This window comes from Alosa pseudoharengus, unplaced genomic scaffold (assembly GCF_046254945.1).
Source record: "Alosa pseudoharengus isolate Yale_2024_CS ecotype anadromous, Long Island Sound unplaced genomic scaffold, YU_APseudo_1.1 YU_APseudo_1.1_scf_12, whole genome shotgun sequence".
NCBI classification, from domain to species: domain Eukaryota; kingdom Metazoa; phylum Chordata; class Actinopteri; order Clupeiformes; family Clupeidae; genus Alosa; species Alosa pseudoharengus.
Window position 1 is genome coordinate 38,042,705 of NW_027468587.1, and position 72,089 is coordinate 38,114,793.

At 40.2% G+C, this 72,089-nt stretch overlaps 1 protein-coding gene and 1 long non-coding RNA gene across 3 annotated transcripts; one reads left to right on the forward strand and one right to left on the reverse strand.

Annotated features, from left to right (window-relative positions):
• Positions 1 to 11,296: 11,296 nt before the first annotated feature.
• Positions 11,297 to 59,256, forward strand: cep76 (centrosomal protein 76). 2 transcript variants are annotated; one of them, XM_076281215.1, is made up of 12 exons: positions 11,297 to 11,800; positions 11,971 to 12,126; positions 15,491 to 15,557; positions 15,678 to 15,902; positions 23,202 to 23,387; positions 23,698 to 23,795; positions 27,104 to 27,232; positions 37,461 to 37,649; positions 40,041 to 40,207; positions 44,879 to 45,206; positions 47,481 to 47,698; positions 58,764 to 59,256. In XM_076281215.1, the coding sequence occupies exons 1-12, from the start codon at positions 11,738 to 11,740 to the stop codon at positions 58,900 to 58,902; spliced, it is 1,965 nt and encodes a 654-aa protein (XP_076137330.1). In that variant the 5' UTR covers positions 11,297 to 11,737; the 3' UTR covers positions 58,903 to 59,256. The 2 variants fall into 2 exon arrangements, with proteins under 2 accessions (XP_076137330.1, XP_076137331.1); XM_076281216.1 differs by lacking the exon at positions 58,764 to 59,256 and adding an exon at positions 55,587 to 55,696.
• A 5,444-nt stretch (positions 59,257 to 64,700) lies between these two features.
• LOC143118527 (uncharacterized) lies at positions 64,701 to 65,058 on the reverse strand. The gene is made up of 3 exons (XR_012986175.1): positions 64,987 to 65,058; positions 64,827 to 64,877; positions 64,701 to 64,745 (listed from the first exon to the last, which is right to left on the reverse strand). It is a non-coding gene; the product is annotated as an uncharacterized LOC143118527 (long non-coding RNA).
• Between the last annotated feature and the right edge of the window lie 7,031 nt (positions 65,059 to 72,089).

The window sequence follows — 72,089 nt, forward strand, 5'->3', positions numbered from 1 at the left end:
GGCAATTAGACATTTATAGAGAAGAACAGTAATGGATGAAATATAAATATGATAGACTTAATGATGAAGGAAAAATAGTAAACAAAGAAGTTCCCCTATATGTCATAGAGTGTGTCGGCATTCTGATTCTTGGCAACTAATGTGTGTGAATGTTAATTGTCTGATGTCATTCAGGTGCTGTTCAATAGTGTGAATCTTCAATAACCAATAGCATGTGCATCTTGAGCCTAAAGCTCTAGCAGGATTCGAACTCTCAACCTAACAAACACCAGCACTAGGCATTATCCCACTCAGCCACTGACAATCATACACATTGAGCAGTCACATTCAAATGGTGAAAATGTGTGTTGGCAAACACACAACATCAAGAAAATTCCTAGCATACATTTGACAATAGAATTAAGGGCTTTATAAAAAAGAGTACATATCTGAAAATGTGCACTGTTAATGGTATCCACCTAATGATGGTTGTATGGTTGTTATCCAAGAAAAAAAAATTACTCATATAGGAATATAGGTGATATAGGAGAAATGGGCTGAGTGGTCGAACTTTATTGGCCTATATCTCTGAAATGGAACAACGTATCCAAATTCTTTTGATAACTTTTGTGAGGCTTTGTCTAAACATTGTCTGTGAGAATTTTGGTGAAGATTTGATAATTTTTGAAGCCTGTGAAACTTTTTATGATGTTTGGCTTTTCTCTGAAATTGTGGCAAAAGTAAACATTTTTAGAGCATAAGACCAGGGTGAAAAAGATGCATCTGAATGTAGAGATTAATATGATGAAAGAATTTTGAGTCTAGGTGAATCTGGTAAGGAGAAATAAGCGTTTTTGACAAGAGCGCCACCTTTGGGTGCAGTACCCCAAATTTGGGTTATGGGTAGTGGGGGGTACTGGTAACAATACTTGAAAATGTCAAGTTTCTAGGACTTACGGTTTATAGGAATATAGGTGATCTAGGAAAAAAGGCCTAAGTGGTCTAACTTTATTGGCCTATATCTCTGAAATGAAACAAAATATCAAAAATCTGAGCGATAACTTTTGTGAGGCTTGGTCTAAACATTGTCTGTGAGAATTTTGGTGAAGATTTGATTATTTTTGAAGAGTGTGAAACTTTTTATAATGTTTGGCTTTTCCATGAAATTGTGGAAAAAGTAAACATTTGTAGACCATAAGACCAGGGCCAAAAAGATGCATCTGAGTTTAGAGATTAATATTCTGAAAGAATTTTGAGTCTAGGTGAATCTGGTAAGGAGAAATAAGCATAATTAACTTTTTTTTTCAATAGCGCCACCTTTGGGTGCAGTACCCCAAATTTTGGGTTATGGGTAGAGGGGGGTACTGGTAACCATACCTGAAAATGTCAAGAGTTTTGGAGTTACGGTTTAGGCTGCAGTATGATTTTTACAGAATTTTGGCCAAAAAATGAACGGTACAGAAACAATAGGGTTCCTGCAGCTACGCTGCTCGGACCCCTAATAAGAACAAATAGAAACACAATGGGTGCCTTCGCAGCTTCGCTGCTTGGCCCCCAATAAGAAAACTAACAAACACAATGGGTGCCTTCGCAGCTTCGCTGCTTGGCCCCCAATAATAATAATCCTTACAAAAACAATAGGGCCTTGCGCCCTTCGGGTGCTCGGGCCCTAATAATGAATGTAGTAATACAAACTAAAATGACTAATGAGTAAATGAATGAATGCCTTTAATGTTATTGCATTGGGTGTTTGTGGTGCTGATGGTGTTTGTGCTGCTTTTGGTGCTGCTCCTGCCACTGACACAGCTGCAGCTGGTACTGCTACTGTTGCTGGTGGTGCCTCAACAAACTGCTGCACATTCTCTGACTAAGGGAAAAGCGCATCGTTGTTAGATATGTATGTACAAATGTCTTTAAACACAATGGTTGCACTTGAAATCATTCATCCTTCTCTTTTTAAGTATGTTCTGTGTTTTTAAGGAATGAAGCAAAACTACAGCAATTTAGACAGCTTGATACAATTTTACATATATACCTGGAGATTGAAATCTGCATTAAATGCTGGTAGTGGTGATGCTGCTGCTGGTAGTGATGCTGCTGCTGGTGCCCATCGTCCTTGCCTCAAGGGGGGGGGGGGTGAGGGGCGCTGTGCCCGGGCGTCCTTGCCTCATGGGGGAGAGGGGTGGCTGGTGGGGGGGTGAGAGGCGCTGTGCCCCAGCGTCCTTACCTCATGTGGTGGGGTGGGGTGGGGTGGGGGTTGGAGGGGGTGAGGGGGGTGAGAGGCGCAGCAGGTGTTTCTGCTGCTGCTGGTGTTGCTGGTGATGGGGGTGATGGTGGTGCCTCAACAGACTGCTGCAGCTCAACAGATTGAAGGAAAAGCACATTATTATTAGATATGTATGTACAAATGGGTCATTCCGTGTGAAATCACCCAATTTCAGCACAATTTGGCAGGTGACCCTCTCTGAAAAAAATCACAGGTGTTTGTAGACCAAATCCATGCATAGATCTTAAATAGTATATCTGGATAACTAATCGTTGCAAAACTACAGCCCTTTGAAACTTCAAGTCATTTTAAGCATTGTGGTGAACAATCCTTTTTGTTCAACTTACAGCATTATTGGCTCTTTTGGTATTTCACACACATTAGTGAAACTATGTGAATAGAAGTACATTTTCCTGTTGAATTAAAAAATCCAATCGGATCAGACGTATCTTGTGTACTTTCCCCTCTGCAAAGCTCTGAAAATGGCTATAAATTCATAATGTGAAAAGACATCATCACTTTTGAGGGCTTCTCATTCAGAAAGTATGTGACACAAATTCATCAGATTTTTTTCCTACACATATATGTATTATAAGGTCCTGTCCATGAATTAACTTTGGTTGTTATCATTTTCATATTTTCAGAGCATTTTTTTAAAATTGGGCCTGATTTTCAAAAAGCCCGTTTTCATCTTCTCATTTCACCACGTGGACAGTTAACAGGATTTTTTTTACATTTACCATACATCATTCTGTATGTGAGGATCATCTGCCCAAAATTTGGGCTTGTTGCTGAGTTTCTTTATTGAGATAAGATTTTTTCAAAATATTGTCTATAAATCCACTGAATTTGTACTTTATCTGCAGTACCACTTTGCACCACATGTGGTGCTCTTTTAATACAATGGAAGTCAATGGAAGAGTAAGAGAGTCACTTGTTTGCTGCACATATCCAATCTAAACACACAGTTTATGGTTCATAGTTGAATTGGTCCAAATAATTATTGCAACATGAACAACATACTACTCATACATAAATCTTATTTAGAGAAAATAAACTGATCAAGTAAATTATACACACATAAGACTGACTGGTCATCATACATGCAGCAAGAGGATTTAGCATAATTACCATCTTTGTAATGAGTTTTCTACACCAGCTTTAACCTATCAGTGCCTATGTGAGTACTTTAATAATTACTAGCCAACTGGTTAGGCAAAGTCTATATCCATCGTCATATGCATGGGATGCAGTCCTCTGTGATACATAGACAAAGAGCATCAAGATGGAGATCAGTGCTTTGTCTCCATGTGATCTACCCTGGAAATCCAGAGTTCTCGCGAGAGCACAATTTGAATTGTGCCCGCAAGATACTCTGGCCACGAGCAATGATCCAAATTTCTTCTACCTCTCGAGCGAGAGGGACCAATCAAACCGGTGTAGGCGGGACAAAGGCGAGCTACACTGATGACGACAGTGCTGCAACGTCCGGAATCATCTAGAAAACATTGCAAGATGGCTACCGATGAACACCAGTTGTTTGAAACGGCTTTGGCCGCTACAATAAAGGATTTAGATTGGCTTTTCAACTAAAAGAGGAGCAGAAAATCGCCCTCAAATCGTTCCTTTGCAAGAACTGGATACGTCACACCGTGAATTGTTGTGATTGGTCGTAGCGTTATCCAACTGCGTGCAGTGAGAGTTTCAAATGCATGCTTGGTGCCGCCCCTCGAATTGGGCCATTTTCGTGGCCAGACCCTTAATCTGAAAGATTCCAGGGTCTGGTTTACCAGGCTACATGTGATCTGGGAAAGAAGTTGGAAAATGAATGTCATAAAGGAACATATTCAAGAAACAATGGGTTTCTAAAATTCAGTTCATCAAGGTATTTCACTTGATGAAGATGACCATGTGTGTTTTCATCACAAGTATTCATAACAAGGTTTGAGGACTCGTGGATCCAAGAGGCATTTGTAAAAAGATGATAAATCGTTAGTATTGATTTTTATGCATCTGACAATGCACTGAATTTTAGAAACTCCTTTTTACTTGAACCATATGAACCATAAACTGTGTGTTTAGATTGGATATGTGCAGCAAACAAGTGACTCTCTTACTCTTCCATTGACTTCCATTGTATTAAAAGAGCACCACATGTGGTGCAAAGTGGTACTGCAGATAAAGTACAAATTCAGTGGATTTACATTACATTACATTACATTTGGCTGACGCATATTTAGCCAAAGCAACTAACAACATGGTAAACAGTTTAAGTTTTAGAGCAATTCTCAACAATTTTAGGACAATTTAAAAAACATTAGAGTACAATAGACAGATTTATAGACAATATTTGTAAAAAATCTTATCTCAATGAAGAAACTCAGCAACAAGCCCAAATTTTGGGCAGATGATCCTCACATACAGAATGATATATGGTAAAATTAAAAAAAATCCTGTTAACTGTCCACGTGGTGAAATGAAAAGATGAAAACGGGCTTTTTGAAAATCAAGCCCAATTTAATAAAAATGCTCTGACAATGTGATAATGTTAACAACCAAAGTTAATGCATGGACATGACCTTATAATCCATACATGAGTGGGAAAAAAATCTGATGAATTTGTGTCACATACTTTTTGAACGAGAAGCCCTCAAAGGTGGTGATGTTTTTTCACATAATGAATTTATAGCCATTTTCAGAGCTTTGCAGAGGGGGAATTACACAAGATACACCTGATTTGATTGGATTGTTAAATTCAACAGGAAAATGTACTTCTATTCACATAGTTTCACTAATGTGTGTGAAATACCAAAAGAGCCAATAATGTTGGAAGTTGAACAAAAAGGATTGTTCACCACGATGCTTAAAATGACTTGAAACTTCAAAGGGCTGTAGTTTTGGAACCATTAGTGATACAGATATACTATTTAAGATTTATGCATAGGTTTGGTCTACAAACACCTGTGAGTTTTTTCAGTTTTTTTGGCAGAGGGTGACCTGCCAGCCACTGGGTGATTTGACACGGAATGACCCAAACCTGTTTTAGTCTGTAAAACACACTGGTATGCAAAAGGTTTTAGACAGGTTCATACAATTGTATATATACCTGGAGATTGTAATACGCATTGTATGAGCGTACCACCTGCCTCAGCTTTTCAGCAGTGAAAGCTTTACGCCCTTCACCTTTTCCTTTAAAAAATGCATCAAAGTGTATCAAAATGACCATAGTGAGGAACAAAGTTAAAGTCAAATCATGTTGCAACAGCTGTGTGCATGCAGTTGAAACAGTAATAGCTGGTTATTCAATATTAACGTACCGTCACTGACTGAGGCAAAGGGCCACCAAGGCCGCCTGTGTTGTGGCAGATATTCAGGCCGAGACAAACCCTGACTCAGTGCTGAGATAGAAGGGTGCTAAAGTGTAATCAGATTCAGTAGTCTGCATCATTTTGATCTTTAAATAAGGAAATTGAAAACATAGAATGCCAGTCATACCATGTTCTTTTATCAGACGGCCAATTGCCATCCGGCAATGTGTGCCACTGATATCAGGGTCAACGTATGGCCTCTCACCCCCAAAGCATCTGTAAGACAGTACGCTCAGTGTCATTAAAAACAAATGTTAAGGTTCCTTTTCTGAACTTCAAGAAAGGATTGACACAAAAACAAACCTTAACACCACTTTCATATATACATACCACTTGACACGCAGCTCAGCCTTCCTGTCATTGGTCCAAAAGGCCTCAAGATACTTTGGCCCTAAATGAACCGTAACCGAAACCCCCCCCCCCCCCCCCTTAAAATCCATTATCAATTAGGTTTGTGTTGCCATGTTAATATAATTTTTATCAAAACTCAGGGCCAGATTGTGACCATACTAAAAGAATTGTTCTTCCATTGAATGTCATCTTCGATAGATATAATCTAGAGGCGATTGCTCTAAGACTACAGGGGAAGCGCAGCCTCCTCTAAAATATTACGGGAAATCGCATCAAATAACAGTATTACATTAGCTTCTAGCCTACTATATTCCAACTAGAACATGCTGAAAAATTGTTCATCTTCATGGCTAGTTTGTTCAGCAGTAAGGTTTTGCCGGTCATTTATCGTGATTTCGCACCCGTAATACATTGCTGTGACGACACAATCCATCAAAAAACCATGGAAAAAACCCACAGACGCTCGGCTTCACTGGACTTTCAATGGCACTACAGAGTGGGCTGATCTCAGTGCAGAAAAGCTACACGTTTATTGGACAAGTGCCACAAAATCGTCATTTCCAGGGAAGCCCGGCGTCTCTGGGAGTGAATGGGACAGTGGGATGGCCCGGACGCCGAGCTTCTGTATGATGATTGGAGGAACCGTCATAGAGGCTGGACAACGTTAGGTAGCGTGCTATGTAACGGTGTAGGCTACATTATGCCATGTCTGCCATGCCAACTCTAGCCTACTGTTTGGCCTATTCTGGGTTTTGGGATAATTGTTGCCCTCAAAGAACAATATAGCACCTTAATAATATTAATTTAATAATTGACCATTTTTATCAGAGCTTCCCCTGTTCCAAATAGCAGCAATCACCACTGATCTAATCATTGAAATGTTGTTGAATAAATATTACATATACCTGTGAAATTGAAGGTGGGTGACTCACTGCTGAAGTCAACCCATACGGCAAAAGCCAGGGGTGCTCCAGCCTCACCACTGCACCGATTCTTCATCTGAAAACAATATAAAAAAGATTATACTTTCCCTCTCTTTTAAAAGCAGCCTCCCTCCCTTTCTTTCTTCACTGTACCCAATATTAGCGGGTGCACATCTTTACCGTCTAGCTCTCCAAAGTCACCAACTTTAACATTACAGCTACACTGTCAGGCTAAAAAATACCCCTGCCACTGATTGAACTCCACGAGGCCCGGCTGGCCCTCCTTCTCTTTTGCACCACCGTCCTCTGTCTCTTCAAACCTTTAATTATGAAGAAAATGATGAACATTTAACATGAATTGAGACATGTCCCACTGTATATATTCTGAAAGCCTGACCTACTTTCCTGCAGACTTTTGCATATCATACGATCAGTTGTAGGTGTGATTTAAAATACAATAGGACATGTCCCACTTTCCTGCAAACTTTGGAGGACATAAATCTATACATGGCTCTATTTTGCATATTGGCGAACAAGGTACACATATGATACGTTTCGAGTTCCAACTCAAAAGCAAAGCAGTTTCAGCCATGCAAACCATATCCATAACCATACCTACCATAACCATACCTACTGTAGATAGCCTAAATGATATATTTTTTGAACGCCTGTAGTGTGGAGATGTGATTTAAGCTATAATAAGTTATATTCCTCCCTTCTGGGTGATTAATAAAACCATATGCCAGGATGACATCACTGTTCAGAGTGACGTGACGAGTGCAGGTAGTTTTTAGTGCTTAATAAAACCATATGCCAGAATGAGATTAAGCAAACATAAGGGTGGAATATACTGTAGGTTAGACATGTCTCACCTTGACAAGGCAAAGGAGCAGCACTGCATACGAGAGATCCCTCTTGAACTTCTGCAGGATGTAAAGGTAAAACTGTTCGAAAATATATGCTGGTGGTGTTGCTAGGGTAGATATGGTGGTTGCTATGCAAAATAACACGGTTGCTATGGTGGTTGTTAGGGTAAGCATGTTGGTTGCTATGGTGGTTGCTAGCTTAACATTATTCAAGTGGTTGCTAGGGTAATTAAGATGGTTGCTAGGGTGTTGCTAGGGTAATTAAGGTGGTTGCTTGGGTGTTGCTAGGGTACATATGGTGGTTGCTATGCTAAATACCATGGTTGCTATGGTGGTTGCTATGGTCATATTATGGTGGTTGCTAGGTTGTTGCTAGAGTAATTTGAATGGTTGCTATGGTGTTGCTAGGGTAGATATGGTGGTTGCTATGCAAAATAACATGGTTGCTATGGTGGTTGTTAGGGTAAGCATGTTGGTTGCTATGGTGGTTGTTAGCTTGACATTATTCAAGTGGTTGGTAGGGTAATTAAGATGGTTGCTAGGGTGTTGCTAGGGTAATTAAGGTGGTTGCTTGGGTGTTGCTAGGGTACATATGGTGGTTGCTATGCTAAATACCATGGTTGCTATGGTGGTTGCTATGGTCATATTATGGGGGTTGCTAGGTTGTTGCTAGAGTAATTTGAATGGTTGCTATGGTGTTGCTAGGGTATATATGGTGGTTGCTATGCAAAATAACATGGTTGCCATGGTGGTTGTTAGGGTAAGCATGTTGGTTGTTATGGTGGTTGTTAGCTTGACATTATTCAAGTGGTTGGTAGGGTAATTAAGATGGTTGCTAGGGTGTTGCTAGGGTAATTAAGGTGGTTGCTTGGGAGTTGCTAGGGTACATATGGTGGTTGCTATGCTAAATACCGTGGTTGCTATGGTGGTTGCTATGGTCATATTATGGTGGTTGCTAGGTTAATTTGAATGGTTGCTATGGTGTTGCTAGGGTAGACATGGTGGTTGCTATGCAAAATAACATGGTTGCTATGGTGGTTGTTAGGGTGAGCATGTTGGTTGCTATGGTGGTTGCTAGCTTGACATTATTCAAGTGGTTGCTAGGGTAATTAAGATGGTTGCTAGGGTGTTGCTAGGGTAATTAAGGTGGTTGCTTGGGTGTTGCTAGGGTACATATGGTGGTTGCTATGCAAAATAACAAAGCAGTGGAATTGCTAACGTTTAGCCATTTTTACATTTTTAGCCAAAAAACTCACTTACGTTGGTCCGATAAGTATGAAATCAGAATATGTTGAACAACAGGACATCACAAACAAGCCAGGCTCAGTTTGGAGTCGGTGGATTATTCCGGGAAGGAGATAAACGGTTCGAAACGTACAAGGTTTACCTCTTCTGGCGCGGTAACGCTAGGTGCTAGAGGGATGGGACCAAGAGGCACGGCACAACCTTGAGGCCCCTGACAACTGTTCCAAAGGTGGGATCTCTGAGACACTCACAAAAAAAACTGTGAAGGAAAAACTTTTAAAAAGTTGACCACTCCCACTTCAGAGGTGGAGTTGTGGATGGTAGCATGGAGCTACGAGGCTGACATTCAAGTCAGACCTTCAGCACATGACCCACATGGAGCGTGCAAAGTTTCATCTCTCTAGCTGTAACGCAAAGCATTGTGCTGGCAAAAACTACTTTTTTGGCGATTTAACATTTAGCCATTTTTACATTTTTAGCCAAAAAACTCACTTATGTTGGTCCGATAAGTATGAAATCAGAATATGTTGAACAACGGGACATCACAAACAAGCCAGGCTCAGTTTGGAGTCGGTGGATTATTCCCGGAAGGAGATAAACGGTTCGAAACGTACAAGGTTTACCTCTTCTGGCGCGGTAACGCTAGGTGCTAGAGGGATGGGACCAAGAGGCACGGCACAACCTTGAGGCCCCTGACAACTGTTCCAAAGGTGGGATCTCTGAGACACCCACAAAAAAAACTGTGAAGGAAAAACATAAAAAAAGTTGACCACTCCCACTTCAGAGGTGGAGTTTTGGGTGGTAGCATGGAGCTACGAGGCTGAAATTCAAGTCAGACCTTCTGCACATGACCCACATGGAGTGTGCAAAGTTTCATCCCTCTAGCTGCATGGCTGAAACGGCTTTGCCTTTATGTTGGAGCTCAAAAAAAAAAGCCTGTCACTTGTACATGTGAGTTAACATACATTAGCACATGGCCCACCTTCCTGGAAACTTTGGAGGAGATAAATGTATACATGGCTCTATTTTGTATATTGGCGAATGAATGGGGCATATGATAGGTTTTGAGCTCCAACACAAAGGCAAAGCAGTTGCAGCCATGAAAGCTTGTCAGCTCATGAGAATACTTGAGATGTTTAAAATTGTCAGGGCTATGCACAATCTTAGCCTACTGTACAAAGGCCAATTTTGTCTCATAGGTCTAATTTCTCATGGACATTCACTACAATTTCCAAGTAGCTTTCCCAACACCGATGTTATGGTATCAATCTGAAAGGTAAAACCATCAAATTTTAATCAATGGCCTTGCCTAGCCTGGATTTGCCTAGCCTAGATTTTATTCACGCTGCTAGGCAGCCTGGATTCCATGGACCCAATTGTCACCTCAACAAAGGAACCAATCACAGAACGGAGGGGGGACAGCAAGACGATGACGACACACCGAAGCTATTATGAGATGTACAATTGTATCAGCTGTACAATTGGTTAGAATATGGGCCTATGTACGCCATATGATAGGAAGGTGTGACATGTCTTAATTCATATTAATTGACATCTACAGGATAGGTGTAACAGCTTTGATTCCTCCGAGAGAGAGAGAGTGTGTGTGTGTGTGTGTGTGTGAATCTAATACTGTACATACCGATTGGCTCTGTATTCTCAAGTCCATGCAGGTCCTTCCCAGTTGAAAATGAAGAGGCCACATTATCTGAAGGAGATCAATAGGAACCTTGCTTTAAATCCCCATCCAAGAGCAATTACTATGCCTTCAGTTTGTGTTCTTTTTTCAATAACAGTCAACAACAACCATCAGCCCACCAAAACAACACACAACAACAATTGCACACACAACATACTCCACAGAACAACAACAACAACAACAACAACAATAGACAGCCACAGCAGGACAACACAAGCGGAACATAACATAATTCTGTGATGTTGTAATACCTCTATAATATTCTATAGACGCTATAGTATTTCTATACTAGTCTTATAGTACTTACACCTATATAGTATGTCCTAAAATACTATAGTATTCCTATAAGATTCCTATAATATTTTGTCCCAAAATAGGCCTACTATAAGATTCCTATAGTACTTTTTTCCCATCAGCTTAACATTAGAGTTTGCACAAAGATTGTAATGAAACCACAGTCTCCTACAAATAAAATTTGAGGGCAGTATACTGACACATCGATTGGAAATCGGAGCTACCACGTTTGTTAAAGTGATGTTACTATAGTTTGTTAGCTTTGTCCATGCACATTTCAATAATCCATCGCTGGTTTGGACCGTTGTTTTAGCAAAGCAAAAGTCACGACACAGGACCGATCATCAAAGCTAACAAAATATTGTTTGTTAAAAGGTACAACACGTTCCTGCTGTTTTTAAAAACATTCCGCGAAACGTTTCCTGTTCGGACGTCGATTACGTGCATCATCATCAGACGAGACGGTTGCGTATACCATGTGACAGCAGCCCACCAATCTCACTGGGGCCCTCTAACGGGGCCGGTTAGTCGATTTCGACTCCAAACATACCTAATACGGCACAGTAGTTCAACTCAGCGTAACGGCGTATTGTCATAGGCATTAGTTCGTGTTGTGTGGACGGTCTCTAACATATGCCTGCTGTTGTTTTGTAGCCCATGCAGCGAAAGTAGGCTAGACCTACGCTAACTTTACATTATTTTCTTTCCGCTATAAAGTCTAGCAAAGGGTAAGGTAAACTTGCATTATGTCTCTGCCGACTGTTAAAGGATCTGATCTAAAACGGATTATCCGCGGTCATTTAGTCCAGGTGGGTATAAGGGATGCATGCAACTTAACGTTTGTCATACAATAATGTAGTTTGTCGTTAGATGTTAAGTTAGCTGAGAAGTTATAAAGTTAACCTGATATTTAGCGTTATCCGCTTATTTGTTGACCGTAGCTAGGACGCTAAAGTAAACGACTCAATCTTTCCATCAGATGAACATCCATGACAAGATACGTAGTATACTGACAGAAACAAGGGAGGACTTGGATCCTGGATTTGTGTCCGAAGGGGACTTGCTGCGTGCTTTGGAGCAGAGAGGAGTCGTTGACGATGTTATGAAGGAACTGACGCTACACGTCGACAGCGTGGTAAAGCTGGTTGCCTAGATACGTCTTACTACTCATGTAGACCTAAATAGGATACAAGGATACAAGGAAGTTTATTGTCACATGCATATAGTTACTGGAAGTAAGAAATGCAGTGAAATTATGTCTGGTGTCAGCCGGGGGGGGGGGGGGGGGGGGCAGTGTGCAATATGTGTGTTGGAGAAGCTTCCTGATGAAATAATGTGCTGTGTATGTAGGGGGGGGGGCAGGGACTTACTATTGCAAGCAGAGTACTGTATGTATGATGTATGTGAGTGATGACAGTGAAGATGTGTGTGTGGGCGGGAGGGGAGTGGAGCAGTGACTGTGTGTGTGTGTGTGTAGTGTGTGTGTGGGTAGGTGGGGGCAGTATGCTGTAAGTATGTAGAGGATGTGTGTTGGAGAAGATCCTGAAGACAATGTGCTGTGTATGTGTGTGGGGGGGGGGGGGGCAGTGTGCAGCAAGTATGTAGAGGAGGCTTACTGTAGCAAGCAGTGTGCTGTATGTATGTGAAGTGATGACAGTGATGATGTAAGTGTGTGTGTTGGGGATGGGGGTGGGGGGGGGGGGGGGGGGCAGAAAGGCTAGGCAATCAAGGACATGGGTAGATGGAGGAGAAATCAAAAATAATAAATAAAAAGTTCTATGGAGATGTGCAAAAGTTGGAGCAAGTCAGATATGTGTGTGTGTGTGTGTTTTGACGTGTGATGAAATAAGAAAATAAATAAAAGGTCTGTAGCATAGGGAGAGGGATGTAAAAGTGCTAAAAGTCTTGTAGGTGTGTGTGTGTGTGTGTGTGTGGGGGGGGGGGGGTCATGAGTGCTGAGTAGTGAATGAGTGCAAAGTCAGTATAATGTGAGTTCAGAGTTGGGAAATGTTTGAGAGTGCTGAGGAGTGAATGTGTGCAAAGTCAGTATAGTGTGAGTTCAGAGTTCGGATGGCCTGGTGATAAAAACTTCTCCTGAGTCTCTCAGTTCTGGCTTTGTGACTACATAGGCGTCTTCTTGATTTTAGCGGTAGGAATAATCCATTGTTAGGATGAGAAGAGTCCTTCAGAATCTTTTGGGCTCTTAGGAGTACTCTTCTGGAATAGATATCTTGTAGAGCAGGGAGTTGTGTTCTTATAGTACGTTCAGCAGAGTACTACAATCTCTAACTGTGGAGTTCCCATACCAGGTGATGATGCTACCAGTTAGAACACTCTCAACCAGAGCTGAGCTGTTCATTGTTGTTACTAATTAGGCCCAAGATCACTGTGTCATCTGCAAACTTGATGATGTAGGTATGACTACTGTTGGCTTTGTAGTCATGTGTGTAGATGTTGTACAGCAGTGGACTCAAAACACAGCCTTGGGGAGCACCAGTGCTGATGGTTAATGAGTCAGATGTCAGACCCCCCACTCTAACCACTTGTGAACGGTTGGTGAGGAAGTCAAATATCCAGTGACACAGGGTGGTGTTCAGTTCTAAGGCCTTCATCTTTGTGACCAAGGTGAGAGGTACTATCGTGTTGAATGCTGAACTAAAGTCAATGAACAGTATCCTCACATAATTCCCATTCCCCTCCTCCAGGTGAGTTAAGGTGGTGTGCATGAGGTTTGAGATGGCATCCTCTGTAGACCTGTTGGCTCTGTAAGCAAATTGGAGGGGGTCGAAGGAGGCAGGGAGGGATGAGCAGATAATGTTTTTCACAAGCTTCTCAAAACACTTCATTACTGTAGACGTCAGGGCTACTGGGCGGTAGTCATTCAGACATGATGGACTTTTGTTTTTCGGTACTGGAACAATAACAGACTGCTTGAGGCAAGTAGGAACTGTCTCTTGAGCCAATGATGTGTTAAAGATATAAGTGAACACAGGAGCTAACTGAGCAGCGCAGGATTTCAAAACCCTGTTAGAAATTCCATCCGGTCCAGTAGCTTTTCTACAATTAACCCTCCTAAAGGCATTGCTCACATCGACCTCAGAGACACAGAAAGGTGCATCCTCATTTGCTTCACATGCTGCAGCTAGTCCAATATAGTCTGTGTTTTTCATGTCAAAGCGAGCATAAAAAGCATTAAGTTCATCAGGGAGGGCTTTACTCACATTCATCATAGGAGGGGACTTTCTTTCAAAGCCAGTGATGGTTCGGAGTCCTTTCCACACTCGTGCTGGATCACCCTCCAAGAAATCAGCTTCAACTCTGTCTCTATAGCGCCGCTTAGCATCTTTAATAGCTCTACGTAAACTATAAGATGCTGCTTTGTAATCAGTCATATCCCCTGAAATAAGCCCAGCATTATAAGTCATGGTGCGTGTCTTTAATGCCGTTCTCACTTCTCTATCCACCCATGGCTTCTGGTTAGGGAAGCTTCGGATCTTTACAGTTGGGATGATGGAATCAGTTAGCATATTGATGTAACTCAATGATACTTCCGTAAACTCATTGATGTCAGCAGAATTCGTCTTGAACATCTCCCATTCAACGTTGCTAAGGGCGTCCTGTAGCCTGGCTTCCGACTGGTCAGTCCAGCGCTTGACCTCCTTCGTCACTGTAACTGTTCTTGAACTGTGTGTAGCAGTGATCCAGTGTGTTGTCACCACGTGTAGGGAAGTGAATGTGTTGAATAAATTCAGGCATGGACCGGTTCAGATGTACTTGATTGAAATCACCGGCCACAATAAGCGCAGCTTCATGGTGCGTGTGTTGTTGTCTATTTAACACTTCTTGCAATTCTGAAACCGCAGCATCTGTGTTGGCTTGTGGAGGAATGTAGACAGCGTTGAATATTACCGAAGTAAACTCACGGGGCAGGTAGAAGGGTCGACAGACGATGATGACAGAAAATGTTAGTTATATAGTGTTTATTAAAAGATGCAACTGATTTGACTTTCCAATGAATGAAACATTCTATTTAATGTTTGTTTAGAATCATGTTTAGAATTATTTCAGAAAGAAAAATGGCAGGTCAGACTTTCAAAAGAACTGAATCAACTATCAACTAGTTGACTATTAAAATCGCGCTGTAGCCACGATCTTTGACTGATTTAAAAAAATTCAACCAATCTTTGTTTAGCTTAGCACCCAGCCAACATTTGTATATTGGGCCCATGTGGGTACCATATGTTTTGCCAATATAGGTACAACATGGGATTGTCCGTGGGTTCCATAGTGGCCCCATGTCATTTGCCCACATGGGCTCCATGCAGGATTACACTGGGTTTTATTTGGGTCCCAACTTGGCAACATACACTGGACCAGGACTTATGTTTAGCTCAGCTAAGATATTTCGTTAATACAGGCTGAAAAACAACTGCTCTCATAGATTAGATTGGCTTAATCCTACCTCTGGTAATATCAAAAGTCTTATTGTTTATTCCTAGACAGAAGCAGAGATTTCAGACCCCCCAAACAAGTCTGAAAAAATCAGTGTGACTCATGCAGAGAAAAGTAAGTAGGCTACTGCATTATAAACTGTGAAATATTTTCTTTACATTTCTTCATACTACCCAGAGACAATAATTTAACAGTGGAGTTGATGTTTTATTCACATTTCTTTTATCCTGTCAGTTAATATTGATCTCAAAAGAAGATACCTGAATGTTCAAATCCTGGGGGGAAAGGCATTTCTTGAACATTTACAGGAGCCTGACAAAACACTTGGTGGGATCTGTTCTACCTTAACACTCTGTCTTGGCTTCCGTAACCAACGTTTCCGTTCCAAACCCGTACCTTGTGCTTGTGAACCAGATCTACAAGAGAGCTTCTTATTAGAGGTCCATCAAGATGCAACAGGTAAATGTCAGTTTTCTAAAGTGTGTACATTTTACATTTTGTGTATACATCGTAATTTTATTTTGAGTAGTCTAAAGGCAAGTGCAATAAACACATTTATATATAGAGGAACTAAGGACTTAAAACGTTGAGATGCCTCCACCCATTAAGAATTTAGAATTTGTACATTCTTTATACAATGGCTGCAGTACTTCCTGGTGCTAGCTGCAGGTAAGCCTCAAATAGCATCACCCCATGTCTGGTATTCCAAAAGAGCCTGAAAATTGCTCTGGCTATTGGAGAATATCCCAGTTCTGGACGGCTGTGTTTTACCAAAGGGATAGCATTAACATCTCTCTCTTTCAGTGATTCTCCATTTGCTGGTAAATTTGTGTGCTTATATGGTTATGGTTATGGTTATGGATTTAGCAGACGCCTTTGTCCAAAGCGACACATACATACAAAACAACATAATAATATTTAAAATTGAACAGGGAACAGATTAAAATGTAGGTCAAATATAGTAAGGAGAATAGTTGTAGTACACAATAATATCAATTCAATCAATAGCCTAATAAAAAAAGCAATGTAAAAAAGGGGAAAGGCAATAATAAAACAATAATGTCAATTCAATCAATAATATAAAAACAATGACATGCTAAGACTACATTAAGGAGAATATCAATAATAAACAATAATGTCAAATTAATTAACAGCCCAATTAAAATAAAACAACATTATATAAACCATAACACATAAGCGCTTAAACAACTAAGAATATGTTGAATAGGAATGTCTTTAGACCCCTCTTAAACGACCCAAAACTACCACTAAAAATACTTGCCCACCCCTGATATAAAAGGTAGTCATGGCTAGGGCTGGGACGTTAACCGCATTACCTCAATACCATGGTCACGTGACTCCTACCGTAGGTCTGATACTGCCTTCACTCCAACCGTAAACTCGGAGGACCCGACTTTTAAAATCTCTACCTCTGAAAAAAGTGTGTTCATGAGATCAGCTCGGAAAGCAAATACAGGAAACGCATAAATACGTTATTAAAATGGCTTACTATGGTTGAGCAAGAAGGAAAATGTCCTGGGGGGGGGGGGGGGGGGGTGATTCTATCTAGTGTTAATTTAGTGATACATTACCTTGCCTATTTGTAATGAGGGTGAGATTTGCCTCTTGTGTTGTTGAAAGGGAGGCCGCCGTGGTAGGAAAATATGATGGTGACGTCAAGTCGGATACCTCGGGTTACACTTATTTTATCATTACCCTGACGGTGTAGATCATCTTTGAGATGGTTAGAGACCCCATTTTGGAGTCACTAACAAAAGGGAATTTCTGCCAATGGCAGGGTTGTAGACAGGGTAGGAATTTCACGACGGCCATGAGTTGCTAGGTTACGGGGACGCTGGCGAGACACGCCGCTCCGTCTGGCATCATGTTTTTGTTTGTTTTTATGTAATGTTCGTAATTTTATGTAATGTCATGTTTATTTTTTGTATTGGTTTGTCTAGTTAAATGTTTTCCCTATTTATTTACGTTATTTTTGATAGTTTTCGTGTTATTCGTAGTCCTTTTTACTGCTTCTAAGTCAGCTGAAACGTCGTTGACGTTTGTCCATTGGGAGCTTGATATGGCTAGCTTTTGCCCTAGCTGGGCATCGGACATCCTTCCATCCATCCGTGAGCGGTGCTGCACTTCACTGTCTGGTCGAGGGGATCTCTCTGGACAGCTGGACCTGGGCTACTCTGCGGGAGATCTGCCGTGGCCGCCGAGCTGTTGCTGACCTGCGAGCTGCCATGCCAACTGCAGACTAACGTTAGCCTAGCGGTGAGGAGCTGCAGTCTCACGGAGTAACAGACGGTCGCTGTTAGAAGTCCACCGAGTTGCGGATCTACACAATCGCCCACTACTTCAGACTGTGCTTCCAGTGATCTCCAGACTGCAGTCTACAAGGCCTAACGTTAACGTGATCTCCAGACTGCCAGTGAATTCACCGGGTTAATCATTTGCTAACGTTAAAGAACTTTGTTGGCATAGCCTATCGGTTGTGAAGAAACTCTGTGCAGTTTTCACGGATCATCATTGCCCTTGGACATTTTCAGCTGGTTTGGAAATTGGACTAATTTTAACATCACCTTTCCCCTTTTTAAATATATTTTCTTTTTTTTTTCACTTTTTATTTGTTTATTTGTTTTGTTGTCTGTCTTGGTGTCACGGGTACGCTGGCGACTACGCCGCTCCGTCCAGCATTTTTTGTATTTGTTATTTTTTAAATGTATTTGTCATGTCTTGATGTCATGGGCACGCTGGCGACTACGCCGCTCCATCCGGCATCGTTTGTCTTGTTATGTATCTTGTTTGTTGGAGCGCTTTGGGTTGCACTATGTGCATGTTAAATGCGCTTTAAAAATAAAACTGACTTGACTTGACAAGACTTCCGCACGAGTCTCCAAGCAAAAAATCCGACCCGACTTTGCGTTCAAGTAATTTTTCCTCTATTGGAGGTCGGAATTTCCAAATATCCGATGTTGCACGAAGGCGCTATGAACTTGTCACCGTCATCACTGCAAAAATTGGCTGTGGCTGTGTGCACATAGGGCCCTATCTTGCACTCAAGCGCAATTGACTTTGTACACCGGCACTTGTATCATTACTATTTTGCATCCGACACACAGCAGACTTTCCCCTCCACAGCGGCACGTCGGTAAATTAGGGAATGAACTTGTGCTCCCGGGGGCGGTTCAGCGAAAAGAGGAGGCGTGTTCTGGCGCCTGGTGTTTCCTGGTGCTATTTTGCAGTTTCAAAAAACAATTCCGCCGCAGACCAGGAAAAACCTAGTCTAAAGTCAGTGGCTCGTTATTCAGATGCTATTTTAAAGGTGCATGCTTGGCAATAATGTAGCGTGTGCACAACAAGTTGCGCTTGCTCATAATTTTTCTATTGCACAGTGAGATGGAGTACGCCTTGGGACAGAGAATTAGACGCGGGAGGGAGAGGGTCTGCCGCCCCAGACAGACCTATCTCTCCCTCAGTAAGGAGGAATGTAGGCATAAGCTACGCCTGACCCAGGGCTCCAGAGTGCGACCCATTTGGTCGCATATGCGACCTAATTTTTTCAAAAGTGCGACTGCCACCGGTCCGACCAGCTATTCGAGAGAGGAAAAAGTGTCCGCATTGAAACTCTACCTTTGGTTCAATAACAGACACATATTTGGCCAATATCGTGGTTTAAACAAATCACAGATAGTGAAGGGCGGGACCTCCTCTCTGATTGGCCGTGGCCCAGTATGTAAGACATTGAGCCATGAGATGTGCAGTTTGAAGCCCTTAAAAGACGTGCACTGTTCATTTACTCACTGTTATTTTTATTTAATTCATCTTGATGTTTTAAGTTTAAATTTCAGCTCAGTGAAGCACTTAAAGCACCAACACTTCATTAAGTTACTTTTCTTGTAGAATTGTATATCATAAGTCATAGGACAACCTATATAGGACAGTAATTAAGGAAAAATGTGAACCTGCTGTGGTGTTAAATGCGATGTGGTTGAACATTTGGTCGCACCAGTGCAACCAGTGCAAAAAGTTAGTCTGGAGCCCTGTGACCCGTGAGGCTGCTAACTGAAAAAAACACACACAAACACACAGCTTAATTGAACGAACATTCGGCATACTGAAGATGCGCTTCAGGTGTTTGGATAGGTCAGGAGGCACTTTACAGTACAGTCCGCAAAAAGTTGCAGCATTCTTTGTGGCATGTTGTGTTTTACACAACATCCATGAATCATGGATGTGTTGATGACATAAATGAGGAAATATTAGAGACTTAAGGAGACATGATGTTGAACTGCATGTGCCGATGCCATTTAACCCAAATGCCCCAGCAGCAGCACGGGAGAGGAGAGCTTATCTGACAGAAGATCTGCATCGTCTATAGTGAGGTATAGTAAAGCAAAGTAATCTCGGTATAATGTTAGACTACATTGCAAAAATATCACCATGCATTCATAACTTTGTGATTTAGTGAGAGTGAGCCAACATCGGAAAGTAAGTCTTTGTGACATTTCTTTATTTACATTTTGTCAAAAAGAAAAATGCCAGCCGTGGAAGCAATTGTGGCAATTTCCTCCCATGACTGTTTAACCAAAGCTAATTTGGGTGGGTTTCTCCCATCCCCATACAATGCTTCTTCTCTGTCTTTTACGACCCTGACGAGAACATAGGTCTCCTCGGCTGTCGCTCCTTGCGTGCGCCTGGCAAATCAGCCATTATAATAGCGAATCTCCCATGGAACAAGAGCGCCTGCTTTTAAAGGGAATGTGAGATGACGCTCTGGGGGTCGTTTCTAGAAAAGTTAGCAACGACGTTGCTCAACCACCATGGTACGACGCAACTTGCGACCAAACAACGACATTGTTACACCTGTTTCCAGAAAGCATCGTACCTGTGTCGCCAATTCGCTACCTCCGACGTTCGAACACTGTAGTTCCAACAACGTTGTTGATGATGCAGCGATAGATATCATTGGTGGAAACAGTGGCAACGTGTAATACCCCACCCCCTAGAAATTCTCTGCCACATCCTATGTTGACATTTTTCTCATTTAAACCGAGTGATTAATGCTGGCATTGTCATTATCATCTGCAAAAATGCCTACAATACACAACAGTAGGTTTTGACCATACATATTTATGTATAGTTACTCTACATCGAGAGACCATAGGTACAAGACATCAGTCAAAAACAATTTAATCTACGTGTCACACTAGTTCTGCAGGTAGCGAGAAGAAAGAGGACAATCTCACATCATAAGAAAATCGAACATACCACGTTGGGATAATAAGTCATCTGCTTTAGCCACTACACTATTTATCACTACTGTTGTAAGGGTCTGGGAAGATTATAATACTAAAAGCAAGGCAATACTTAATTTAACATAAATAGCAAGAATGAGCCAAGTAGGGGAGTCAATGTCTTAATCAAAATTAAGCTACAGGATAGATCAATCATTGAGTCACGAGATAAACATCCACTTTGCAAGTTTTGGTTAGGCGGTTGTGATTTTTGGTTACGCGCAAACTTTCGTGTGTGTGTTGGGGAGCACAATGTTCCAACATTCCATTTATGTTTACTATGAGAGAGTAGGGGAGAACCGGGACAATCGTTGCACTTTTCTGTTCTCTCCGTGAAATTTGGCCAGAAAGGAGTCATACATGTTTATACAAGTTGAAACATAATTAAAAAATATGGGCCCCAGCTGTGGCGCAACTGGCTGGGGCACCTGCACCGTACACCGGCGACCCAGGTTCGATTCCTGCCCCGTGGTCCTTTCCGGATCCCACCCCTGCTCTCTCTCCCATTCGCTTCCTGTCACTCTCCACTGTACTATCATTAAAGGCATAACAAAATATGTTCTAGTTTGTTAAGAATTTATCTTAACAGCGACATGTAGCCCTTGTTCCAACCTGACGCAGCCATTAAAAAGTGCGGTAGCCTACCGTTGTAACTAGTAGCATAAGCATAGTAACTAATAGCATACATAATAAAATAACTCAACACACAGCCATTAATGTCTAAAGCGCTGGAAATAAAAGTGAGTACACCCCTAAGTTAAAAATGCCCAAATTGTGCCCAAAGTGTCAATATTTTGTGTGGCCACCATTATTTTTCAGCACTGCCTTAACCCTCTTGGGCATGGAGTTCACCAGAGCTTCACAGGTTGCCACTGGAATCCTCTTCCACTCCTCCATGACGACATCATGGAGCTGGTGGATGTTAGAGACCTTGCACTCCTCCACCTTCCATTTGAGGATGCCCCACAGATGCTCAATATGATTTAGGTCTAGAGACATGCTAGACCAGTCCATCACCTTTACCCTCAGCTTCTTTAGCGAGGCAGTGGTCGTCTTTGAGGTGTGTTCGGGGTCGTTATCATGTTGGAATACTGCCCTGCAGCCCAGTTTCCGAAGGGAGGGCATCATGCTCTGCTTCAGTATGTCACAGTACATGTTGCCATTCATAGTTCCCTCAATGAACTGTAGCTCCCCAGTGCAGCACTCATGCAGCCCCAGACCATGACACTCCCACCACCATGCTTGACTGTAGGCAAGACACACTTGTCTTTGTACTCCTCACCTGGTTCCCGCCACACACGCTTGACCCCATCTGAACTAAATAAGTTTATCTTGGTATCATCAGACCACAGGACATGGTTCCAGTTATGTCCTTAGTCTGCTTGTCTTCAGCAAACTGTTTGCGGGCTTTCTTGTGCATCATCTTTAGAAGAGGCTTCCTTCTGGGATGACAGCCATGCAAACCAATTTCATGCGGCGTGCGGCGTATGGTCTGAGCACTGACAGGCTGACCCGCCACCCCATTAACCTCAGCAGCAATGCTGGCAGCACTCAAATGTCTATTTTCCAAAGACAACATCTGGATATGACTCTGAGCATGTGCACTCAACTTCTTTGGTTGACCATGGTGAGGCCTGTTCTGACTGGAACCTGTCCTGTTAAACCGCTGTATGGTCTAGGGCACCATGCTGCAGCTCAGTTTCAGGGTGTTCAGTGTGAGAGCGATAACACCAAATTTAACACACCTGTCCCCCTACACCATAGTCAAAGTATACTTTAATATCAGAGACATTTCAGAGACATAGACACATAGGCATATACCCCCCCCCCCCTTCCCCACACACACACACAACAAGTACACTACACTTCAGTAACTTCAGTAGCAGGCTTGGAACACATAAGCCTAACATTCCATAATTAAAATAAGTTAAAACAACACTAAAATAAAAAAGCAGTGTTACAAAACAATTCATTATTTTGACCTGTGTCTTTCATTAAAAAGTCTGATAGCAGAGGGGACAAATGACAAGCTAAACCTTTTGGTTCTAATTGACCTTTGCAACAACCTGCTGCTGCCACAGTTGCTGCATTGGAACCTCCTATATAAGGGGTGGGTAGGATCCCTTAATATCTGCTCAGCTTTGGTCACAATAACATCTGACCATTATAGCTCTCTGACTGCATCCAATAATTTTGCTTGCTGTCTTTACCATATGCTGCAATTTGTCTTGGTCTTTTTTGCGCATGTTTCCAAATACACAAACCAGGCCAAAAAACAAAACGCTCTGATGGACTGTTTTGTAAAACAATTCTAAAACAATGCAGTCCACCTGAAAGTAAATAAGCTTACAGTAAAATATTTTATACAAATATTAATTTCAATGAAAGACAATTGTTGTGCTTTTTTACCTTTTGGAGGTGACTCAAAACTATTTGCTTAATGTTGTTTCCTCCCTAGGGAATGGAAACAAAATGGCAGACAGTTCCACAATGCTGTCCATGTGTGATCCCATCCATATGGTGCTTATCAAAACGGACACATCAGGGGATACTGTGCTCACGTCCTCACACTTCTTGGACTGGCGAACTGTTCTTTGTGCTCCTCATGGAAGGACCAGCATTGCAATTGAGCTTCTTGGAGTTGGTTAGATTTTTTGACAATAATATATTCACCGCCAAGAGTAAATTGTGTCAGTCAGGGCTAGTCTTCATGTATCCTCAGCCTTTGTATTTTTGAGAAGCACTATTTCATCATTTTTTTATGATGTTAAACATTGTATAACATATTTCACATGGTCTACTTGTAAACCAGTTTTCTTTGTTAGCATCTAGGGTTAGAGAAACAGTTCTCAATGACTGTGTATGTGTGTAAGTGTGTGATTTCAGATGTGTCAACGAGCTTCTGTTAGCTGCCAAATTTTCTACCTTTGTGTATTTGTTTGTGTGGGCTACAGGGAGTGAGTGCAAAGTGCCTATTGGAGTTCTTAATGTGAAGCTGGAGCTCTATCCTCCCCTGGTAGACCACCTCTCTGTTGATGTCATTACTACTCAGGTGAGACGAAGATTATGCCAAGGTAATGGTGTCTGAAAGACCCATGTTTCAGATTATAAGTAATGTTTCCCATTATATTGAAGAGGTTCATTAGGCCTACTATTACACTGTTTGTCTGTAAAAGCCAATAAGGTAAATTTTTATTGTACCTGACAAGTTTCGGCTACACCATATAACACATCTCAGACGACGTCACACCAACATCATGTGACAATACAAATTTACCTTATTGGCCTTTACAGACAAACAGTGTAAATAATGTTTCCCATTAATTGCCTAGACTATGGTGGCCTGCCAGGTCTAATTTACACTGCTAGACTTTCATAATGATCTGAAAACATCTTAATGTAGAGGTCTGCGCGGGTCTGAATTTTTTGAACAAGGCACATCACACACTCACCAACCAATCCTGAACAATCTATTCAGATGAGGGTGTGACGTCTAGGTGTAGTAGACGAGAAGAGGCGAACTTTCAGTTCAAAAGCAGCGGTAGAATTTCTATCTATAGAGGGAGAGCAGCTTCACAGAAGAGAACTTGTGACGGCAAATTTGAGGAAAAGTTGGTAAACCACCTTTCTTACCTAATTTGAGGGTGCTGAATCTGAATATGTTGTTTACCAAGCTCAATTCTGAGTTCTAAGCCGCATAATCAGCATTTTAACATAACATAGCGATTTGTTTTGCTTATTTTTCCCTAAATTGGGTTGATTTTTAAAAGAAATCACTAAAACCAAATAAAAGTGTTCTCTAAATACATGTTTGAGCATTAAAGAACCCACACTATATAGGTTATTAACATATTTAATGGGAACATGATTACAGTTAACATGTACTCCGAAATTCTAATCAAAACACAACCATATTTCTATTGCTAACATAGTGAGTCACTCATGTGGTGTTTAATGCATTTCATCACAATAACAAGTTGCACAGATAACCTTCAAGTCAGAATATATCCTACAGTACATATGAACTTAGATAGCGGGAATAAGCCTAATGCAGAACTGAATCTACCATTAGCAACAACCGACAAGTAAATTTTTTTTTTACTTCTAGTAACACTGGATTTGGTATGTGTGCTTTCCTCCATACTAGAGCTTGATAATGTGCTCTTCTAATATGCCATTGAGCTGCATCACTTGTGGGTGGTAGTGCCTCCGATCCTCGACATCTACAAAACAGAGTGGCTCTGGCATAGTGTTGTCACGATACCAAAATTATGACTTCGATACAATACCTGCCATAAATATCTTGATACTCGATACTAAAACATTATCCAAATCCTAAAATATCTGGACAAGAAAGTACGTAGGCCTCCTCCACGTGTATTGAGTCATTTGTGTTGAATTTGGTGCACTTTTGGTCAATTCTGGGTTTTAAACTTCTAAACTTCCTACTTAATTATTATTTTTGTAGTCAGTAAAATAGTAGTTTGTCTGTGATTAAGTCCTTTATTGTTTGTTATAGCTCATTCATATTGTGTGGTGTTTTGGCAATAAATTATCATTAAATAGCCAAAGTAGTAATGCTATGCAGAAGAGCCTAATCTTAAGGCCATCTGATGTAGGCTACCCTAGGCCTTCCCGTGTTTATGGGATTTCTTTGACAGTTGCAAAGGGAAAAGTGACGATAGTCTTCTTTGCTCCCAGTGTAATTTAATAAGTATATTTCAACCACTCAGGTCTTAATCAGATAGGCCTAAACCATTATCTGTTGCAATATCTGTGTGCATTTCTACATTAGGTCTATTTCTTTGATAGTTAACATCATTTGCTACCACATAACAAATACCAAATAACAATACAAAAGTTTCTTACAAACTTGCATACTTCTTAAATATGCTGCAGTCAGATGGGTGTCCTAAAGACATAACTAAATCTTGAGCATCTATTACCAGTGTTGAATGAGCAGTTTTTGCAGTGATCACTACTGGACATTCCACATTGCTAGACAGCACTTGAATGAGGATAGACTTATTTCCACTTCACAAATAACCATTGCTATCTGCAATAGCTACAGTACAGTGACATTAATCAGTTCAAAGCTGAGGATTTGTCCTAGGTCCACTTCCCTTTCAGCATCATATGCAGTAATGATGCACTGGAGAATGTTTCTTTTTGTTGCACTATAAAGGATATCTTGTCTAATTTTTTTGCAAATAATGCAATCTCCATAGCACCCTTCAGCACTCCTCAAACATGCACACTCTTCCATTTTTCTGCATGGCTGGAATTTGAATGATAGGAAAGAGCACCAGTGAGATGTTTTAACTAGGCAAGCACAGTCGCCTTTACAGAAAAAAAAATACAGTGTAAATCCTCTGTAAAGACTGACTGTCCTTGCCCTAAAGACTGTTCATAATAATTAGTGACAAAGGACTTTCTACAGAAAAATGAGCAGTCACCTATTCTATCAATTTATTATCAAGGAATCTATTTTGTTTCTAAACGTCATACTGAATTTTAGCTATTATTTCAATTTATATTTAAATTTTTAATTTGCTACTTGAGGGTCACTGGGGTAATTCCTGTCCTATCCTACAACATATCTGATACATAAAGAGTATATTAATGCCTTACTCTTGCAATTCCTATGATATCTGATGGCAAAACCAAAAAGTTTTATGCTAATTAGCAAGCTTAAAACTCAAAATTGAGCTTGGTAAACAAAATATTTGAATTCAGCACCCTTTAATTGTGTGAAATAGCCCCTTTTACGACTTTTCCTCAAATTTGCCAACAGAATTTTTTATGAACGTTTGTTAGCTATCTGCTCTCCCTCTACTATGGGTAGCATAGGCTAGTGTTGTTCAACAATGAGCTAGGTTAATGGAAGCAATTTGGATTTGGTTACACAAAACGAAAAAATGAAACGAAATAGCAAGGGATCTTAAAATTAAAGTTACAACGATATCCATGCACTAGGCAGAAGGACTACTATGTCTATCATTTTCATTATCAATTATTATTGTTATGTTATATTGTTATACATGCACTTCAAAGCTTTCACAAGAAGTGTGTGAAAACATGCACATCAGAGGACAGCTTTACTGATGTAAAACATAACTGTAGTATGTTGAAGTATGATGCTTGCATGAGAAATACTTCTCAAAACGAATGAGAATGAGGGCTAAATGAGACAGGTCTCACTTCCCAGAGAGCACAGTTAATGATGAAAATAGACTGAATTAAAAGGACTAAATGTGAATGTATATTGTAGGATTCCAGACTATACCATCTATCAACATTGAGCAGGCAGGATAGCTATTGTTCTTATTCCATAAATACTTGTTGAAACTCTTTCATCAGCAATCCCTGGAGAGGCAGAAGACTGCAGAAAAGGAACGCTTATTTTTAGTGTATGCTAAGCAATGGTGGAGGGAATTTCTAGCGATTCGCCCATCCAATCAGAACAAGCTTGTGAAGATCTTTGCTCAGGTGAGTGTGAATGGATTTTTGCTGGTTTCGGTTTGAAGATCTTTGTCACTCTGAAAGCAGTGAAGATGCACTATCCTATTAGCCTAGAAATCTAGACGTGCCCCTAGCGGCAGCAAATTATATTTGCTGCCAGGGCTAGTCTAGCAACTCTCCGTTGGCTTGTGAGCTCCAGAAATCGAAACTCAATCAGGCCAATGGCAGAGTTGCAACGGTTTGGCTTGAATTCCCTGCTACTTAAAAACAAATAAGATGGATGTTGCTGTTGGTGAACAGTGTGACACGAGTTAAGCTTTTATTAAGTTGGCAAACGCTCCGCTGGTGGGAAACGCATGGGACTCATAGCGCTGCCGCTGTCCTATTGCGTGCAGAGGGAATTTGAAAGACAACTGATTATCCCTCCCCTCGGACTGAGCACTGCGAACGATGAGTGCCCAGACCCTACATTTTAATGTGGGTCTGGCTCGTCAGGCTACTATCCTATAGTACTGCAGCAAATGGATTTTTTTTATATTTATTTTTCTACTGTATTAACTTGTCAATTCAGATTTCCAAACATTACCTTACAGAAATTTCAGGTTTCTGGCGAAGTTGCCGCAAATTTCCAGCAAGGTCATATTTTTACATGCAAATTAGGTTTCTGGCAAACAGTTGTGGTTAACTTTTGGTAATGTTGCAGCAAATTTGCAGCAAAATTATGCAAATTAGGGTTGTCATCAGAAGTTCACTGGAAGTTTGCCATTATTGGCTAAGTGTGATGGCAAATCACTGGCGGACACATTTGCCACTAGTGGCAAACTTCTCATTGTTGCCAGAACTTTGCTGGAAGCTCGCCTCTAGCGGCCAACACTGGCAAACTTCTGGCAATATTTTCTAGTGAACTCATTTGTTTCCCACAAATCACCCACAAGTTTGCTGTAAATCTGCCGCAAACATTTAATTTTTGTAAGGGTTGTTTTATATGCACTTAGAGCAATAGGGTGCTAGAGTTTCATACATGGATATGTTGAATAGGCATGTTTGTGTTTCTACTGGTTGCTATTGTTTGAGAGTACATTGTTTGAGAGTACAACCCCCATTTCCAATAAAACTTGGGACATTTTGTGAAATGTAAATAAAAACAGAATGCTGTGGTTTGCAAATCATGCAAACTCCATTACACTATTACATTTTAGCCATTACGGTTTGACTCTGACGAAAACACTGTCCGCGTCGAAACATTAGTCACCAGCACCATTAGCTCGGTTCAAGTATTTGTGTCCTCTGGTCCTTCTGTGGGTTCATTCTTTTGAAGTGCCAAAACCTGCTGTGGATGTAAACTCTATATTTAAAGAGGAAAGGATGCATTTTTTTAGCTCAATTTACCTTAACTTAACAGCTTCAGAGTCATTGGAATGATTATATGACTTTTTCCAAATAGAATGATGGATGTTTCGCTTTCCCCTAGCATTTGTGAGTGGAAAAACCAGCCTTGCAATGTTGCTGCAGCAAGCCCCGGGCTCAGAGTCAGAAAGTCTCGCGGGAGTATCAGGTCTTGCGACGTAACGAATTGCTTTACGGCACTAGACACATACACGCCAGGCACAGGCTAGAACAAGGTAACGGTGGAGTTTCTCAGGCAATCGTCATGGCAGGGCCGGTGAAAAGAAGCAGAAAGCAAGTAATCCGTTGTCGGAGGAACAGGGAAAGAGGAAATAGCAGACTGACCGAGCCTTGCTTTAGGGGGAGCTCTGTAGAGAAATCTGCAAGCAAAAAGCGAGAAAACAGCAAACAAATTGCCAAAACTGCATAGGGCCCCTTTAATTAAAAATAGTGCAAAGACAGTCAGTTGTTTTTTTTTGGAAAATACATGCTTATTTTGAATTTGATGCCAGCAACCCATCTCAAAAAAGTTTGGACAGGGGCATATTTACTGTTGTTGTTTCTTCACCTCTTCTTTTAACAACAGTCTGTAAACATTTAGGAACTGAAGAGACCAGTTGCTGGAGTTTTGAGAATGAAATTCAGCTGCTCAACAGTCTGGGGTCTTCTTAATCAGTGATTAATATAAGACGATCCTGAATATACGACGAGCCCCCTTTTCATAGGGGTGTCACGATTTCAATTTTATATTGAAATCGATCAAAATTACATCTCAATCTTCAACTTCGAACTCAAAAGTAGAATCGACGATGCAGCCACACCCCCAATGTCACGTCCAGCATGTATGCCAAGACGTACAAAAGCATATGCACGTGCTGAACTGCGTCATCAACTCCTAATTTTAGGCTGCAGCCAGTTAAAATATCACATCAACCTACCGAAATCGAAACCCCTCTTGCTACTCTGAAATCACCGGTGTGGAAGTATTTTGTCGTTCATTCACGTCAATGAACACTAACTTAGCCTACTCAATTTAGCAAGTGAAAAGATGATCTAGTTACAAATTACTTTAAGGCTTAAAATGCACATTGATAAGTACATATTCCATGAACACTAACCTTGGGTCTCTTCGGAGTGTGCTGAAACAATCAAATTATCATTCTGTGTTGTTTCATTTCACTATGTAACGTCTCTGTTTAGCCTAATGTTTGTTCTGTTTACATTACAACCTCGCGGTTGGAACGGTTTCAAAATAAAAAGTGGTTTCAAAATAAAAGCCCCCCCCCCCCCCCCCCCCCCGAAACAGAAAAGGAAAAGCCAAAAGGCATAAGGAATGCATTAATAGTAATATTAAAAAAGATCGAAAATCGAATCGAATCGTGACTTTAAAATCGAAAATTAAATCGAATCGAGGTTTTGGAGAATCGTGACACCTACCTTTTCACAACTAATTTTTGGAAAAAAATAATAAAATAAAATAGAAGCAGCTTTTTTTAGACCAAACCATGTTTTATATAGAAAAAGTTTTTTTTAAATGCTGGATAACACATTGGATGAATTCATTTATAGCCTGTTGTTTTAAATCATGAGATCAATTTCATTCATCTTTTGGGATGAATTTGTCAAATACAAATTAAATAAATAACTTGTAATATGGTAATATGTTAATGAATTAACTTGGTATTTGTACAATGCCATAAAAGTGTGGTAAACTGGTAGGCTACCAATTATGAAAGAAAAGAACCATAGCCTCAATAACTTTCAATAACTGCATTTACCATACACATCTAACTGTAGCCTACACTGGCAGATATTGACATATCAAAAAAACATTGGCGTTTGATCAGCATTGGCCATCTGATCCAGGGGGTGTGAGCGAGTTTTCCTTATGTTTATCACATAGGCTACTGCTGAAAAGACAGTAACGAAGGAAGGAACAGTGCTGGGCAAGACTTCTGCAATGCAATGTCAGTGCATTACGCATCATTAAGGCATTCTGGCAGTGCATTACGCATCATTAAGGCATTCTAAAGCATTCTGTCATTATGTTTTTCAGTCACATCATATCCACACACTCTGCCATCAATCTGTTGGAAACAAAGTAGCCTAGTTTAATTGCCACACAACAATGTTGGTGGTATTTTTTTGTAGCTCAGTCCAGTATTAAATAAATAAGTAGAGTTGCAAATCTTCATGGCTCGGATGTGAGGTGTCCCTGATGATCTTGGTTGCTCGGTTCAAGCTGCGTTCAGCATACAGAGAGTGGACTGATGGAAGGTCACAACCAGTGATGTTGGAGGCTTTGGTGACAACTCTCTCTAATTTCCTCTTGGTGCGACTGTCAGAGCTCCCACAGACGGAGATTAAAGATGAGATGATGCTTTCAATTATGGCTTTGTAGAAGAGCACCAAAAGGGTTTTGTTGGCATGAATGTTGTCTTAGGAAATAAAGTCTCTGATTTTCCTTTTTGATAAGGTGGGTGGTGTTAATGATGATCATAGTCTATAGTCGGACTGTTCAGTTTCCCCATGTGTGTTTTAGTTTCAAGGTAATACTTTTTCTCCTTAGGACCTATGCTTGGGACAGGCCCTTGTGAGTCTTGGAAAACATCAGTATTGAGATGATCAGTTAACTTGAATGCAAGAGTTTTAAACAAATTTGTGCAGCGTGCTAATGATGCTAACCAGATTTATAGCAACTAGTGCAGTGCCCGTTCAAAACATGCCATTCCTGTAGAAAACCCATAGGCCAATTACATGTCCGCAGGTAGGCCTGCTTTAAAAATAGGATGATGGGGAAAACATCATTCCAGCTTAGCATTCAATAATGAATACTGAATATTATATTATAATGTATATTAGCCTATAATTAATGTGCAGTAAGCATAATTTAGGCATGGCTGCATGTGACATTTTTACAGATCAAAATGACAGAAGCCTAACAGCTGTTATGAGTTAAGACTATGGGCCCTATCATGACATTCTAAAGTGCATCGTCACTCGTCAAAAGTCTATTCAAATTTAGTAGGATGTCCAGTTCACATTGGGAGGGGTTTCGTTATCAAAAGTGGAGCGCATGGCGTAACAAGGTGTTCCTAGGTCTTTTAATCAGTCATATGGGTGTGTTTGGGGCGTAACATCATTTTAAACCAATGAGAATGACATCTGTCATTCCCTTTAACGGCGCAACGCGCGATATGTCAAATAAATGCATCGGTATTTTGGCATTCAACGGCGCATTTGAAGGAGGCTGCTTGCGAGACCGTATGGAATAGTCATTCTTAAACCATGCTTTACTAAAACCTAGCATAGCCCTCACGCATATGCACTCGTCTATTATTTGAACTCATTGGCAAAGTGAAACTTCACCAAGGAGTCAGTCAACGACAAGACAGTTATATGCAGTTACTTTCACTATTGACTGACAATGGGTTACCATCGAAAACATAGGCTGGAAAAAGCAACACTTACCCTAATGTTGCTCAAATGACTGAATAAAACAACATTTATCCTGCAGAGGAGTTGCTTATATCTCGTGACAGTGCGTCTTCAGCTGTGCTCCATACGTGTCTCTCGCCTCTCCCCTAATCACTTTTAACCGTCATTACCAATTTGCAAATGATGGTGAATAACTAATCATCATGAGATGTACAGTATTTCGTAATATCTTTATTCTAATTATGTTTCCCATTGTAATCGTGCAATTTGTAATGCTTTGCATGGACGTGCGCTGGTGTGCGTTCATGAATGATAGAAGGATGGTGCGTGCACCTGCCAATATGACTGTTGACATGCGCTCTTAAAATAGCATATGAACAACTCGCCATTGACTTCTGACCAGGTTTAGGTGGTGTATGATAGCGATTTTTAGACAACGCGCCCGGTCCCTCTCTAGGTTGTTAATTGCCACACCCCTGGGCGCAATGCTTAAAAAATAAATGTGCAAAATAACGAATTCAACTTTCCGCGGGTGAATAACGAATATTACGCCATGCGCTGGTGACCCAAAATACAGCCCTATATGTTTATTGTTAAGCTTATTGAATAAGACAAACCATTTTGTGGAATGTTGCATAATCATAAGAAATTTGCAACGATATGATGTGACTCAATCTCTGGTAGTCTATAAGTGACATTACGCTCTGTCTGCTAGTGCTGTGCGGTATACCGGTTCACACTGTATAACGGTGTATATTTTCGTTATGATATGAATTTTTAATATACCGCAATACCCAGGGCCGTGGGAAGTGAGTTTTGGTTGGGGGTGCTGTAGTGGACTCTGTTAATGGACAACAGCATACTGGCATTGCATGACACACAGCACAGGCATACATCACTGTCAAGAACATTATGGCTACACTACAGAAAAAATGCGCAAACCACAGATTCATACTAACGCAAACAAAGTAACCGTCTGCTATCTGACGCTACACTAGTAAGGTAACAAAGTTGCTGTAGCCTTGCACCGAAATCGACGGTGAACACGATAAATATAAAACTGTTGCACCAACATTAATAAAACTTAATAATTATTGACGCTTCTGACATGGGTGTCAAAACAGGCTAAAGACCCTATCGCACAGCATATTAGACAGAACACATTGACTCAAAACATATGCATAACATAGGCCTACACAACGCAATATTCATAGGCTAGCCTACATTAAATTGATCCACATATCACAAATATAGCCTACAACAAATGCTGCATCATAAACGCACAGTGTAGCCTTTAACCTACACTTTCAAAAAGAAGAGAAAGAACGCTCTGAGGAGGCCACTGAAACAGGCACGCAAAGACACAGATGAATGAATAAGTTCATCTACCTCGCTGAAGAGAGCTCTTGTTTGTGGATGGAGCTTACTTAATATCCATGCCACCTTTCACCGTGGTGCACCGAGACTCCCCGATAACACTATGCATCATTTTAAGCTGAAGATTGAGGCGGCCCGTGTTCAGCTCCTTGGGAAACTCACGGTAATATTCAGCTAGCCTACTTAATATGGCATATTGTCGTACCATAAAGCTAGCGTCATAGGATATCTCCCTCAGGTTTGTTTTGTTAATTTGTTTAGTTTTTGTTTAGATCTCCCAGGTCTAATGTAGGCCTAACATTTTTTAGTGCATAATAGAATAATAGACAGGGGGACGGAGAGCTTCTTTTTTTTCTGATCGTGAGTGGTATGACATATAAATACGCTTGCTTTCCTGCAGGGGGTGCTGCCGCACCCCCAGCACCCCTACTTCCCACGGCTATGGCCATACCAGTGTATTTGGTTACACAACGTTTGGAACGCTGCGCCGCGCGACAGTGTTTCAGACAGGTCTTTTTTCACATGCACGCATGGTGCCACTGCGAGGCATAGTGAGGGTAAACACAAAACACCATAGGTTTTTCCCCTGAAGTATGACCCTTAAGGCTTAATTTCTCCTTAGGTAAGGGGTTTATTTAAGGGTGTTGCACAGAATACCTTACATGTAAATTGTTTCTTTAGTTAAGGAAAAACGTTAAGGGATACTGCAATGAAAGGGATTTACCGTCACGAAAATTCTATTGAGATTGTTCAACAGCTGTAACTAGCTGGCTAGTAGGTGATGTCGTTAGTAAGCAACCCACCGAACACAGTGAAGTTTAATGTTCTTATCATTCATCTCACCTTAAGAATATTTGCTGAAATTATCCAGGTAGCAAGTAAAGCATGTTATAGACATGCACTGAGCACTAGCTGGCTAGTTAGAAATGATCCTGACTGTCATCAGTGCACCAAAACAAACTTTTTTGTTAATGTTTTGCCTAGCGAACCGAACCAAAGCTCATGGCAGGCTAACAAGACATCCACATCCACATGAAGTTAACGTTAGCCTATGTAAACCACACAATAAGGCATGTTTCTGATAGGCCTATTTGACAGAGTAAGCATATTGGCAGAGAGGTTTTATTTTAAATTGTATAATTTTCAAAAAACTATAATTATTGCAAGTTGCACTACTTTTTGTATTGGTTTTATACAAGATGTTTGTGAAATTTGCACAGTAAAAGTTCTGTATTTTGACTGCAATTGTATTTGCATTCTGATTAGATTCATTCTTCATTAGAATCATGAGTGGCTCTTTGTAAACAGCATCATTTTCTGGGGCCATGCAAAACTGCATTACCACTAGTGTGGAGTTATTCTACATCATGACAGTAAAATAGACCATCCTTAGTCAATGTACTGCAGCAATTCCTCTCTCAACCTGTAGAAAATGCTGTGAACATCTGATTATGCATGGGGAAAAAATACCATCATATACCGTGAAACCGTAAGAATTTAAAAAAAATACCGTGATATACATTTTTGGTCATACCGCCCAGCACTAGTGTCTGCCACTCGTTGGCTGTAGCTGATCGAAATTACATAAGCCTAAAGCTTTGATGTAAGGCTATATGTTTAGCCTATTGAATAACTTAATGATATAGAAGACAAACCATTTTGTAGGCATGTTGTTGCAAAATTTGTGGAATCCTTTTATGCAAGCAAACTGCATACAGGGAGTCTTTATTGTTGATATCAGACATGATAATTATCCAAAACATATTGCATCTTGACCCGTGCTGTGCCCTGATTCAGTGCTGCCAAAACTCCGCTTACCCTCTCTGTCTCTGGTCCTGCTCTGTGCTGTGTGAGAAGGGGAGTGGCTACAGTAGAGCGAAGAAAACCAATGTGTGCTTCTTTTAACTCATTGAATGCCAAGCTGTTTTCGGAAGCTTTGTCCTAGAGTGCCAGCAATCTAGACCATTGTTGATGATTTTTGTACAGCCACAGCATATTCTGTGTTATAGCTATGAACACATACAATGGCTCGTTTAAAAGGTGAAACTTTAAGCTCTCAGTGGGTGCACACCGTGTATTTCTACACGCCTCTGTTCCTGAGAAATCCCAAGCTAAACAGTGGCTAGTTTTAATCAAAATCGCTGTTTTTTTTCTAGAAATGGAGATATAACGTCTTTCATGAAATATGAAGTGTTGCCTGTAAACTTTCCGGGAAGTGATCAGCGAGACCTGGCGAGACTGCCACCCAGTGATAGACCCACGAAAATGGCCTGGTTTTGACCTGACGTGCATGCGTCACTGATTCGACCCAAAGCGGCAACGAGTTATGATCAAATGTCCAGATTGTGCGTTTTCATGAGTTTTCGATCGTCATATATTTCATTTCCATTCATCACAGAGTTCCCAAAATCACATATACGGTGTGTTAGAGTGTCTAGTTTCGTAATTTAAAAAAAAAGCTAAAAACTTCATATTACGTTTTTGGCACTCAACGCATGGGAAGGAAGAACGTAATATTACGTTTTTGGCACTCAATGAGTTAATGATATATTTAATGATATATTTTACATTTCTTATCCAAACAACGTCAAACTTGGCACTGCACTTACTCATGCCCGTAGCAAGACATTTAGCACATTTGAAATCACCCGGACCATCGGTTCGAGAGATATGCGAATAAAAGACGCAGGTAGACAGACGTTCCTGCAATGTATAGATAGATTTAGCTAGTCATCTTCTATGCGGCCACCATTCAATCCGGAAAAGTCATATAACCATTCCAATGACTTTGAAGCTGTTAAGTTTTGGTAAATTAAGATAAAAAAAAGCATAGTTCCCATTTAAAGAGCCCTCTCACCAATCTGAGTTTAAAAATGGTCAGTAGTGGGAACCGGATAACCTCGGATGTCGCAACCTCTAGTAGCCTCGTCTTTGTTGCCTTCATGATTTCCTTTTAAAAGTTTCTTATATTAAAAAGGAGATACACAATGACATGAATCTGCCACTTTTTTGTCTCTCTCCTGCGTGCGCAAGATGCGTTCCCAATTAAGTAGAGTAGAGATTGGCTACGTGAGGACCCAAAAAGTATCATCCTTGCATGTAACATGATGTTGGTCCATTTTGACATTGAGATTCTCGAGGAAGAGTGAAACACAGTTTGCAGTAAAGCTATTATTTATTGGCTAAATTTGGGTGCCCGCTCTATCCTTTTGTGTCCTAAGCACAGTGTGTGATGCGCGTGGTGGGAGTGGCGGCACTTTTCTTAATTATGTCTTATCATTCCATGGTGCAGTCAATGTGACTGGGCTGTTCTTCTACTATGGAGGCATACTGTTGTAGTAAAGAATGCTGTTTGGCATTTCCCTAAAATATTCAAAGTATTCCCTGAAAATGAAGTCAAATCAAAGTGAACTTTATTGTCAGTCAGACCATACAACAAGCAATTGCACAGTAGAATGAAATTGCGTTTCTCCACACTCCAATGTGTTGGTTTGTAACATACAACATTTAACATAAAAAGTAGTGCACACAGACAGCAACAGGTACACCTAAAACACAACATAAACAGACAGTAGGCATTACTGCATACACACAGACAAGTAGGTAGAGGCTGACAAGACAAAGTATTGCATAAGTTTTTGCAAGTATTTCAATCTAAACACAGTCTGAGGTGCGATGGGCATGAACGTTTAGGGCGTGTCTGTATTCACTTTCACTATTTTAACACTATTTAAGCATTTATGGGTAGAGCATCAAACTTTTCATAGAGGGGGTTGTTGGAAGGGGTTGGGGGTTATTGGAAGTTTTCCTGAGCCCGGTCAAAGATTTCCACATTCTTTTTTTTTAATTTTCATTTTACACAGTGTCCCACTCCCAGTTCTAAACTTTTTTGGAAATGGGTTTTTACTGTTTGCCTAGTTATAATCTGCTGAAAATGTATATGAATAAATGTGTATTTACTAACAGGCATGGCATTTCCTGTGTTCTGGATTTGTGTGCATGTAGGTATGTATTTTTGTGAAAATGATTTAGTTTTTACTTTGTATTATTACAGGATGAGAATGGCATGAATCGACCTGTCTGTTCATATGTACACATTCTTCGGGGAGGTCGGCTTCTGGAATCTCCACGCCAGGCAGCCCGCTTTGTAAGCCTACTGGCCCAGGAAAGGGTACCTGTGGTTGGAGGTGGCAGCTACCATGAGCAGTGGTGCACTATGATGGCCTTCCTTTGCAGGAATAAGGTCTGACTTCTTCCACACTTTGGTTGTGGCTATGACTGCACCCACGGAACAATCATCTCATGTATATTACACATTTCATATGTAATAGGCCTTCTATTAGCAAAGCATTTACAACTGTCTTTGAGTGGGTATAGGCAGGGGCGCTGCTAGAAAATGTGGGCCCTATGACAGACAATAATCCCCCCCCAACACACACACACACACCCGGAAGCGCATGTGATGGAGATTCGGCAACATGATCAGACAGAGCGATGGACAGTGGCTGACTAATCATCGCTACCACCTCTGAATCTCCACAACATCCAAAACCAAAATGCAGATACCGTATAGCCACAGAACAATTAAATAGCCATCAAGAAAAGCATCAAGCAAAACAGCAAATAGGCTACATGGTGGCGCCTATACAATATATATATATATATATATATATATATATATATATATGACCACACAGTTGCTTAATTTGGCCTATAACAGCGTCAGATATTCCACAAACAGGTCACAGAAGGTGCACCACACAGCCTACTCCATAACAAAAAGCAACCTGTAACTCACCCATTAGAAGTTCACTCCACTCTACGGGCCTTCTGTTCAGCAAAGTCATTGATGATATAGCAATGAAATCCAACTGCTGTTCTCTATGGAGAGTATGGCCAATCCACTCAATCATTCTTGTCCCATGCTAGCCTACTCCTTAGGTAGCATTGCTAGCATCAACGCCAGCATCAACATTCGAGGTGTTTAAGAATAACTATCCAATTTCATTAATTTGGATTTAGCCTCCACCAGTTCTCGTCTTTCTTTTCTCTTGTGTGTGTCTTTTTTATGCTTACTAATTGCTGATTGAATTGCTGATTCTTATAACTAAGCTACAACACATCCAGAAGTAGCTTCACAACAAAATCACGAATGACAGGAAGTAAGATCATTGGATAAACACATTTTCACATTCCCAGCAGGCCTCGTTCCTTTGTAAAAATTGACAATAAAAAAAGAAATTTAATAAGTTGCAGGTTAAATTTTAAGTCACATTGTAGGCTATGTTGTAACATCTGTACGTAAACACAATACCAAAAAAATGACACATACAAATAGGGTCAACATGACTAATAGTTAGGGCAAGAGAGTGGTATAAATAGCTGTCAATCCCAGTTAGCAAAAATGTTGCGGAGGAAAAAAAGATATCCGAGAACTACTGTCACGATGTTGAGTGATGAGCCCGAGTAATGATGGGAGGGAGCTCATGTCGGGAGTGTAGTGGAGGGCGCTCCGCAGCACCGTCGGTAGTTACGCAACTGCCTATCTGGGGGCCCCCTGTCAGTGCTGGGCCCTTACAATCATCCTACTCCCCCCACACCCCCAACCTCCACCAACCTTTCAAACACTGATGGCGATGAAACTTTCCTGAGAAATTCTAGGCCATTGCGTTCCATGAAGACCGGTTAAGAAAAAGCAGATTAATGTGCAAGTGTGTCATTTTATTTCTGTCCTCTGAAACAATCCTTGTCAGACAAGAAGTAAATAAAAAATATAGCTGCAAGCAGCAATGAGGGGGCCAAGTAGTTAGGCTGGAGTTGCCTACATGTTACATCAGACATATGGCCATAAGCTGTCAGAGCAAGTTTCATATCTACTGTAGCAACCAACTGAGATATATGGTCACTTCCTGTTTGGCGGCTTCACAGCAGATTTCGATTGGCTGTGTTGGGTGAATGCTTGTGAATATGGCTTCAAAAATCAAGACATATCTAAGGCTCACTGAAGTTCATCTGTGCCAAGTTTCTTGACAAACGGACAATGTCTGTGACCTTGCTACAAAAAGTAAAAGTTTTGTGAGGCTTGGTCTGAAGATCATGTGTGTCAAGTTTGGTGTCCAAGTTGGTATCCAAGTTTCCATCATGGCATAAATTGACGTCATAGGGTTGAACTCGGCTTGTTCCAAGGATTCCAACGATTCCTCATAATAATAATAAGAAAATGTACAAACACAATGGGTGCCTACGCAGCTTCACTGCTTGGCCCCCAATAAAATGTACATATTTTTAATGTAACTATTGCAGCTGAAGAGTACGGATTTTGAATGGAATAGCTATACATATATAAAAGGTCTATTTGCTGCGACTACTGTGTTGAAATGCCACAACATGCTAGGTAATCCTGAATTCTCATATTTGAATCTGGAACTGGACCGTTGATTGTTAAGTCCTAATCAGGCGGATGGGAATTCAGCCCAATTCTAAAGTTTGCCAGGTCCACCTGAATTGGGGATACAATTTGGCTAAAATTGCACAATGTCTGCCCGGTTTTACACAGTTGCATTTATTTATTAACAGCTTCTCTCAAGTACTTGTATGTTGAAACATTTAGCTGATGACGTGTGTTTCTATACAGGGAGACTGTGAGGACCATGCCACCCTCTTGTGCAGCCTACTTCTAGGTTTCGGCCTGGATGCCTATGTATGTGTCGGCACAAATGCAAGAAACAATCCTCATGTGTGGGTCATGACCTGTGGCACTGATGGCACTGTCACCTTTTGGGAAAGCCTGACTGGTAATAGGTGAGAGAGCCCCCTACTTCATCATACCTTGTAACAGGTTCATTCATCATGATATGATTATTTTTAGAAAAGTTGCCTGTTACTTTGCCTACTTTGACAACAAAGTTCTACTAAAATATACAGCGGGGAAAATAAGTATTGAACACGTCAACATTTTTTTCAGTAAGTATACTTCCAATGAGGCTATTTGCATGAAATTTTCACCAGACCTGAGTATTAACTCAGTTAATCCACCCATATAAAAAAATCCAAACATTAAAGTCCATAGGTAGAGTTATGTGTAATAAAGTGGAATGACACAGGAAAAAAGTATTGAACACACCTGCTGAAATTTCTTAAATACTTTGTGGAAAAGCCTTTATTTGTAATGACGGCTTCAAGGCATTTCCTGTATGACGAAACTAATCAGTCACAGTATTCTGGTGTGAGTTTGGCCCATTCTTTTAAACAGATAGTCCTTTAATATTGAAGATTCCAGGGGTCCATCTTGTGAATCCTGATCTTTAGTTAACTTCCAAAACTGTTCAATTGGATTGAAGTCAGGGCCTTGATTTAATTTCTCTGAAACCAATTGAGATCTTCCTTTGCTGAATGGTTGTGACGGGTGTCCTGCTGGAAGGTCTAGCTATGTCTCATCCTCATCATCCTGGTGGATGGAAAGATTCTCCCAGAACAAAATGACTCCATTCATCATTCCTTCAACTGTATGAAGTCTGCTAGTATCATGAGATGAAAAACAGCCCACACCATGATGCCACCACCTCCAAACCTCACTATTGGTAGGGTATTTTTAGGGTGATACACAGTGCCATTTCTCCTCCAAATATGGTGTGTAGTATGACATCCGAAAAGTTAAAATTTGCTCTTGCCTGACCAGAAAACATTCTCTCAGTATTTCATAGGATTGTCCAAATGTTGTGTAGCAAATTTTCAACAAGTTTTGACATGTTTTTTCTTCAGTAATAGAGTCATGCGGGATGAGCGTGCATAGAGGCCATGGCGGTGGAGTGCATTACCTATGATTTTCTCTGTAACAATTGTACCTGCTGCCTCCAAGTCTTTCTGGAGCTTTCTCCGAGTGGTCCTTGGCTCTTGGGCTACTCTTCTGACTTCCTGGTCAGAAATCTTGCAAGGAGATCCTGTGCATTGCCAATTGATGATGCAGTTTAATGCATTATGTTGCAGATAATGGCTACAATACTGCTTGCTGGATAATTCTGTAGTTTTGAAGTGCATCTGTAACCAGTCCCATTGATATGTTTGCAACAATAAGGTTGCAAAGGTCTTGGGAGAGCTCTTTGCTTTTACCCATCATGAAATGTTTCTTGTGTGACACCTTGGTAACAAAAAACCTTTTTATAGCCTACCAGTATGTACTAACCCAGCTTATATTAATTTGCACAGATAGGAGGGATAATTTCTCTAACTACTTATAGATTCCAGTTTGTTCCTTGCCATTCCTTGCCTTTGTGTACTGCTTTTTCTTAGCGTGTTCAATACTTTTTCCCTGTGCCATTCCACTTTTTTACTCATAACTCTACTTTTAGACATTAATGTTTGGATTTGGATTATATATGTGTGGATTACCTAAGTTAATACTAATGTCCGGTGAAAATTTCATGCGAATAGCCTCACTGGAAGTATACTTACTGAAAAAAATGTTGACGTGTTCAATACTTATTTTCCCCGCTGTATGTCTGTAAAGCTATGATGCTTTTCTCTCATAGGGAGGGAAAGTGAACACTTAATGGAAGTGCTGCTGCCCTGCTTGCACACCCTCCCTCACAATGTTGAATGTTGACACGCACACAAAAAATTTAACTGCTTTGAGTGAAGTGCGCTCGCGAGTTGCGCACCTTCTGTCATTAATAGCCTACTAGATGCTCTTGTTCACACTGAAAACAGTGGCAGTCCTAGTTTGTATAACAACCTGAAAACGTTTTACAGTTTGTGGTGTGAATGACTTCAGACTAGTCATTAGTTGGTTGTGCACTGTCTCCCGCTCTCCCGCTCAGTATTAAGCTAACAAATACTTTTTTGCGAATGTTCTTGTGGCCCTGCCAGAAGACAAACACACACACACACACACACACACACACACACACAAACACTTACTGTATACCGGCAACGCAGTTTAACTTAAATAAGAATGCACTCGCTACTGCAACATTTTGAACGGCAGATTATTTTTATATAGGTAAATATTTAGTGTTTTATTTTTAGCTCTTATAACTGGCCTGATTGTAAATAGGAAAGCAATGAAGTATCATCTAAAGCACCATAAGACTGTCTCAGAGGCAGTGCTGTAGGAGGCGGCCTGATTCCACCCACCCTGCTCGTGACAGGGTAAAGCACACCACCACAACATGCATCTCCATGGCTTGAGGAGTAGGATTCCTACTTAATAAAGTAATCTTTGCTCACACGCTGTTAGTAACTGTAGTGTGATTACTGATTACTCATTACTGACAAATGTAATATGATTACAGTAACGCGTTACAGCCAACTCTGGAAAGGAGTCATACATATATATTCCATGGAAGTTAAAACAGAATTAGAAAATATGTTCTAGTTAGTTAAGAATTTAACTTAAAAGAGAATTCCGGTGTGATATTGACCTAAAGTGTGTTGAAACATGATACCGAGTGTGAACGTATGTCTCTGGCGCTAGTTAGCCAATGCTACCAACACAGTGTTTCGTTGTGCTGCCTTGGGCATCGGCCTAGCCATGCAAATAAATCACTGTTTTACACCATTTACGAGGCTCAAAGTAGCTCCATACTTCATTGGTAGACTTCCGAGGGCCTTGACATTTAAAACGAGACATGGAGAACTTTGAAAAAGCACTGGTAGTTTATTTACAAGACGATTTATACAGACAGTACCTTAAGGAATTTTACCGTTCGACGCCATCTTGAATTTAGTCACGATAAGTCAAGCGACGAGTACGAACGAACAGGTATGATAAGGGATCAGATTCCAAAAATAATTCAGTGGAAATGCATGGATTCAGTTGCTTCCAGTAGCAGCAACTGGAATCCATTCATTTTTACGGAATTATTTTTGGAATCTGTCCGCTGGCGGGTTGCAGACAAATTGCCCAGTATTTTGCCACTATTGGTCTAAAATCTTTTTCATTTGTTCAGTTACAGTGGGTTCTCCTTTTAATTGACCTATCGCAAGCCGCGCCCATCAAACGTGGATGAGCCAATGGCAGTCCAGTAGCTCCGCACATGTAGACAAAGTCCGACAGCTTCACCTTACGGCTCCATAGAAATGCATTGGGAGCCGTGATTTTTTTCCGGTTTTATGGGATTGTATAGTGATGTAAGTTGAAAAAGGATGGTCAAACGACATGTGTGGGATTAATGCAACACCGATACACAGAATAATGGCTTTCAATCTTGATTATGCTTTTTTGTAATTATGTTAAATTAAATTAAATTCTCTCCTCCCAGCTCTCCCCTATTTTAAGCAAAGGGTTAGTCCTAGCAAACCACAATGAAACAGTGCTCCACCACATCTATGCATTAAGCCAAACAGTTAACTCAATGTAAGTAAGATAAACAAGGTTGTTTATTGTTCTCAGCACTGCCAGCATTGTGTATAATATGATTGTCACTTAGAGGAGACTCGTAGACAACTAAGGTTAGTTAGCTAACCGCTGCTAACGTGCTAGCATCGAATCGTCAGAAAAGCATGGGGCTGTGCAAAGAAGTGTAACATTTATTCACCATAAATTAATAAAGTTGAAGTCGCTCTGCAATGTAGACTATGTTTCCGTTTATTTGCAGTACCATGTTCCCTACATGACATGACCTGGTGCCCTTGTAATATGCATGCAAGTCTATTTAGCACAGCTAAAAACAGCTAGCTATTAATATCAGTGAGTCCCACTCGCCCCCGTCTAAGTTTGTCACCCAACAAACCTAGATATTAATTTTTATACATGTGTCTTATACATGTGGGGGGTTTTCTTCAGAACCGAAATGTGCAAAAATGCAAATCCAACCCATAAAAAATGACTGTAGTCATTTCCACACTATTGGAGCTAAACAAATATATTTTAGAAAACAAAATCAATAAAATCAAAGACCAATTTACATTGCAGAAAACAAGTGCCAGTACCAAGTGTTTTATATGCTGTCAAACCAACAAAATTAGCATTTACAGAGATTTACAGCTGGCCATCTGGCAGGTTCATTTAGCCTTTGCTAGTTAGCTACTACTGTCTTAACTATTTTGTTTTGAGTCCAATTTGTGTATTACCATAAACCAGACAACTGGTGTCTAATGTGAAGCCATCTTGGAGGATTTAACTGTATATTGTTTAGGGGTGTTATTATCTTGTTCCAACTGTTAATTTGACATGCAATAGATAGCTTTGTTTGTGTTAACTGGAGTTTGAAACCACAGATTTAAACCAAATAAGCAGAATACATTTTTAAATGATATTACACTGGATAGTAACTACAGGTTATTCAACATTTGCTAGATGCTTGGCTGTAATACAAGCCTCTAGAATGAAGTGCTGAACAAAATCGCTAAAGGTGGGATTTTGCAGTTTTGTATGAATCATAAATTATACATGCATGTCAGTGTTTGAGAGAAAGTGAGAGTAGATTATGCTTCTTATATTTCCCACCTTAACCAACAGATGCAATTCCTCAGGTACCTCCATCGGCTGATTGATCCAGATGATCTGACATCTCACCCTAAGCCTTCCTACCCCTACCAGACTGTTGGCTGTGTGTTTAACCAGAAGGCCTTCTTCGCAAACTGCCAGCCAACAGATTCTGTACCGCTGTGTGTTTTTGACTTAGAAGATAAGTCTTGCTGGAAGGCTATGAGTGAGGAAGCACTGAATTCTGTGTGCGCTTCAGGATCCATAACTTCTTTACCTCCTGTGCCCACTCTCTGTTCTTCCTCACTTGATCCAGTTCAGGCCAGTAATCAGATTGAACTGGAGCTGCGCCATTTATTGGCCGAACACAGAAAGGTAGGCAGCACACATCAGAAATTGATAAAAAATCAATGCACAGCACTGTGTGTAAAGCATAGGGGTTTTGCTTCGTCCTGAAGGGACTTATTTTCCGATAATGACCGGCAGACAATACATTATCGCGCTTATTATACAGCTACTTGCCAAAACAAGAAAAGACATTTCACACAGTGGGTCTTTTTAAAAATGTATTTGTTAATAATGGCAACGTCTTATTTGCTGACTTTAACTTTCCATGGCGATAAGCGAACCAACTACTTGCGGAATGATATTAATAAGAAACACAAAACCCATTTTCCTTGACAGCGGTATGTTATACATAGCAATAGTCTGTTATACAAAATGATTATACTTCCGAACGTTGGGAAGGCCCATTCAAGTGAGTGGAGAATGCTACAGCATTTTGAAGAGCCGTGTAATAACTGTCTTTATACAACAGTTACGTCTGGTCTAACTATTAAATTCTGATTGGACGAGAGACATTCCATGAATCACCACTGAGAAAATTGAGTAAGTAGAGAGTAGGGTGAATGTTCAAGAGAGGTAATGACAAGTAATTAGGCTAATAGGCTATTCAAATTACTGTGAGCACAAGCTCACATAGCCTCTCACTGAACTTCTCTGAAAGTGTTGCATTGCCTGGCCACATTGCCAAGGCTAAGATTGGAACTATTTTTATGGACTGAGGATGAACGACGAGGAATGCAGACACAAGTAGAGGTGCTGGCCAGGAGGTTCACTCTGATCTCTTAATACATTTATTAATGACAGTCATTTCGTCGCACAGCCTTAATCAAGGTTCAGTGAGTAACTAACATGCACTGGCTTTAAACAGTCCTAGGTAGAGGCATCATGGGTAAATTACCAGGTGCAGGCAGTTACACTTAATCAACAATAAATATTACAACAGGAGTTTATCAGAATCACAAATTGTCAAATGACAAGGCATGAACATTGTAGGTCCATAGACAGAGAATTAATATACATTCAAACATTCACGTGTTTCTTTCAATATATAAAGCAATCACATAATTCACATAGCCTAGATGTTCCCCACTTATAGTATGTACATCCAAACCCAATAAGTCCATATGCATTATAAAAGAATATATATAGGCTACTTACTACATAAATTGTCTCGGGTCAAATTCCTCATTGAGGTCTTGGGGAAAAGATATGAAATCCAAAACGCCTCCATTCTTAGTAAATAGCCATTTCAAAGTTGCCCCTGCGGGGCCACCATAGAAAACACAATTTGGTGACTTTAAACTCGATTAGTTGGTAGTCGAACTGTTGTATAAAAGCAAAATGGCCCTCGTGATCATGGCATTGGTAGCAGATATTGCCATTGCTGTGATTCGGCCATAGGTTATCACAGCCATGGCGATATCTGCTACCAACGCAGTCTCCAATTCTCGACATGGAGAAAACATTAACAGGCGTTAATCATAAGTTGTAGTAAGCTAATGTTTAACTAAGTTAAGCTAATGGTGTTCTTCTAACTTAGCCACAAAAGGCTGATACCACGTGCACATAAATCATGACGGGAAAAGAAAAACATGACAAACAAATGGTTTGGTAGCAGAGTGTCAGGTTGAGTGTGGTGGCTGAGTTGAAGGGTAGGGCTATGTCGTCATCAAAATTGCCGGCTACGCATTCCACACGGCAAAAGTTAACCGGCGGTTTAAAAAAAAACAAAAAACACTTGGAACCTGGTTTCAAAAAAGATCTGTTACAGCCTCCTAAAATGGCGGGGTCATGTGGACGCAAGGCCTAACCGATAAAAAAAAAAAAAATGCCGGTTTAAAAAAAAACAGCGTCATGTGGACGGGTCCTAAAATAGAAGCATGTTAAATGTATGTAAACTTCACATAGAATTACCAATAATAATAACCAATCAGTGGTGTTGCTAATGGGGTAGAATCGGTTAGAAATGTCAGTGGTTTGGTGGTTCACAGTGGACTTATTACATGACATCCTGTCCCTGCTGCGATGTTCTCTGATATATGGCCTTCTAAAATAGAGGGGGGGGGGGGGGGTTTAGCAATGACATTTTCAGGTAAAATAATCTGAAAATAGTTGCATAATGGCCCATTGAGAGAAATGTTACAGTACATTTATTTTACAATTTGTTACAATTCCAATTTGCTAATAGATACATGCCAGATGATGATGCAGTGGTGTGTGTAGGTATTCTTACCTCTGAATTGGGCATGTTACTGATTAGTATGACTATGCTCTGATGTTGCAATGATGTTATGTGTGTTGCAGGACTTGGGTTTAGCTACAATATGGGATGACAACCTGTCATACCTGCTCTCTGCAGCACTGGTAGCTTATGAGCTTGAACGATGTACTGGTGTCTCATGTGGCAATGAGGAATTTCAGGATGCTGTCAGAAGAGCGGTCCCTGATGGCCACACATTTAAAGGCTTCCCTATCCAATTTCTGCACCATAATACACATCGAGCTTTTGCTACCTGTCTCAGGTGGGTTACCTTTAGTGCATCATGAATGTAGACCACATGCATACAAAAACTAATTTTGGGGTACATTTTCAAAAAGACATTTGATAACAAGCTTGTAGACTTTTTGTTTATTTTGGTGACTTTTGTTTTTAATTGCGATTGGATAGTAGCAAATAATTGAATGGAATAGAGAGATGGGAGTACGGTCAGAAAATGACCATGGTACGGTGTACACATTAGGACATCCTCAGACATCAGATGAAAAGGCATCAGGTGTCAGGAAAATCTCTTGTCTTTTTTAACAGAGAGGTGCTGTTTCAATAACAAACTTGCGATTATAGCAAATGTAACACAAACTTGTATTCACCTACTAAACAGTTAGAGAACATAAACAGTTCCTGTGCTGTTTAACCATGTGAAGCACAATAAGCTAATGTTTAACTAAGTTAAGCTATTGATGTTCTTCTAACTTAGCCACAAAAGGCTGATACCACGTGTACATAAATCATGACGGGGAAAAGAAAAACATGACAAACAAGTGGTTTGGTTTGTTCTGACAAGCAGAGTGTCAGGTTGAGTGCGGTGGCTGAGTTGAGGGGTAGGGCTACTGTATGTCGTCATCAAAATTGCCGGCTACGCATTCCACACAGCAAAAGTTAACCGGCGTTTTTTAAAAAGCCCACTTTGGAAACTGGTTTAAAAAAAGATTGGTTACAGCCTCCTAAAATGGCAGGGTCGTGTGGACGCAAGGCCTAACCGATAAAAAAAAAAAACAGCGTTGTGTGGACGAGCCCTAAAATAGAAGCATGTTGAATGTATGAATGTATAAATGTATGCAAATGTTTGAAATGTGTAAATTCGAAAAAGGCTCATGCAGGGTTCGTACGCAGTATGGAAAACCTGGAAAAGTATGGAATTTGATTTTAGTAATTTCCAGGTCTGGATAAGTATGGAAAAAAGGAACAAGGGTATGGAGAAATATTTGTGTTTCCAGACTATTGCATCTACATTACTAATCACTTCACTCAGGTCATAATAAACCATTCCTACTGTTGTGTAGCTTAAGATGTCAGTCCACATCATCAAGATACAATTGAATGGGGGACCCTGGTACCAAAACCAAATCGAAAACCCCAGTTCTATGCACGTGCCCTATACCTAGCTCTGCTATTTTCGGCTAAAACACTGGTAGACTTTTTTGATTTTGTAAAAGTTACCAAGACGTGGATACTGCATTATCTGATAAACTGTTATTGCAAACAAATAATACTGTTTACGGTGATTTCTGAGTCTCTGACTTCGCAGAGAGTCTGGCCTAGATCCATAGGCGTTCGTTTATTTCCGGGTGGGAGGGCACAGTTTGAGTCGCAGTTTGAGTTCCTTTGAACCGATTTGAACCAATCACTAACAACCGGCGTTGCGTCATACAGAGAAGTTTCTCTGCAGCACGCCCATAACAAGCACGGGTTGTGTTGCCCCCTGCAGGTAACCCCCAGAACCTAGTCAACGTCAGCCGTTTCTCAGACGTAACCCCAGGCCTAAGCAGTTAAAACCTACGATACCTCCCTGGAGGTAATTGTAGATAGCAGGGACCTACTGTCGAGTGCAGTCGCACGACTTCCCTCTGCGGCGCAGATAACCTAAAGCTCCTATTTTTAAATATCCCCCTTGGAAGTTGATCAGGCTTCCGTGGTGGATTTATTGAGATGTTTATGAAATAAGGAGCGACTACGCCTAGCTCTCGAACAGTTGGCTAACGTGCGAAGATGTTTGACCCTAGAATTTATCTAGAGACACAGGTTATAGGCTACTTCTTGCTTAGGTTTTTAAAGAGTGGAGTTCAGTATAAAGTCACGCTGACCTAAGTCTTAGAAAAGACAGATGAATAACCACAGAAGAGACACGTTATCTTACCCTCCTGCTGGAATTCGTAGGAAAACCAAGAAAAGACAAAAAATACTGCTTGAAGAATTAGATGCCAAGGTTAAATAAGTTCTTTACTTTTCAGCATTTTGGTGATGATAACAAAATGCGGCGTAATATCCACTTGCAGGTTACAATGTTGTAAAAAGAGTTAATCCACAAAATAGGTAAATAGTAAATCCACAAATGGAGAAGAGATTACAATAAAAATGGTAAATCCACAAATGGAGAAGAAGAGAATATACGGAAAAAAGTCCTCAAAAAGGGAAAAAGTCAGCTGATTGTCATTCTGTAGTCACTCCCTGTCGGAGTAGCAGGTCTGATATCTGCAACAGGTTCCACGGAGTTTCGGTCCGCGACTCAGCCTGGCACGACGTCCAACACTTTGCTTCTCAACGAATTTCGGAGGACGAATTCTAACAACCACACGCGACATCATAAAGCAAAAACCCAGCGAGTTGAAGGAAGGAAAAAAGAAGAAGCAGCCCCGATTGTCTAGTTCAGCCCTTATTTATACTAGGTAGACTTGACCTCCCCCACACATTCCTAAGGCAAATCAATCTTTCCCACGACAATTTAGAACCTTCTAAAAGTTCCCACGAGGACTGGGAATATTCTCACGTTAGCTGGGAACATAGCTGGGAATATTCTCACGGCAGCTTGGGAATATAGCTGGGAATATTCTCACAATAGCTAATACATTCTAGAAGCCACTGATCTTAACCAACAATTTAAGATGACACGCATTCACATCCTTCTCCGGGTTACATTTTGGAGATGATACATCACATTCAGGTTTACAGATAGTTTCCAGAGGTTACACAAACAGTTTACATTCAATGGCAATTATAACCATGTGACACATTACATTTAGCAACATACACTTTTACAGTCATCAAGAGAGATCGGTTACATTCTTACAGGTTACAAACACTTATGGCATTAACTCTTCACGCAATGCAATCTGAATACATTCATTTGAACAGTTTAAGCCACTTTACTCATTCCACAGTTTTGAGACATACAATTCTTTTACATACATAACTCCCTAGACTTTACAAAGTCATGCTACTAAAATACTTGTAATGATACATTTAATTCATCGCACTTTATTATTTATTATGAGGTCATTGTTTGCAGTTATGGTTCATCATCCATTATTTTATTCACATTCAATAATCATCAAGTATTTCTGAGGTCAGGGTAATCTGGTTTAATAATCCTGCACATTGTTCAACATCTGCTTCAACACATTCATTCACTTCCACGCTTTCAGGTGATCTTAATTCAAGAGTAGGTTGCAAAGTAATTGGTTTAACATTACGATTCAATTCCTGGTCAGTTTCTTTCCTAATTTGTCTAATCATATTTTCTAGATCAGAGAGATTACCTTGATAGCTAGCGCTGAATCTAGCCTTTCTGCGTTTTCGCCTTGTAAGACGTATTGGTTTTGTGCTACCGCTCTGTGGTCCATACGGTCGGTGTCCTGGCGACACGTCAGGGTGCATCTTATCAGCAAACAATCACACGTTTCATCTGCGTAACTCTCGCCAAAATGCATCATATAGTTTTTTGTGAATGTACCCAAGTCAAACTTTCATATAAATGCATAAGTACGTCCAAAGCGCCACTTTTAAGCTTGTACTACTAGTAAACTATGTGTACACGAACAATGTTCTTAATGCCGAAGTAAACGAGCGTGAATCAACCTATTCCAGACGGAGTACTGTGTAGGGAGAAGAAATCGACCGGAAGTACGTAGGCAGGCCGAGGCCAGGCTATCTGAATTTCCCCTTGGGGATCAATAAAGTATCTATCTATCTATCTATCTATCTATCTATCTATCTATCTATCTATCTCAGTGTTTCCCCTACAATGTATTCATCAGCGGCGCAGCGCCGCTCCTGGAAATCAAGCGCCACTGCAACAAAAAGTTGCCTAATTAAAAACAAAAAAAATAGACGCAAGTGAACTTCAGGAACAGCTGCCGTTCGTTCAGGTTTCATGTCAACAAATAATAGTAGGCTAACGTTGAAGGCGCAGTCAGGATTCCACAGGAGATCACGCTTGTTTGTGTTTACGTTTAAGTTTATTAGCAGATGCAATTTTGTGCAAAAAAACGTAGCCTACATTATGTTAACCAAGGAACCAAATTAAACACGCCAGCGAGATAGCTCGCCCCTATCTTCAGTAGCCTATTCCCAGATAAATTCCACGCATTGTTTCGTTTTTGTTTGTGATACAGGCAATGCTTTCAAGCCGTGTTGCTAACATACCTAGGCTGTGAAACTAAGGTCTAGCTAGCCTATTGGTGGTTTTAATTGAATTTGAGTAATAGGATACGCAACCATTTACATAGTTTGTAATTCCTGTAGAGCTCACAAAAATTATAGATATGATACAAGACACTTATCTGCTATAATCCAAGATAGATTTTCTTCGAGTTTTTGAGCATTTATTTTACCAAATGACATGGGAAACATAATTAATTTCATCCACATATTCTTATGCACCATGCACAACAACGCTACTAAGTTAGCTTAAAACCGTGAGAATCAAGCAAGCCGTCACGGCATTAAAGTGACAGGCACTCAATTCGACTTGCACAGCACCAATACAGTGTAATGACATGAAAGAGAAGTCTATAGTTTACACAGTGCTGTGCAAAAGTTAAGACACCCATGCTGAAATTGACTAAAGGGAGGAATAAAAAACATATTTTACCTTTTGTCTTAATTAAAAAAGAATAGGACATCAATCATGTATCGTAAATAAATACATGTTATTATATAAATAAATGTCTTAACTTATGCACAGCACTGTATATTCTAAATAGTAATAGTTTGTACAGTGGCCTACAGTGTACAGTTGTACAGTGGCTAATTACTAATAATGTAAATGAAAAAGGTGAAAGAAAAACATGAATAATCCTGTTCAAGTACTGCAATAATCAACCTTGTGTTGATGGTTATGTCATAATTTGTAACTCAATCTGTCCATTTCTTTCTTTCATTTTTTTAAAAAAATCTCTTTTTTTTTGGGGGGGTGGCTTCCTACGATCAACAGCACCGCTGCTGGAAAAAATTCTAGGGCATACTACATATGTTGGAGACTAGTGCACTGCTAGATAGATAGATAGATACAGTGTTTCCTGTATCAAATGTGAGTGCACCTTCCAACACAGCACTTCCCCATCAAAAAGTATCCAACAATGGGCAAGTGTTATCTGAGGGCAAACAAGTTAATAATAAACATTATTATACAGCTCTTTACAATGCTAGTAGAACACTCCATTGACAATATCTAGAATACGGTCAGAAAAATCTACCGAGAAGTTTGACATTTGACATACTCAACATTTGAGTATGGAAAAAGTATGGAATTTTGAAATGGAAAATGTGTAGGAACCCTGCTCATGGGATGAGTAGTTCCTTTATTTGGAAATTAAAATATGTACACAGTCTTGTACCTTTTGAATTTTTTTAGTTTTTCTGTTTTTTTGCATGAAATGTTGTATCATTACAAGTCACGTCGTAGCTGGTCAGCAGGGTGTAAAACTCTTTATATACAGATATTATATATTATATATACAGTATCCTACAGACTTATTGGCACCTCTGCTAAAGTTGACCAAAAAATATAATCTGTTGGTGATTTATTGTAATCTCACAATGAAAAAATAGGGAAAAAAAAACCAACCTTGAAGGGAAGCAAATTTATTTTGAGAAAAAATAAAATCTCATAAAGAAATAAATATTTTTAACTAAAACACGTTGCTCACAATTATTGGCACCCCTGAACAATCTTATAAACAGAAGCATTTTCCTATATCATTTCAATTTATTTAAATTAATCAGAAGTAGTTCATGACTTTTTTTTTTCATGGTATCAAAATAAAGTCACACAGAGGCTTTTTTCAACATTGGAAAGACAAGAGAATACACTAAATTTAAATAAAAAGAAAGTGTGTTGACATTTGTAAGTCAGAGGATGTCTATGACAACTATAGGTACTTTGTTTAAAATGCCTATTTACAGTTAAAACAATTATTAAAATGTTCTAATCATCTGGAAATGTGACAAAGACCCATGGTTATCTTGCCCCCACGTACAGTATTGAGGATGGTAAGATAGGCAAAAAATTCCATAAGAACCACTGTTGGAGAGTTACAGACAAAGGTATCATCTTGGGATCACCAAGTCCCCCAAAAAATCTTCAAAAGATTACCTCACTGCTAATAGATTATTTAGAGGGCATGCCAGGTAAAAGCCTGTCCAGTTATTTAATTACCAATGTAAACGGCAGGAGTTACAGTACTGAATGGTCCAGTGACTTTGTCTGGAAGTGTGGTCTATTGTCAGATGAAATGAAAATCAAGCTCTTTGGCTACAAACCCTTTAGGTAGGTTTGCAGGGTTCCAACGGGGTCTTAAAAAGTCTTACAAGCATTGAATTTATGAATTTGGAAAAAATACCTTAAAAAGACTTGATATAGTCTTGAATTTTGATATCTGGGTCTTACAATTTGTGCAGTATGTAACTTCTCCGTATCGCATTCTCCTCAAAAGTTTAATTTGTCAGCCACTATTATTTTGATTAAATAACATAGCCTAAATAAAGAATGGCGGAACCAATAATTGAGGGCGCAATGCTGCCCCGGGTCCGAACACGTCACGTGCTAAAGCACTACAACACAGACCACAAGCAACAAGCCAAGCAGAAGCGCGAAAAATCAAAGAAAATCTAAGCAGAACACAAGCAGGGATGCAAACAGCGCGCTTTTCGGTGCCTCCCGCTTGGGCCTATGGGCCTAGCCTACTGGTTATGTCCGGTGCTCTCATCTGATAATATTTGATCATGTAGCAAAGGAGCAGTACCGAACTAGTCATAGACATAGTAACCGACAATGTTTAGGCTCGGCTATCTAATGTTATGTGGGAATTGCAAGAAAACGAGTGAAAACAAGTCCTTACTTTAACCACGCAATTGCTTGTGTCGTTTGTTAAAAAGGTAGGAAAACTGAATCAAAGATGGCTGCCCATCAACAAAAACAGCATGGAATTAAAACGTAATTTAAAGTCCCAGACATTTAAAGGGACAGCGATCACTCAAGACATACTGTAGGCCTACACCACAACTGAGTGATGAACGTGAAATGCTTTGAGCCTACAAAACACTGCATTTAAATGACAACTCTGCATAGAACCAGGCTAATCTAGCTAATGGTGAATTAAGTATATAGCATTCACATTTAAAGCATTCAAATTCAATATCCTAATGGAAATTTGATCAGTCATTTAAATTGTTCTCATAAAAGGAACAGCAGGCCTACATAATATTCCATATAGGCTAGTTTCCTTTCACAGTTACAGAAAACTTCTACTGCAACATATGAATTTAAACCAGTGTTTCTCAAACTTTTTCAGACCAAGGACCACTTAACCCTATAAAAATCACAGACCACCTAACATTAAACCTACTTCAACATTACACAACAGGCCTATTCACTATGAAGGTATATTGGGTGCAAAAGTGGCGAGCACATTTAACTGCAGATTTTGCATGTGCACACTAAAGTCGTAAATGTGTAACAGTAAAGTTGAAGTTGTACATATTTTTTTATATCTTGTTAACACAAAATAGGGGCTATGGGTTCACAAATCCTTTTTACAGGTACACAAATCCTATCCTGTGAGTCACAACTTTCAAGAGTCATGCACTCGACACTTTTGCTCCAAACGTTGCAGCGCAGTTGGTGCGAAACACATTTGCACATCCGTGTTTCATAATCTGAGAACATGCACAACATTCGTACATTTGTAAACCCAAATGTGAACTAATGCATCCGAAGTTGTGCATCTGTGAAATAATTTCTCATTAATAAAATTCTACAGATCGCTTTGATTTTCTTGCACGACTACAAGTCAATTGATACAAGTGCTCGAATCTGCTTCTACGAGTGACGAGTGACTTTTGCTCCTGGCTAGGTGATATAATAGGAGCAAAAAGATTTGTATGTGTGCACGTCGAGCGAATCGATCGAGAAAACAAGGCGGCCGGATCTGGATCCAGGATCGCGCTCAGACTACCATTGCCTGCTCATAAAGTAAGTAACCTCAGCATGTTTACAAATGCACGAATGTTGTGCATGTTCTCAGATTATGAAACACGGATGTGCAAATGTGTTTCGCACCAACTGCGCTGCAACGTTTGGAGCAAAAGTGTCAAGTGCATGACTCTTGAAAGTTGTGACTCACAGGATAGGATTTGTGTACCTGTAAAAAGGATTTGTGAACCCGTAGCCCCTATTTTGTGTTAACAAGATATAAAAAAATATGTACAACTTCAACTTTACTGTTACACATTTACGACTTTAGTGTGCACATGCAAAATCTGCAGTTAAATGTGCTCGCCACTTTTGCATCCAATATACCTTCATAATTCACTGAACCACCTTGCTTATTGTCTTTGTACCTTGCTTATTGTGTCAGAGGATTCATATGATTTAAACTGGCGTAGCTTATATAGGCAGTGTTGCAGAACTGTTTGGATTTACATACAAGTTGGTTAAATATTGCAAACAACTCATCTATATTATATTTTACCAGGTCTGCTTGCGGACCACTTGGGATGGCTTGCGGACCACACTTTGAGAAACACCGGTTTAAACCATGTTAAATATGAAAGCATCTAGCTAGTGACAGGAGATTTTAGGGGGGTGGGGGAAGAACAAACTCAGTGTAACCTACCTGATTCCACAGTCAATGTTCAGTATTTGGCCTATAATATTTAGCATTTTGAATCCATGAAAATTAACTAAAACCTATCATTTCGTATCGACAACAGACCCCAGTAATGCATCGAATCGCTACAAACGTGTTACTCTCTTTTTTCACCACACATGTGTTTGCATCCCTGCACAAGAAAGTTTGACTAAAGCCGTTGTTTTTTAACGTTTTTTTACATTACCTAGCTACCCATTTCATGCTGGGGTTATGGGGAAATGTAAATTTAACGAAGTGTGGCGAGATAAACAAGCATTTTGTCACTGGTTAAAACCGTTGGACAACAATGTATTCAAGGCTTTTTGCACAGTATGCAAAAAAAGATTCAGCTTGGTACCATGGGCGTGAAGGCGTTAGAGTCCAATGTTAAAAAACAACTTTTTTGTGGTCTGCTGAAATTCTTTGATTTTTCACACCTCTGTTTGGCTTGTTGTCTGTGGTCTGTGTCTGTGCTGTGGTGTGGTGTTGTAGCATAAATACTCACTACTATGCTGCAATGTTACATCATTCTTCCATAATGCTTTACACAGTCAACATTTTCACATTTGTTTGTGAAATAAATGAACAAATTAAAAAAATAGTTTTTCTTTGCTGGTAGGTCTGTGAAATAGGCCGTGAAATAGGTATTAAGTTTTTATATAAATGGTCTTAAAAAGCTCTTGAATTTGACTTGAAGAAACCTTTAGCAACCCTGTGTTTGGCATACATAGAAGAATGGCTACACTGAAAAGAACCCCATGCCTAATGAGAATTATGGTGGAGGGGCTGTGCTATTGTGGGGCTGTTTTTATTCCCAAAGGCCTTGGGAACCTAATTAAGGTGCATGGTTTCATGAACACCAAGAAAAACCTGAACATTTTCAAAGAAAATCTGTCAATCTCTTTTGCCAGTCGGCACCATCTTGAAATTAAGTCCCTACAACACAGTGTTTTTGACGGAAGTAGCTACTTTGATGGGCTACTTTGAGTCTTGTAAATGGCTCAAATTCTTAATCTTTTTACCATGAGAAATGCCCTATCGCTACCAGTGTTAGCATTTTTTTTGGAAGCATCGGCTATAAACAGGCTAGTTTAGAATGCATTGGATTAGCGTTTTTTTGCTCCCCAACGAACGTTCAAACTCGTTATCATGCTAAGCATATCAAAAATCCATTTTACACCGGATTTCCCCTTTAAATGAACTGTTACGTTGCATCGGAGCTGTGAAATACAGACGTTCAGAACATAGATAGATAGATAGATAGATAGATACTTTATAGGATCCCCAACGGGAAATTCTACTTGAATTCTACTATCTATCTATGAAAAGAGGTGGCTTTTAACTAGTTACATGGCAGTAGGCTAAGTTAAATAGTGATGTTTCAAAGCTAAGATTTTATCAGAATCCTGGGATATACCCGCTTGACAATGGGAGAGATTGAACTAACGACTGGGCTTTGACCATAGCAACCATCCATTTAGAACTAGTAACGGCAATTTGTCCTTCAAGTTGAGAAATTAGTTGATATGTGGCAGAAAGAAGTAGTTCTACAGTACAAACATTTAGCAATTAAAATGCTTCAATTATAACAGCAAATTAACAAAACACAAGTAGCAACAGTGGGATAATGGACTCCATGGCGTTCGGTTCACAGAAAGAAATGCACTTATGCGACCGTTTTACCACCTCGAATGTTTCTCTCTGAACCGAATGCCGTGGAGTCCATTATCCCTTACTTGATATATGATATAGTCACAAAGATTTCCCAATTGATTTCAGTGGGACATTTTTAGCCTAGCCTAACCCATCTAAAACAAAAACAATAAAAGAAGACCTATAAATTGTAGAAGACCTATGCATGTTCGGTTGGGTAAAATTGAATGGATAGACATGGTTCTCTTTTTTATTTTAAGTGTCTTACTTTACCCAGAATTTATTGCACCATAGTCCTATTTAAAACAACTAAACTGCTTTGTGCAATGGTTTAGTTTAGATGTCTATGGGAAGTCTGACTATCTAATATATATAGGCCATAGTCAAAGTATTTTTCTGTAAAACCGGACCCTGGTCTCTGTGGGCACTTACAGTAGACCTGAATGTGGTGTGGATGGTGTCGCTTGCACCACAGCACCCTCCACTGCACTTAGATTTGTATTGGACAAACTGGTGACCTAAAGCTTTCAAATGTACTGTTTTATTGTTGTGTTGTAATGGATACTTCTCTCATTTGTCTTAATATTTCATCAGTAGTTAATTCAACAAGTTTTTAATGCTTCACAAGAACAAAATTGAAAAAGTATTGAAAACCTTGGCTGTGCAGAAACTATAGATCAGTAGTATAATTGAATCCTGTTTTATGAGACAATCCTTCAAATGAATATTGTCTATTTTTTTAAACAGGTCACATTTCTGTGAGGAGATAGTTTGCTGTCGTGGAGACCATGTTCGGTTGGCAGTGCGAGTGCGAGTGTTTGTCTATCCTGAGTCAGCCTGTGCTACTTGGGTCATGTTTGCCTGCAAGTACCACTCTATTCTGTGATGTGACCAGATGTGAAATATTCAACATAGACAAATCTGTTGTAAAGGTTCATCATCAGTTAATCATGTGTGTGTATTGTTTCTGTTTGGCTGTATTTTGATAAATAAATGTACACATAAATGGTTCTTTTTGTGAGTGATTTATCACAGATGTTAAATGAATGGATTCTGCTTTTTCATGATTGCTGTGTCTTCTGATAACTCATTGCTAATACTTAACATCTACTCAGGTTGACTTGAGTAGCTAACTAACTTGACAACAATGAATATACTATGCTATAGGGGAGAGCAGCAAGTTGCAAAACACTGCTGGTGTTTTTCAAAACTAGAGGCACAAACTAAAGGCTACATTGTGCAGAATAGAACAAAACATATTTAATTTTAGGTTTTTTATCTTTAGGTAACCTTATCTTTTGGATTTCCGCAAGTTTTCTACTTCCCATGTAGCCTGGTCCTTACCGCCTGTGACTACGTTTCTCTTCGTCATACAGTCTGGAACAAAGTAATAATAATCTGTCTCCATAATGGGCGGATGCTTATTTTGAGGTTTAAAATCATTGGAGTTCCCTTAACCAATCAGCAACGTTTGGTAATGACGTGTGCTGTGCGCCGGAGTTCAGGCTTTTACGCTTCCCACTTCCGCTTCAGGCTCTTCTGCTGAGAGGGAGTTAAGTAAATTATGTACTTATTTCTGGAATTGACGTCACTTCCTGGACTCGTCTGAGGCTGGTCTAATGGGTCATTCGTCTCTATAAGACTTAACTCCTACGGATGCTTATTTTGAGGTTTAAAATCATTGGAGTTCCCTTAACCAATCAGCAACGTTTGGTAATGACGTGTGCTGTGCGCCGGAGTTCAGGCTTTTACGCTTCCCACTTCCGCTTCAGGCTCTTCTGCTGAGAGGGAGTTAAGTAAATTATGTACTTATTTCTGGAATTGACGTCACTTCCTGGACTCGTCTGAGGCTGGTCTAATAGACTTCTCCAGAATATATCCCGCCTCCTAACTTCCGTATCCATCCAACTTCCGGGCGTGGATTGTCTATGGCAGGGGTCTCAAACTCAAATGAGCTGGGGGCCAATTCTGCCAACGTCATCTGATTGGAGGGCCGGCTATTTCTGAAAATGCAATGTTCTTTTTTCAAATACCACACAAAACTGCAAACAGAAAGTGCAAGTGTTTTTATCTAGTTTTAGACACCTTTGCTAGCAACCTTAGCTTAAAATAAATATTAATACAAATTATAAAACAAATGAAAAACATAAAAACAGGTATGTGTGTGTTTCACACCAAATAAAAAATTTTTCCTCTCATAACTTTTTTAAACCTGGCAAACTAGGCGTCAGGGTTAAGAAAGCAACACCATTGGATTTTTATATCAAAATTTCAAAAGGCCATGGCTTGAAAGTGGTCAGAGATAAAGTCCTACTGTAAATGTAAAAATCTTTGAGTAAAACAAAAGTTTATGAAGGGGGTAAATTTACCCATCTAATTTGCCACTGGATGGCAAGCACCTCAAATTGTGCACCTTTCAGTAAATACTGGATGGACATATTTGAGCAGGTTTACTTTCCTTTTTTCATATTACCCACATAACAAATTAACAGTAAAACACCTACGATGTATACCAACACCTAAGATGTATATGGTTTCTAAACCACAAGGCCTACAATAAAGTATTCTGGTCAAATCAGTTCCAATCGCGGGTAATCTGACTACCCAGAAGTTCGCATCATATTGCGGGTGACTTTGTAGTTTAGAGCCCTATTTCTACTAGCCCTGCTGTCTGTACCACGTCCATTACGGACACTATCATCACGATTACCACTGCAACCTCCAAGCTATGTTGGGCAGAGGGTCGAAATAAGCATGGTATGCTTAGTGGACACCGTCGTATACACGCAGGCACCTCCATTCAATAGACGATCGATCATAATCTCCAAAAGGATATTCTCCTTCAGATTTAAAATAGGTGAATAACATAGCCTACCTAAGACTTCATCACACGTAAACGTTTTTCAACATTTAGTGTAGGCCTATTTCTGCTTAATTTATGCTTCAATTTATGCAACACTATGGCCTGCATCGCTTCCGCGTCATTAATGCACGTCTTTGTGTTTCTCGCTAATACAAGTATTTCCTGAAAACTTTGCGCAGCGATTTTGGGTTTCAATGAAGCTCTGGATGTCTAGCACATAGTGGAGCAGAGTACAAATGAGATTTGTCACCGTACTTGGAACTATCGTCTACTTTAATCAGTATCGTTGTTTGTCGCAATTAAAAAGTCTCAAGGGCCGGATTACATTATTATTTTGACATACGTCGTGGGCCGGAATTGGGCCGGACGCGGGCCGGATTTGGCCCGCGGGCCGGGCGTTTGAGACCCCTGGTCTATGGGAAATAACATGGCGTTTTGAAAGATCGTACCTGTCCAACTCTGTAGGTGACAAATTAAAAAAAGCTGCTGGGCAGATTGACCTACACACTTCTGCCATCTAGTTTCCACTGGATTTTTTGATTTTCGGTGCCGTTTAAGTAGTATAGTCTATAGTATACTACTTAAACGGCACCGACAATCAAAAAATCCAGTGGAAACTATATGGCAGAAGTGTGTAGGCCAATCTGCCCACCAGCTTTTTCAACTTCGCTACCTACAGATGTTTTACCGGTATGATATTTCGAAACGCCATGTTATTTCTCATAGACAATCCACGCCCGGAAGTTGGATGGATACGGAAGTTACGGAGGCGGGACTTATTCTGGAGAGGTCAATGGGTCATTCGTCTCTATAAGACTTAACTCCTACTGGCCAGCCACAGACCGAGAGTTGTATACCAAAAGCGTCACGTCGCCGAGATTATATCAGCTCTTGTCACACGCCAGTTTTCCCTCTTATCTCTTCTCGCCGCTTATCAGACGATTGTTGTTCTACGCAGCCCGGTGACTTCGTCGGAGCTTACTTTGTTCTCCACGGGCTGTTCAGACTACACTCTCGGATAAGTTGGATTGTACTGACGACCTACGTGTTATTTAACCTGGAGCTTGCCTCGGCATAAAACAACGCAGCCTACCTTGAGCCACGCTCGGTGACTGGCTAACGTTACTGTCCACAAGCACGGTAGTCTCGCCTGGAGCCCAGCTCGGCCACAGGCTAGCCTCTGTCAAACACAAACACGGAGCGGTTTACCTTGAGCCCAGTTCAGTAACCGCTAGTCCCAGTCAAGCACAATCACAGCAGCCTTATCTTGAGCTCCGCTCGGTAACCGGCTAGCTCACGTCAAGACACACCGCCTCGCCTTGAGCCCCGCTCGGTAGGGTAGGGTAGCTAGTAGCTAACATTCCATTCCTTAAGTAGGCCTATGCCGCATTGATTTTGTTAAGGTAATTTGAGAGTAGGGGGGAGAATAACGAGCAGCAAACGTTTATTTGAAAACATGATAAGTAGTGATGCATGCAGTAGCCTACAATTGTGCGTTTAGGTTTAGCTATCACCATCTGATAAATCAAACTTTTCCCAAAGCCAGTTGGAAGGAGAGTTATAAGACGTCCTTGCCATTTATAAAATTGACAAGACAAGCCTCTTGATCCTGCTTTAATTACGTAATGCCCTCGAGAGTTGAGACAACTTCGTGGATAGCTTCTAGCGTCTCTTCCTCCGTCGCCATTGTTGCTATGCTGTTGAACCACAAGCTTCGCTGGACTACAAGCAACTCGGCAGGCAAGTTCCGCGTCATCACTCAACTGTTCGCTGATTGGCGCGGTCGTACGCGAGCCACATACTGTCGGTTGGGCCAGACTACGTGCGGGGCTGGTGTCAGTACATGATCCGTACCGCCTGCCAGATCCGTTCTGCGCATGCGCATAATTACGTAGTAGAAGACGTAACGATTTCTCTGTAATATCTGTACCGCGCATGTCTTAAATCACTTGACGGCCAACGAGCGGCACAACTGGCGGCATATCGTTGTAGGCTACATTTTATGTAAGTCATTATTCAGTTCACGGAGAGTCTGTTTTATTTATTATTGTATTTATTTATTTAGGCGGCACAACTGGCAGCATATATCTTTGTAGGCTACATTTTATCTAGCCTAAGGCATTATTCAGTTCATTATTCAGTTCACGGATCTGTTTTCTAAGGATATTTAAATTAAGTATGATATTGGCACCGATCTAAAACCGCATATCAACGTCTCTGTAGGCCACTATCCTACACCTTTGCGACATTGTGTGTTTTTGTTTTTTTGTAACATGTAGGCCTAGTGTGGCGATGTTGTGATGTATTTAAAAGTAGGCCTAGCTTACGCTATGCCATGCTATAATATTACGAGGTGCTATAATAATAGGCTATGCTTTAATATTACGAGGTGTTTGCTTGGTGCAAAATCCAAAACAATAAAGGAGTTGAGTACATGAACATAGACCATTTTGATTACATGTGGAATGGAGTCGTTGTCTTGCTGTTACTGCAAACCTTCAGTTTTCTGTAGGCTAACCCCCTTTGCGATTCATTGCTATATTGATCCTAGGCCTACCTAACTAACTTACCTTGTTTCAATCTGAGGTCGGAGTAGAGCAGCTGTGTTGTCAAAGAGTCGAACGACGTGGGTTCTAAATCTCGCTGTTTTTGTCTTTTTGCATTAGAAGGGGGGACTATATACTAGGCCTATATCTAACCTAAATGAGGAAACAATGCCACCAGCGGTGTTTAAAAAAGATAAGGAACATAGTCCAGCAGGCAGAAATGCATATTATCTACATGAATCTGAATCGAACAAGAAAGTCTACAAAACTGACCAAGGAAATGACTTGAAAGAATGCATTGTGTGAACATGAATGAAGTCACGACACGAGACATATTAATGAATAAAAGTAGTGTTAATTATAATGTCACAAACATTCCCCAAGACAAACATCACTCTTCCACACCGGGAGGGTGGTGCACCCCACACCCAGCATTCACTCTAAGTTCGAGGGCGTCTCTACAGACAGTCATGAATTTTTCCATGTCCGGGACATTCTCGAATATGAATGTAAATGGCTCCCTTGCATCCCACTCAGTTGTGTCCTGCAACACCCTCCAAGCATTAATCTGGTCTTCGTGCTCCATCGCCATGTAGGATGGTTCATGCACCCACCCAGTGAACATGAAGAGCCCAGGGCTGTTCCTCAGCACATATGCTGCTGAGTACATGTCCTTCAGTATGATGGGAAGGTCCTCCACTTCTACCTGCTCCTCCTTTGATAGAGTAAAATACCTTGAGTTAAGACTACATGTTTATCTTTACAGTAATGTAGTCATACCCATATTTTAAAAATAGTTAATAATTTTAAACTTTTTTGGTTTCATTTGTGAGTTACTTTGGACAACAGCATATGCTAAATCATAATTTCATGCACAAAGAACATATAGGATGAAAACAAATGGTTGTCTGGTTAGTTTGGCCATACCTTAACTTTGTGGGATCGAGGAATCCTATATATAGGTTGAAGGGTGCCTGCCGTAAGCTCTTTTGCCTCCTCGGTCCAGAAGGCAAAGCGCTGTCCAAAGTGCTGCCCATGCCTTTTCAAAAGTCAGAGTACGGTACTTTTAATATAGCATAATTGTAAAACAGACCAATGTTTTACTGCTTGAAATGTGTTTGGTTCCTACCTAGTGATCGAAAATGTCTCCAGAATCTGCAGACACCACCACTTGCGAATGGATGATATGTCCGTCTGTAATACACATATAATATTGGAGATTTGCGCTGTTTATTTTTTAACATTCTTGCTTACATGCTATGAATTACAACTTACATCCAAAAAGTCAAATTGGCCATTTGTGCAGATGCTGAGGGCGTACTGTTAAAGAGAGAGAAAGATAATGATTACAGAGGTGTAGGACAAAACAGGAGAAATTGTGTGGAAATTGTACAAGTTTACCATAATCATGAAGATCCCACAACTCTGTCCATCCGATTGAATTGGAAATGGCTGGAAAGTAATTCACAGTTACTCAAATATGGTGTTGACAACCATTGCAGTATACTGTGTCCACTGTGCAAAAATAAATGCCAAGATATTACATAGTGAGTAAAGTTACATCAAAGTCTTTTCCGGTCTTCTCCACCCATGGTCCAGCAGCCACTGCTCCTGCAAGTTGTCTGGAAAAAAAAATTATGCAAGCTGTTAAAGATAAAAAACTGAATCCATAGAACAAGCCTTTTTCTTAAACATTTAAGCCATAGAACAAGGCTTTTACTCAAACCTGAAGCCATAGAACAAGGCTTTTTGTTAAAAATTGAAGCCATAGAACAAGGCTTTTACTCAAACCTGAAGCCATAGAACAAGGCTTTTTGTTAAAAACTGAAGCCATAGAACAAGGCTTTTGCTCAAACACGATCATAGTACTTTTAACTGTTTGGACTTTTGATCTGTATTTCTTAAGGCTTTTACACAGCAACTTCAAGGACAATAATCGTTAAGATGTCTTTCTTAAATTGAATTCATATGGGAGTAGGTGTAATCATTGTTAGGATACATGTGCTGCTGTGTGTCAGCCTTAAGGAATCAGAGGTGAAGTTGTAGAGCAGTGTCCATCAGCTCTGTAGTTCAAACCTAAATGCTGTCATGTAAGCCTCATCACTGAAGCCATTAGGGTTATTGGAGTCCAGAAAAATGGCTTCTCTCTTGGCCACTAACAACACCTGTACGGACATATAAAAAAATTATCACATATTGGGTCCACCACTGGTAGACCTGTATGAAAATACGTAAGAAAAAGCTACTGGAACCGTACACAGAGCATGTAGTGGTCCGCTGCATTCGGCTGCCTACTCCATGCCGGTATCATGATTGCCGTTTTTGATCCCATGTTTTCCTACAAAAGTAAGGGTCATACATCCATAAACTACAACTTTACATTTGTAAAGGCATCTATGTGACATGGTATTGCAATCAATGAACTCACCGGCAATCGAACTTCACCCGTTTTCAGGGTGGGAACCACGTATAAATCCATTACATGGACATCCATTCCCTGTAGGTTATTTTAAGTCAGTATTTAATAACGGCACCAAAATTATATAAAATCTAAAAATTAACACTTACATGTCTTTTGGCTGCCTCTCCAATGAGCTTAAAGTAAGCATTCCCAATCTAAGAAAACAGAATGCATTGGATTACAAAACTCCAATAAAGCCACTGAAATTATCCAAACCCTAAGCATTATCTACTTACGTTGCTCTCAAGCTTTTCTTCTAACCCCAAGCTCCAAAAGTCCTCCCTCCGTAGGCAGACGGGACCATCCAGCACAATGAGTTCTGCTGCTGGACGTGCTTTGTCCAGCACATAGTTCAGCTAAGAATGGGGGAAAAAAAACATTATCCCTGTTTTCCATTAGCCCTTGTAAGGTGTTCATATTTTCGTTACTCAGTCAACGTTTCAATTTTTGACCATTATTGGTGCCAAGGTCAATGGGCCTCATTCACCAGTGTCTTCCTAAGAATTATCTGAACTGTGTTCTTAAGAAGGTCCTACGGAAACTCTTAGGCAGATTCACAAAGGTGCTGTATAACAAGAAAGAAGACTCTTGTAATTGGCACTCACCAGTTCATCCTGGAGAGGCCCCAGGTCATTGGACCACAGTGGACCACGGCTTGCATACTGGTGATCCACCAGCCAACCACCTGCTGCGTAAACATGGTCCCCTTGCCTCGATGGTGTGCTATTACCTTTAACAACAGAAAAAGGTTGTTGGCGTCACTCTGACATACAACAGATACACAGAGAATACAAATTTAGACATCCGTAACTCATACAAATCTAACCTTTCATACGGAAATAGGGCCGCAGACGTGAGACATTCATTGTCGTCACTTTACCCTCCACCCTCAGAGTTGCCACACCTTTTGAGGTGACCGAGGTGAGGTGGCCCCTGGTGTCGGGTCTGGAGTGTAGCCCTTTTTTGGGGGGGGGGTTTCTCCGCGATGAGGACCTCATCTCCGGCCTCTAAACAGACCTGCCTCACCCGCTTGTTTTTTCTGTTTTCAAAGCTTTTTTTGTATTTGTTCTGGGCCTTCTCGATGTTACTGATGACCTAAAAGGTCAGTAAATAGAATTTAGTATACTTCAAGGCATGCAATCATCTTGTACATAAGTTACATAAGTTACATCACACCCAACCTTCTCGTTTAAAGCTTTGACTTTGGCCAAGGTACTGTCAAGCTCATCCTCTGGATTGTCCACTTCAAAGTTGTCCTCCATTGGACAAGTATTCAAAGCCTCTGGGAGACGGGGGTGACGATGGAAGAGCAGATAATACGGGCTGTGCTGTGTCGATCTCTAATTTAAAAAAAGCATTTTAGCATGCATGCATACTTTCCACAACAAAAGTAACACTAACAAAAACATCCCTGTGAAATGTCAGACCAACCTGTTTCGCTGTGTTGATTCCATACACAATGGCTGGCAGATGAATGTCCCAATCATCGTGCGCCTCATTCACATAGCGTCTGAGGGCACGCTTTACATTTTGGTTGGTCCGTTCATCCTTTACCATCAAAATGCTTTTATTACATACATACTCATCTTAAGCAAACAAAACATTCACAGACTGAATATCATTGAACTAGCATTTTGTACCAGCACACTTACTTGTCCATTTGTTTGTGGATGGTAGGCACTGGACACTGCATGTTGAATATTCAGTGCCTCAAAGATATGTTTGTTTAGCTGCCAATCCAAAACATAGGTTATAAGCATTGAAAACATGTCCCGCATTGTCCCACCCAAACTTAAAGCTATTCCCCAATTTGGTCTGCATCTATTTATTGTTGTAAGTGCAGTATGCCATTGGGAATTTTGCAGAAGACGTACCTCATTCACAAACTCACTGCCTCTGTCCGAAATTATTTTCCGGACCATACCAAACATATAGAGCTTAGAGACCAGGGCTGCTGATGTCTCACTGGCAGAACCGTTCTTTAGGGGCTCTGCAATGACCCATTTTGTGAACAGATCAGTGATGGTTAAAATGTACTGGTGCTCTCTCTGAGTCTCTCTAAGAGGACCAATCAGATCCATGCCCACCACATCCCATGGCTCTTTCACCTGTGGATATGCAATAACTTTATTAGATACATAAGTGTCTTCTACACTTACAATTGTAGACCGAGGCAAACCCTACCTTTATTGGGTGGAGGACCCGTGGAACAGTCTTGATGGGATCATTTAATTGACATTGCCGACAACATCGCACCTGATGTATGAAAGCAAAAAACTTTAATGGGAGCACTCTGGTGTGAGGATCTTCACTTTTCTTTGAACTGTAACATTTCTGATCCTGCACCCGAAATACATGGATGGGTGTGATTAAGCTTTGCCTGTTAAATTAGTTTGCAAGCCATGACGAAATTATCATATCGATTTTACCCATTCTTCCACATCTGCCTTTAGAGTGGACCAGAAGTAGCCAGCAGTGACCCGGTCTCTGGTGGCCCTCACTCCAGCGTGGTTACCAGTGCCAGGCTTGTTGTGGCACTCCTTCAAGACAGCTTCCTTTTTTTGCTCGGACATAACAACCAGCCTCATGAACTGCCTGCTTGGGCCAGTGTAGAATAACTTGTTGTCTGAAGAAAATATTCAAGATTTATTGAGTGACTGATTGATTGATTAGTATGTCTCTGAGTGTGTACAATGTTATCTCAACTTACCATTTACAACAAAGGTGTTGGCCACCCGTATGACTCTCTTCCGGTCAACTGCGGCAACAGCGGCATCGACAGCCCCACTGAGTAGATACTGCCGAAGAGCAGCATGAAATGAGTACTGGTCCATGTTTCTTTGAACAAATGATAAAAAAAAACATAGATATCTAGTAAGCATACACTACTAAAATATGTTTACATTTAGGTACCAAGATGGGAGACTAAATCAAATTAAATTTATTTATACAGTATATTTGACAAACACAGACCCAATGTGCCCCAAAAGAAAGGGAGTAAAACAACAAACATGACCAAACAATAAAGATTAGATAAATATAAAAATATAGAGATTAAAATGCATATAATATCAAGTGAATAAAATCAATGTTCAACTGTGAGTTTAGAAAGTCCATCAAATATTTTGTGTCATGTGGGGGCATTGACTAACAAAGAAAACCAGGTTTGGTGCCATAGACAGTAAAAGATAGTTTGGTGCCCTGTATGAAGCAATCCACCACTTGCTCGACGATGATGTCACTTTCTCTGATTGGGTGTAGTAGATTAGATCATTTATAATTGGTCCATTTTTTGGCATACGTCACATCGTTCTCCAGATTTCCTAATCCTGCAAACCACCACGACAAGTGTCTGTCATTCCCACGGTAATTTCACATGGGTTGCCATGTGGTTTGTGAGATGAGACCAAGTTCTCAGAAAAATAGCCTATATTTTGACTAGCTGCTACACCCGACGAATTATTTTCACAGATTGTGCAGGTAAGAGTACAGCGTTCAGATGTTCAATGTATCTTTGTCTTTAGAAATGTTGATATTGTTGAATAACAGAATATAACTGTGTCTTGCATATGTGAACGTTAGCTATCGTTAGCCGTTTGGGTAATCATTAATCGAACAGTTAATGTTATGCAATTGTAATTTAAATAGGGGCCGCATTGACCATTAGCTATTATTTATTCATGTCGGTGTTAGCTAGCTTACTAAATCTTAAGGTTGCTGTATTTCTTTGGATGGTTTATGGTCTAAGGTTAATAATGTGCATTTATCAGGTTGATGCCACTAACATAACGACCATGACTAAGTTAACTTCACCAGAGGAAATTGACTTGGAGATATGTGCGGTAAGTACTTTTTTTTTTACTGGTTAACGTTAGTTATTAAGATATTAACATCGATGGATTGTAGTATGGACCGATATGTCCATGGGGCTGATTTCGATAGCCAGTTGGCCCCCTGAAAGCCATTTTTTTTTTTTTATTGTAGCCGAGTTTAAGCATGGGCTAACATTAGCTTCGACAGTTTCCCGGGGATTTAGTAAAGAACGCTGCGCGTTACACTGACATCACTCATCATGCCTGGCTAGGTTTCCCGTTTATGCCTGAGCCACGTTTTCGCTGAATTAACAGACATATTCTTTGATGATAAAGCTATCCCATGTAACTGTAGCATATTTTGATCAAACTCCGTCACGTTAATGTCGCCTAATAGCCATCGTGACAATTTAGTAGTATTCTAGATATTATTGTTGCAGAAATATCAAATATCCTTCGGTAATGTCACTGTTTAATTACAATATATATATATATATATAGCTGCTATTGTATATTCATGACATTTATCTACATGTCATGTGTTAACGTTAGGGTTCACCGCCAGTGACAATAGCTATGTTGTAACTTAAAACGTTAACGTGAACGTTGTTCGACATCACACCAGAGCCCGTCTTATTAGACATTCTCTGATCACACATAGTTAGCATTTGTCATAGCAGATGACGTTGGTACAAAAATAGCCCATTTTCTTCGGAAATGCACAATATATAGTTATTCATGACATTTATCTACATGTCATGTGTTATTGGATAACGTCAACGTTGGGTAAAGTTGACATTATCAACATCAAGGAAGGTCAAAGGTGCTCGCGCAGCCAAAGTTTAAGGTTAACGTTACAGTTATCGTTGGCTAGCCTAATAGCGTTAAAGTTAGTTCACTTAAGTGACTTTTTAACATTGTAGCCACCATACACTTACCTTTTCAGCAACTCTTGCTCTTTAGAAAGAAACAGCCTAAAACTATCTACTGCTAATGATAATCTATTTATTTAACTGAACTAAATTAAACTAAATCGACCTAACTTTATCTAGCAGCTATCTATTTATCAAACTAAAACAAAGATTAGCTACAATATTTAACGCTACAAACAAACAAACAAACAAATGTCAAACTATTCTAACTAACTAAACAAATCTACTCTATCTGACGTTAAAATTAATCTAAAACAATGTAAAATAAATCAATAAAAATATCGCCTATTACTAAAATGCTATTACTAAAATGCTGTCTCTCGTATGTCTCTTCAATATCTCTTATCTCTATTACCACCAACATCTGCGCAGATTGATGGTAGCCAGGGGCTATTATAGTTGCGGCTTGTTGGCAAGCATGCGACAAGCATGCGACGTTTCAATGTGCAGTATTCTGTTCTATTCATCTGATAAGTAAAGTGCCAGGATTGATTTCAGTGAAGCATAGGAAAGCTATGAGTTGACAAAATAGGTTGTATGTGCTCTAAGCTCACTTATAGTGTGATCCCTTGTAATATAGCTGACATATGTAAGTCACTTTGGTCAAGAAGTGTCTGCTAAATGTAATGTAATGTAATGTAATAGTCGGCAAACCAGTTTTCTGTTCTTTGACATGGCTGTCAACAAGCACCTTAAAATGAATGTTTAAGTTCTATCAAAACATAAAAATTAGAATGTATGTGAGTCTTAAGGTCCATGGGCGGCTCTACAAGGAGCACTGCTGTGGCACTTCCCTACTCACCTCTGCCTTTGCTAACTAAGTGGGTTAGGTTGACCTAGTATCCAAGCAATGGAAGGCAATACCATCAAATGCAATTGAGTATGTTTCTTATTCCAGAGATGAGGGAAATTACTTGCCTCTTTCATGCATTTCCTTTGTCCATCTCTTGTGTTTGGGGAATGCCATTTGAAGTCACTCTTCAGGTCACAATGTTGATGTGAAGATTAGAAATGTATTCTCTTCTGTTATATTCTGCTCCTTTCGTGTTCACTCCAACTCTAAACATCTTGTTTATACAGTACCCAACAGTGAAACTTTATTCGACTTTGATACACACAAGCCACCCTTTGTTGGCATTACTTGAAATTCCATAGAAAATGCTTGGGGTAATTTTTGACCCAATGTATGGAAAAGTGTGGTAATGATACAAAAAAATATACCAATGATGATGCAAATCCAAATGGCCTCATGTCAAAGACAAAATATTTGAGGAATACATGGAAGATTAAACATTAAAAATTTAAAAGATATTGCAACAACAAAAAAATGCTGGGGTCATATTTGACTCCACTTATGCATGTAAGGGTCAAAGATATCTGTTGGATTGTCTCCCATTTGGCCTTAATCACAGATGCATCAGAGTATTGATTGTATTATGACCTGTAGATTCTTAGCGTT

What these genes read in the sequence shown, in the direction of transcription:
- cep76 (XM_076281215.1), top strand. Translation starts at nt 11,738, where the DNA reads ATGTCTCTGCCGACTGTTAAAGGATCTGATCTAAAACGGATTATCCGC. An exon ending in TGTGACTCATGCAGAGAAAA is followed by an intron (nt 15,558 to 15,677) that starts GTAAGTAGGCTA and finishes TTATCCTGTCAG; the next exon opens with TTAATATTGATCTCAAAAGA. An exon ending in TTGATGTCATTACTACTCAG is followed by an intron (nt 23,796 to 27,103) that starts GTGAGACGAAGA and finishes CTCTTTCATCAG; the next exon opens with CAATCCCTGGAGAGGCAGAA.